Source organism: Clarias gariepinus, chromosome 23, assembly GCF_024256425.1.
Source record: "Clarias gariepinus isolate MV-2021 ecotype Netherlands chromosome 23, CGAR_prim_01v2, whole genome shotgun sequence".
In the NCBI taxonomy this organism is placed as follows: Eukaryota; Metazoa; Chordata; class Actinopteri; order Siluriformes; family Clariidae; genus Clarias; species Clarias gariepinus.
This window is the reverse complement of record NC_071122.1, coordinates 22,286,957-22,359,045: the sequence shown is the minus strand read 5'-3', so window position 1 is coordinate 22,359,045 and position 72,089 is coordinate 22,286,957. Positions and strand designations below refer to the sequence as shown.

Sequence of the window (72,089 nt, the reverse complement as noted above, 5' to 3'; positions counted from 1 at the left end):
ATAACCGCTCCACAGAAACCGTACAGGAAGTAATTTCTTTTGCACTCCCTCGTGAGCCTTGTCATTTTGTTTGTCCAACCCGTGAGTGTGTAACCATGCCAGCTGTGTGTACATGTGTGTGCTCATACCTGCCATCTCTCTCTCTCTCTCTCTCTCTCTCTCCTTCCTCATCATCCAGTCGCACCATATGGCGCTGGTGAAGCCACGTCTCGGCTGAGTTTTTTCTCTGTAAGGCCAAACGGAGCGCAGGCCATCAGGAGTCGGCGCTCTGCTCTCCGCTGACCCCTGCTTTGATTTCCAATATGTCCTACCAGGCAGACAGATGGTGCTGGAGTAAACGTTTCCTCAGCCGGGTGCAGCGGGCATGCAGGGTCCAACTCGGGCACAAATTGGAGGATAATCTAATAGAATAGTTGATATGCCTCTGCTGGGCAGGAGCAGGGAAGAGTGCCATGTTTAATGTTGTTGGGTTTAACCAGCGATCCCTTTCCTCCGTCAAATTCTCTCTATCTCTCTCTCTCTCTCTCTCTCACACACACACACACACACAAACACACACAAACTCCCTTCTTCTGTTGCTCCTCTTACTTTCACACTTAGCCTAGTCATCTACTTGATGTCTCAGTTAGTGTGTATGAGTTATTTCCTTGATGTTTCTCTCTATGTTTGTTGCTTCGTTTGCTCAGTGTGTGTCATTGTGTCTTCTTTTGTCCACTGCTTATTGTGTACACAGCTCGAGGGTCATGGATGGATCAAACCTGAGCTCAATATACTGAACACCTCCTCACCATGTCAGTGTGGGTTTCCTCTGAGTTCTCCAGATTAAGTGTATCAGCGTCCCGTCTCATCCAATGATGGATAGCATCTGTTGAGGGATGGAAGGATGGATGGATGGATGGATGGATAATATATTCAGTGTCTATCTTGGACTTTAAAGGATATTTATTGCTATTGTAAGATCCTTTAATAAATAAGACTAAGCCATATGTTTTATAAGAAGTCCCATCCCATCCAAGGATGGATGATGAATGGATAGATAATGGATGGATGATAGATAGATAGATAGATAGATAGATAGATAGATAGATAGATAGATAGATAGATTGATAGATTGATAGATTGATAGATGATGGATGGATAAACGGATGGATAGATGGATGGATAATATTGGATGGATCGATAAATGATGGATGAATGGAAGTATGGTTGAGTGGATGTGGGATGGATGGATGGATGAATGATGATGGATGGATGGATGATGTACTCAATGTCTGTCTTTGTAAGATATACTTTACTAGATAAGACTAAACCATATGTTTTATAAGTATCATGAATGCAGCCAAATTAAATTAAATTAATATTTCTCTTTTTACTTAGTTGTTTTTTAACCAAGTATAAGATTATAAGTTTTTTTTTATTTGAAGCATTCCTATTAAAGGATATTATTATTATTATTATTATTATTATTATTATTATTATTATTTTAAAAATAAGTAAATTTATCCATAATTTGACTTAATAGTTGTGTATTTTTATATAATGTAATATAATTTCCTAACCAGAAACATTTGATAATGCCTTTCTTCAAGACATCATCTCTTACTTATTTTTTGTTTGTTTTTACATTTTAATGTATAATTATGACTTTTTTTCCCTTTTGTTTCCGTTAACTTATTCTTCCTTTACTTAGTCATCATCTCTATCTGTGTTTGAGCCACATACTCTCTCTTTCATTCTTATCCACACTGACACACACACACACACACACACACACACCTATTTTTTCTCTCGTTTTTTCTATACATTTTTTCTTCTCACAAACACACAAACCTCACTAGTCACATGTTTTTGTGTGACACACACACACACACACACACACACATGCACACACACACTTCCAAGGACACTGCTGTGATGTCAGAGAGCAATGAAATAACCCAAACACTGCTGAAATAGAGAGGGACAACGAGAGCGTGTGTGTGTGTGTGTGTGTGTGTGTGTGTGTGTGTGTGTGTGTGTGAGGTTAGAGAAGGTCAGTAGAGAGCGGACACTTGGCCGTGTGTTCTTGTGCCCGTGGGGCAGAAAGTCGTCTCCTCTGCTACCCTGGAGCGTGTTCGCTTTCTACTCAAACAGCGTAATTCATGAAGACACACTTCTGCCACGGTGAGATCTTACACAAGTGTGTGTGTGTGTGTGTGTGTGTACATTACACTCTCATCATACACCTGTCATCTTTTTCTCTGGTGCACACACACACACACACACACATACACACTATAAGTCCTTCATTATTCAACATTTGTATGCGTATGACAGAACTACACAGAGCAAGGATTGTGTGTGTGTGTGTGTGTGTGTGTGTGTGTGTTCAAGCCAAAATAAATACATAAATTAACTAATTAATTTAAAAATCAGTCCATATATGACCATAGGAAATAGAGGACATATTAAGATGTTTTTTTGTTTTTTTTTACATGTGATTCCCCCCCAAACACACACACACACACACACACACCTACTCTCACTCCCTAATGTACTTTTTATCGACTCAATTAATGCCTCAAAACTTTATATCCAAGTGTGACTTTTCCTCCCGAGGTCTTGCATTATATGCACTTTATTATGATGTCAGGTTTGAATGTTTATCCTCAATTCACTTGCCTTTTTCTTTTTTTTAAAAAAAAATCTGGGAATTCTTGAAACCGTGTGTATATATATATATATATATATATATATATATATATATACACACGGTATTTGATCACTTGCTTATCAGCCAGATTTCTGAGCCTCAAAGACCTGTTATTTGGCTTTTAAATAGTCCATATGCTTCTTACGGAGCCACTCCTTGGTTTTCCTGGCTGTGTGCTTTGGGTCATTGTCATGTTGGAAGACCCAGCCACGACCCATCTTTAATGCTCTGACTGAGGGAAGGAGGTTTTTGCCCAATATGTCACGATACATGGCCCCGTTCATCCTCTCCTTAATACAGTGCAGTCGTCCTGTCCCCTGTGCAGAAAAACACCCCCAGAGCATGATGCTTCCAGCCCCATGCTTCACTGTAGGTATGGTGTTATTGGGATGATACTCATCATTCTTCTTTCTCCAAACACGGCAAATGAAGTCAAGACCAAAAAGTTCTACTTTGGTCTCATCTGACCACAGGACTTTCTCCCATGACTCCTCTGAATCATCCAGATGTTTCCTGGCAAACTTCAGACGGGCCTGGACATGGGCTGACTTAAGTAGGGGAACCTTCCGTGCCATGCAAGATTTTAAACCATGACGTCTTAGTGTATTACTGATGGTAGCCTTGGAAACGATGGTCCCAGCTCTCTTCACGGCATTGACCAGCTCCTCCCATGTAGTTCTGGGCTGATTCTTCACCATTCTTAGCATCATTGATACCCCATGTATCTACTTAGACGTGTCTGATCGTGGGGTGCACAGGTGTCTTTATGACGGCTAACGACCTCAAACAGGTGCTACTAATTTAGACTTATGAGCAGAGTGTAGCTGGACTATTTAAAAGCAAAATAACAGGTCTTTGAGGCTCAGAAATCTGGCTGATAAGCAAGTGATTAAATACTTATTTGACACAGTAATTCACAAATAAATTGTTGATAGATAGATAGATAGATAGATAGATAGATAGATAGATAGATAGATAGATAGATAGACAGATTAAGGTGTGTTTAATTTGATCACATGATCATGGTTCAGTTATACCATGTTGCTTGTTACAGGCTTTACTTATACACCAGTCTACTTCACAAAAGTATTGGAATGAATTCGGATTATAAAGTGTAAATTGTTTTGTTCTTGTTCTCAGTACTTTTAAAGCTTTTAACCAGATGTTTTTTTTTTTAGTTTGTTGGGAAGTTAGCATGTTTAAGCAACACTACTGACTGTAACAATGCCATCTGTTTAAATGGATTACAAATAAATGAATAAATACTACACCGGTGGTAATGCATAAGGTACAGTACTGTATGAGTTCTTGGAACACTGCGCTGATCTTTCACTACTGGTACAAGTTTAGCATCATGTGTTTAACAATCATAGTTTGCACAGATATACTGTATATTACCCCATATATGATATTTATAATACCTAATCCACCTTCTCATCCCTGTCCGTTTGATCTCCATATTCATATTTTTCTACATTTATTTATTGTAAATAGGCCACTTTTGCACTTATAGTTAGATTGCATTTCATTAAATTTGTATTGACTTTGACCATAACAACAAAATGCCATTTAATTTAATCTAATCTAATCTAATCTAATCTAATCTAATCTAATCTGATCTAATGCCTTGAAGCATTCACATTTCGAAAGATCCAGACTTGTTTACGTGGTTTCTGAGACCCCGTTAAGGCCGATTTCAAGGAAAAAAGCTGATGTCAGCCTATGTCTGCCGATCCTTAGATAAACAAGAACGAAGAAAGATGTTCTACTTTTTCTACAATTAAAGGTGCAGTTTGCGCATTTTAGAGTCATGTGCAGTTCCAGGGGAGTTCTACAGGGGGCGCCGTGAAAAACAACTGAGGTCTGAAACTACTCCGTTTGTTTCTAGTTTTTTCAGGATGCAGCTATAAATTTCTAAAAAAACAATTAACTATCAAAACTTTTTTAAATATTACTAACTACATGCACTATTTAAGTAATATGCCTGAGGATTTCTGTGGAAAAAAAAGACCAGGATTGAAGTTAGACAGCATTTAAAATAAATTAATTAATTTAAAAAACTGACAGTATTGTTTAAAGATTTATAAAAATACACTTAATTTTTTTTTTTTAAGAATACATTAGAGCAACTTTTCACCGTCTACACTACTACACTGCACTGGTGTACACACTGATTACAAGAATGTTAAACATGTATTTTGTCATATATACAGAAGTTCAGTACGATATACAGTGCTGTGCAAAACTCTTGACACCCACCCCATTTCTTTATATTTTGCTTTTAAGGAGCCAGACTTTATTGTATTTTTATCTCGTCTTGTGTAATAGTTCTTAAGGCTTTTTGAAGGACTTTTTTTTTTGCCTCGCAGTTTTTTTTTATATCATTCAAGCATGAACTAAAAAAACTAAATCTAACTTACTGTAAGGCCAGAATCGGTGAGAAACAGGTACAAATGATGACAGATGATCAGGCCGGTGATTAGTTGCTAAAAGTGATGCTGGTGGTTGGAACAGACGAGAGGGGAAATGAGGTCGCTGCTGAGGTTGTTACATAAACAGCTGGTTTTCACAGGGTATCTTTGAGGCACATTGTTAATTAAACTGTTATTGTATCAGATACTGGTGTTGGTCTGGTGATGGTGATGGCGTTCTGGGTCGATTCTGATAGACTACTGATCTCAGATCAGTCCAAGGAGACGACTCAAGTGGTGTTCCCGTAAGTCTGGTTCTGGTTGATCGTCTGTTTCTAGTTTGAATACATTTTGAAAAAGTAAAATATCAGATTTTTAAAGGTAAAACGCCTTTAGATTCCGACCTTTAGGCTTCATCCTTTAGTGTATATGGATGTTCAGTCAAAAAGACAGGAAATATATATGTATGTATTTTATTTTTTTTTGTCTCGATGTCTGTTATGTCTTTTAAAGAGAACCTGACATAAATGCATGAATGTTTGTGCGAGTCTATAGCTGACACTTCTCAAGTCTCACATTTAACGCTCTCGTGGGTTTGTCTGGTGAAAATAGATGGATTTTCTTTTTTTTTTATTTAAGAAATACTCACACTTACTTGTAATATTGGATGTTGTCACTTTAGCATGTAAGTGGTTGAGAAATGATTAAACTTGTGTTCTTTATAAAGTCTGGCGTGTCAGGCACTCGAGTGGACGAAAAACTGCTTTTAAAATTGAAATGGAAAAAATATAAATGTCTGCGCTTTTGTCTGAGCTGCTCCCTGCCGACTGAGTCTGAGGGAAATGTTTGCACTCGGATTTTAATTGTTTTGGGTGGACGTTTCATATTTCCACACAAGCAGCATGAGCGTGTATGCGGTTATAGTTTGTGACACAGATAGACATCTCGTATGAAAGTCTCCGGGACGTTCTTATAAATAGGACAGTGTCTCCGGTCGGTCTCCAGGCTCGAGGCGGACCTTTCAGTACGTGCTGATGCGCACTGCGGATTGGGACCCTGTCCTACTTGGACTAATGGTCTAAAAAGGATCTGCTCCAGTATGACAACGTTACTGCGCTCTTAAACGCACCCTGTCCATCATCTCCTAATCAATTATATCAGTCTATTTTTATTAACACCTCATTTTCAGTCTATATATTGGATCTGGATGAGTGCGATATTTCTCTCTGTCATACCATCAATTATTATATTATCTTTAGAAGTATTTATAACTAATCCTTTCGCCCATTTATTCCTTTTTTCCGAATGCTGATTATAGGGATCACCGATTATCTATCTATCTATCTATCTATCTATCTATCTATCTATCTATCTATCTATCTATCTATCTGTCTATCTATCTGTCTATCTATCTGCCTGTCTGTCTGTCTGTCTGTCTGTCTGTCCATCCATCTATCTATTTGTCTGTCTGTCTGTCTAACTATCTATCTATACCCGTCTGCTTGTCTATCTATCTATCTATCTATCTATCTATCTATCTATCTATCTATCTGTCTATCTGTCTGTCTGTCTGTCTAACTATCTATCTATACCTGTCTATCTATCTATCTATCTATCTATCTATCTATCTATCTGTTTGTCTGCTTATCTATCTATCTATCTATCTATCTATCTGTCTATCTATCTATCTATTTCGAGAGAAAGAAAGCTACTTGTTTTAGTCAACAGATTTTTATTGTCACGATGGTCTGCTTAAGTGCAGGCTATGACGATGCTCATGTAATCTCTCATCCTCTATCTCTCTCTCTCTCTCTCTCTCTCTCTGCGTCTCTCTCCTTGTCTCTCTGTGTCACACACTCAAACACAAAAACACAGAGGAGAATTCACACGAGCCATAGCAGAACAAAAGGGATTATTCACGCTTTCCCTGTCACCCTCCGCTAGCGACAGTGGAAATCCTTAGAGCAACTTTGGAGCAAATTTATTAATATGATTTACATAAAAGCGAGCGGCGCTGCAGCTCTAAAATAAGGGGCTGAGGCGGAGCCCATGTGTTACACGCCCGGCAGGCCTGAGGCAGCGAGAGTCTCCAGGGAGCACTGGCCTCAAAATGACACAAAGTGAGGAAAGAGCTCAAATACGGCCAAAACCGTTCACACTTTCCCTTGGTGAGAGAGAGAGAGAGAGAGAGAGGGATGAAGGATACACCCTGTTGGAATGATGGTGAGGGGACACTCCTCTGCTCTTGTGCAATCGCTTTATATTGTGACCTGATGAAGGAGAAGAAATATATACTTGAGTATGACATTAAAAAGTAGCTTCAATAGTATTCTCATTCAATTTATATATTTCATTTAATTTTATATCTCGATAAATAAAAGACAGGTTTTGTCCATATTGGTCAGAACTCACTCTTTCAATGATTTTTTTTTTTTACATTTTATACTTGAGGCCTCAAAACGTGTCTTTCTTTCCTTCTGTATGTCTGTATATCTGTCTCTCCAGACCTTTTGCAGTACTTCGATATCTGCCTGTACTGAAGGTTAACCTGCACATACAGTAAGTGAAATCAAAACGTTGAGTAAGAATGATGTTATGAACGGTTCTGTGCCGAATTTAGTCATTTAATTTAAAATAAGCTACTAATGCGCTACTGTCTTAATGTAAACAAACACCTGCACCAATAGATATTAATTAGAAAAGATAAACTGAACATTTTATATAAGACAAAACTTCATCATTGTCCAATCTACTTTTTCAATTTTTCATCTGTGGTTCACTCTCTGATTACCGAACATTTATTTCCAATGTTGGTTCTTTAAATTAATGAGTTAGACAGAGAGTTACTGTATGCTGTATGAATGACATGTATTAGTGGTTGCTGAAATACTGCCACCTATTGGATTGGAGTGTGAAGCAGAAAATTGGCAGATTTTTTTTTTCTAGTGCTTTTTTTCCCCAGACATCAGCTACAGAAGTTACGCAGCATTTCAAAGTATTTTTAAACCATTTGTCTAATGATAACTCGGCAGCTCTGGATTGCAATCGTGTATTATACATTATAAGGTTGCACAGCCCTGTTATAATGTAAACAAGTGTTAAATAGCTTTCAAACAGCACCGTACTCACTTTATCTGTAGGATTCAGGCATTTTAGCTAAATTTAGAGCCCTGTTTCTGCTGATCGTTACTTTCAGTCAGTCATAGGTCAGATACATTTATTAATTATTAACAAATATGTATCTATTTACTTATTTATCACTAGTATAAAAAAAGTTTGTAGAAATAGTTAAAAGCTTAAAGCTAAAAATAAGTGAATCAGCTTTAATATTATTGGATTGGATCCGATCCGCTTTGTGTTAGAACCACTCCAGCACGTTAAAATTCACTTATACCACTTCAGCGCTGTTATTTTAGACAAAGCGAAAATATGAACTAATCCCAGGATATATAATATTCAGTTTATCTTCTCTAATTAATATCTATTGGTGCAGGTGTTTGTTTACATTGAGTGAGTACCGCATTAGTAGCTTATTTTAAAGTAGATTATTAAATCTGTATGTCTGTATGTCTGTATATCTGTCTATCAGATATACAGACATACAGGTTTAATGGATTGCGATGATCGCAATCCCGAGTTATCACTACACAAAGGGTTTAAAAATACTTTAAAGTAATAAACACAGAAATGCTGCATAACTTCTGTAGCTGATTGTTTAAATGTCACGTCTGGGGAAAAAAATTGGACACAATTTCATAACATCACTTTTATTTAAAATTTTAGTTTCACTCATCATGCAGGTTAAGATCTCTAAGTACTGCAAAAGTTTCAGTAAATTCTCTTCAGACAGTTTTACGTGATGCTGTAACAAAATATGGACAGACAGACGGACAGGCAGACAGACAGACAGGCAGACATTTTTCTAAGTCTGGTTTCTGGTCCTCCAGTGTATATAGACAACACCTTTTTTTTTATTTTATTTATATTATAGATTATAATACCATGAACCTGTAGTTGTTTCCAATATCAAACCATCTTTGATTTAAAACAAAACATTTCATTTTGCAGAATTTTCCTTTTCTCAGCTTTTCTCTGAACTGAATGTAATCCAATTACAAATGCAGTATCATAATTTGAATCAAATCGTGACTTCAGGGTATCATTAATTTCCGTATACTAATGTTCTCTTTTTTTAATGTTATCATTCTGATATTAACAGCTTAATCAAGAGGGTTGGTTTTATGTCCACATACATGAATAAAATAAAAATGTGGCTGATACAGTAAAAAAACGCTTGTATATTTATTTAAAAAAGGAATCACCAGAGTCAGCAATTTAAAGTTGGATTTTTGGAACAATAACATGATGCGGTTTTATTATCTTAATGTCAAGAGAGAGGGGAAGAAAAGGAGGCTGGTGAGGGAACGACTCCTTATATGCAGTACTTTACATGGGAAGAACTTATGCACCATATTTTTTTTAATGAATTTGGATAGCATTAAACACACCTATTAATGTACAGATACAAAGTGTGTCATGTTCTTTAATAAATAAATAAATAAATAAATAAATAAATAAAATGTAATATCTTGGCATATGTGTTTAGCTATTTATTTGTTTGTTTTTTGTTATTAAATAAACAAACAGCTTGATATTCAATAAGAGGAATGAAAAAAGAGGGTTGGGACTAAACATACATAAACACAGCGCTGAGACAATAAAAAGTGCAGTCGGTGCACTTTTCCCTAAGTTCCACAAAAACAAATCGGATCGACCTTTCTTCTTTTCCTAAGTGGATGTGAGATTTCGGGGGCTCGATAAAACACTTCTCACTTCTACTCTCTTCAGTCTTGAGTGTGTGGAAGAGGAACATGGGCATGTCAATATGAGAAAGAGATCCAGGCAGACAGGAATGTTACATTATATATATATATATACACACATAAAAAACAAAGCAATATTCATTCCCAGCCGAGGACCGGCGCTATATTTAATATGCTAGCTGCGTTTAATATTCACGGCGCACGGCTTTGTTTTCCGGGCCCGGCCATCGTGTCAGCACTAATCAAGCCTTAATGCCCACAACAACGCGTGCGCCGATCAATGGAGGAGAAAAAATAATCATGTTCTCTTGCAGAATTTTAATTTACACTCCTCCTAGTTGAGGCTCTTTGTGCGCCTGTCAAACTGTGAAGAGGACGGTCTAAATCCTGTTAGAACGTTTAAAACATTAGGGGACGCTCAAAATGGGAAGCCAGGCATGAATCCCAAATGACTCTGATACGCTCTAACTAAAAGCACTACAAAAAAAAAAAAAGATGATTATTTTAAGGGTTTGTAAGAGTTCTAACTGGAACAGATTCTCGGAGAAAAATACGCGTTTCGGATTCCTGCGTAAAATCTTAAAGGGTTCACTGAGAAGGACATTCAGTCGATGGACGTGTGAGTGTGGAGGACATGAAAACAAGAGGTGTGCAGGACTTCACATCATGACTGTGCGAAAAGTGTTTGAGATTTAAACAACATTGTGAGCTTTCTTTAAAAAACATTTTTATATCAAGCCAGTTTGATTTTTCCCCTAATGTGACCTCATAAAAGAAGACCCCCCCCCTTCCCCCCCAGCGCCTGGTCAAGATGTAGCTTCTTGCCCAGCTCTGTTGTTTTCTTGTGGGTAAAGCTCAGCAAGAGCTCATTTAGGCTACATAAACACTGAAACAGCATGTGCGGAAGAGGAGTGAAACCAAGGTATAATTTTTTTTTTTTTATGTGTGGGGTATTTCAGTGTTTGAGCATTAACAAACACACACAGTTTGGAGCTAAGAGACCTGTGTTCGGTTGTTAAAGAAAAAGTGAAATATAGGACCTTTATCTAAGCAGCATTAAAAATGTGTGATGAAAAACGTTATCATGTCATTAAGACTGTCTAACATTTCGACTGACTGTAGTTTCTTAAAGAATCACAGCCTGAGATGACGGAGAATGAGACAGAGAGACACGCTGCGACAGTCACGCTGCTCCACTAGTCTAAAACCAGGCTTCGTCTTGCTTTGTCTCTGCGCCTGCCTCTGTGTCTCCGTGTCAGTGGAAAGAAAAGCTTGTGTTGTTCATCACTTCTGCGTGGTGTGGCACCCGGGGGTCAGGGTCGTGCGTCTGGACTGGCGTTGCATTCAAAACACGAGGCTCTCTACTGTGGAGCAACACTGAACTCTAGTGTCCGAAAGAATCGGATCGGAAATATTACACACAGAATCCCAAGGAGAGGTTTTAAGATTTTACAGCTTAGGAGTTTGACATGTAAGCAATACTAAACTAACCATAATACTTTGTACTGCAATAATAACAATAAAAATAAATAAATCATAATAATAATAATAACCACCTTGTACATTTTGAGCTAAGCATGTTTAATTGTTCATAAGGGCTCAATATTTAATACATTATAAAACATACACATTATTATTGGTATTTTTATTATTATTATTATTATTATTATTATTATTATTATTAAGCATTATGTAACCTGGCATTAGACTGTCATATTATCTTGTATTATTATGCATTATGTAGCCTGACAGTAGAAAGTCATACATTATGATATTATTTAGCATTATGTAGCCTGACATATACAGTGCTCTGATATTATGAAGAATTATAAAACCTGACATAATGATGTCATATTTTCTGACATTATTAAGCACTATGTAACCTGACATTGATAAGTCATTAAGCAATATGTAGCCTGACATTTATGTGCTCTTATATTATTAAGCATTATGTAGCCTGACATTAAGAAGCCATATGCTTAAATCTTAGCATTATGTAGCTGACCTTAGAAAGTCATATTTTGTATATTATGAAGCATTATGAAACCTGACATAGAAGAAAATCATGTGTTCTGACAATATTAAGCACTATGTAGCCTGACATTAAGAAGTCATATGTTTAAATCTTATTTAGCCTGACCTTAGAAAGCCATTTTTTTAATATTGTATAGCATTATGTAGCCTTACATTAGGAAGTCATATACAGTGCTCTGATATTGTGAAGCATTATGAAACCTGACATTAAGAAGTCATATCCTCTGATATTATTAATCAGATATAATAATGTATTATGCAGCCTGACATGATGACGTGACAACACAGATATTATAACATGTTACGCAGCCTGATATTATGATGTTGAGATGTTATAATGCGTTACGTAACTTGACATTGTGAAGTATTATATGTGGTTCTTACGCATGAAGTCTTACTAATGAATGCTTACATCTTCTAAAGTTTGAAATATGTACTTATATCACTTGAGCACGTAAATTGGTGAACATAAGCTTTAAAAAATAATACATAAACAAATAAAACTGTGAGTTACATTAACTGTGTTGAAAGCATAGAATTGAAGCTATTTACAAGAATTAAATGAATTATTTTACTTGATACAGCCATGACAAAGGAAAATCATATTAAAGAATAATGTTATGTCACTGCACACCTCTTCCCAGGATGGAAAGTCTATTTCGCCTTTAAGGACGTAACGTCATGCTTAAAAAATGCATTGTGATTTCCGTCTCATCACGGGTGACCCTGATTAAAAAACAGGCCGAGTGGTTTAATACAATTGGAAACAGGATCAAAGCCAAGCTCACTTTATTCTCCTCTTTACTCATTCGCTCTCTTTTAAGCTTTTGAACTGCAGTCACCAAGCCTCATGAGGCATTTATCAAAGTGCTTCGGCTAATGTGTGGGATTCACTTAGGAGATGAAACGACGTGCATTTAATTCGTCTGTAAGGTCCGGTAATAACCAGACTTAAATATGTCTAATCATCAGGAATAATAATAATAATAATATTAATATTAATAATAACAATAATAATAATGTCTCCTCTTTTCCTCTCTCTCTCTCTCTCTCTCTCTTAGAGATCCCGTCCTATGACATATTGAGGTAATAAAAAAGCCGTTCCTGAGGGAAGGCCACCACGCACTAATTACACACTTCCACTGCGACCTTATTGCGGCAGGCAGTTACCATAGCGCGCTAATACATCTTCTGGGCCCCGTGTCAAACCAGATTTCCCTTCTCCAATTTGCAGAGAGGAAGAAGGGAGGGGAAGGAGGAGGAGAGGGGGGGAAAAAGTTGCAAGGTCATTACAACACAAGGCCCAATTACACTAAATAATCTCTGCTGTAAAAATGAGCTCTATCGAGCGTCAGTGCAGAGACACAGGATACCTGCAGTTCAGGGACTGTGTGTGTGTGTGTGTGTGTGTGTGTGTGTCAGAGAGAGAGTGGAAGGGAGGTGTTGCGTCCCAGGCGTGTGGTCAGAATAAAGCCGGAGACGGTGGTGAGGGGCTCGGGGAGGTGCTGTCACGCGGGGCACAGGGGAAACAGGATATGTGGTGCGGAGAACCACAGTACATGCAGCGCTCATGCAAAAATGATCATGTAATGAAGAACTTAAGGATTATTATGTTTCACTGCGGAGAAACTTTTATCCAAAGTGACTTCTGAATGGCTACTTAAGGATCCATAAAATTTCCCAGAACCTTTATTGGACTTTAATTGGGTTTAAATTTAAACATTTTGTTCGTGGACATTTTGCACAACTCATTTTTGAAGTTTAACTGATTTTTACCCCCTCTAATTCATCTAACAATTGGATAATATATTGTAATGCAAGAAAAAAAGTTATTAGTTTGAATCAAGCAAATAAAATGTTAAAATGACTGGAATTGGGTTAAGAACTGTCCAGTACATTATTAAAACCTGGAGGGACAGTGATGAACCCCTTAGCTCTATGGAAGAATTGTGGTTGTTGTTTTTTTTTTTTTTTTTTTTTTTAACATTGGGACTCGGGCTTGTGCAGTATAGAGTGACAGATTTTTTTTTTTAGTACAAAATAGTCAGTGTGATGAACTGAATTTTAGCTCATTTTAACCAACTACACAAACATGGGTGTGCATCATTTTCCAAAAATGGGCCACACAGGCAAAGAAATAGCACAGATACACATGATCATGTGTTTTTATTGTTGTTTTTGGCTGTTTATAATAAATAAATTAGAAATAAATGAATAAATAAATAAATAATAATAATAATAATAATAATATTCTTATTTCGAAAGTTCTACATATTTGCGACGTCTTTCCCATATTCCAGTACTCGTAAAATTGACCCTTTATAAAAGTTATGATAACCTTCGTTCTACCTCACATATCCAAAAACTTAAATACACAGTGTGAAGTCTAAAGCCTCCCTGTTAACACACACCAGCAAGGTTTCCATATAAGCACTATTTTTTTTTTAATTATCATTGACCCATGCAGTGAGTTTTAAGGGTATAAACGCTCAAAAGTTCATTAATAACAAATATATATATATTATTTGTTATTAATAAACTTTTGTATGTATATATATATATATCGGCCTTCAAGAGAGCATAAAGATTGAACTTTGGAGCGGTGGGAAAAGGTCATGTGGTCTGATAAGTCCAGGTTGATCCTATTCCAGAGTGATGGGCGTGTCAGGGTAAGAAGGGAAGCTCATGAAGCGATGCTCCCATCATGCATAGTGTCCACTGTACAAGCCTCTGGAGACAGTGTTATGATCTGGGGTTGATCAGTCGCTCAGGTCTAGACTCAGCAACGTTATGTGGCAATAAAATGAATTCAGCTGACGACCTGAATGTACAGAATGACCAGATTATCACATCTATGGAGGTTTTTATACAGCAGAATGCAGTTAAACATACAGCAAGTACGGCATGTGAGATCTTAAAAGTAATAATAAACAACATGTTGTTTAATAAAGTACAATGTGCGTACAGTTGTTGGAAGGAGTCTCCAGTTTCAGTGCTTTGTAAAGCATTTGGAAAGATCTTTGGGATAAGGGACGAAAAAGGGGAAGAAAACAAAAGATTATTGCTGGTGTACAAGGAAAATAGTTACATTTGCAAAACGAAAGAAGAAGAAAAAGGTTTCGGTTTGAAGACGGTACCAGAAGAAAAAAAGAGTGAAAGTGTGATGAAGATGTGTAAGGATGAGTAGAGACGCTGCGGAAGGGGCACAAGCATCTGGGAAGTTTAACACCTGCCACAGAGGCAGTCACACACACACACACACACACACACACACACACACACACCTCTTCGCCATATGTAGCCCATTAGAATAAACTGGCCACAAAAACCCGCAGACCCCGCTGAACATCTGTTTACACTCCATTAATTATGACAGCACAAGAAAGGAAGAGATAGAGGATGTGTGTGTGTATGTGTGTGTGTGTGTATGGCACCAAAATGAAAAGGTTTTCGAGAGTTCTGTTTTACAGTGTGAGGTCCTTATGATTATCAACAAGTTCGCATTTGCCAACCTGAGAGAATACAAAGAAAACACTAAAAAATACTATAATAAGTAAATAAAAAAAAACAGCATTCAATCTAATCTAAGCATGGAGCAACACAGAATTGTACATGGGAGAGTTGTAAGTGTTGCCGAGCAGTATTTAATCTAATAATAAAGCAGAAGAGAATGTGTCTAAAATCCAGTCTAATCAAGGAGCTCGACAAAAATCCAATCTAATGACAGATTCGGACTGCAGGGAGTTTGGCCAAATAATCCGCATTGAATCAGATTCAAGAGAACACAGTCAGATCACATAGTTGTCGATAAATACAATCGCTCTAATTATAGAGCTGATTCAACTCCAGCGCTGTGCAAACTTCAGTCTATAGATCTGAAAAGATTGCGATTTAATTCTAAAGAGAAGCGAAATCTGCTAAATTTATCCAGTGTTCAGCAAAATCTAAATAATTCATAGAGGTCTTTTTCAGAATCCAATCTAAGCTTCTAAGGCTTCAGCAGCTCACAAGTGAACTGCAGAGCTCAAATCCTATCATGGAGCAGGACGCGAACTGGGCATAAACCTGAGTCAAATCCCGTTTAAGCAAACGGACGCAGAATATTAATCAATCGAACCTATGAGCAGTAAACAAGTCCAAGTACAGGGATGTCTGATCTAAGCAAAAAATATCTGAGCAGAAATACGATCGAATCAAGCAACAGAATCGAGCAATCCGATCTAAGAGTAGGGCGAGGCAGAACTGAGCAGAACTGAGCAGAACCCGGAGAATCAAAGCTCAGAGTCCAAACTAAACATGATGTTAAACTCAGAAGAGGTCTTGGTGAATCTACATCTTTACATTTACACATTTACATTTAAAGTTTTACACGTTTACATGCATGTTGGAAATTGTTCAAATGTCCAATCCGACTTGATCCGATCTGAGAACAGAACAGTGAGCTTTACGGATCAACACCAGCCTTTACATGACGTAAAACACACCTGATGCTTACCTCCTCAGTATCTTTTGTGTGTGTGTGCGCGCGCGCACGTTTGTCATGGGTAACACCGAAGCACTGCTTCATCAGTCACATCTTTGTGTGTGTGTCCCATCTGGGTAGCGAGGGAAGCAATGAAAGTAATTTAATGTACATCTATAATTAATTCCCTCTCTTTCTTTGTGAAAGTGGGTGTTTAAGTGTGTGTGTGTGTGTGTGTGTGTGTGTGTGTGAGTGTGTGTGTGTGTGTGTGCTGATGGTACTCGCCCCAGGCCCATGATGATGGAGTATATTTATTATGTGCTTTTGAAGGAGGGTGGGATTGAAGGGCGTGGCCCAGTGACACTCTAACGCTCTTCTCATCAGTCGTGCTGTCCCGCCCGGCGAGCAGGTGAAAATGGAACACAGTCACAAAGGCATTCGCTCTCTCTCACACTCTCTCTCTCTCTCTCTCTCTCTCTCTCTCTCGATTTCTCTCTCTCACACACACACACACACGTTTCATTCCTCTTTACTTAGCCATTTTGAACTTGTCCTCTCCCAGCTATCGCCACCTGCATTGTAATGATTTTACTAAACAGAAGGTTATAAGTTTGAAACCAATTATTGGCACCCTTTATGACACGTTATGTACTTAAATATATATTACTGGAAGTGAAGTCGTGTTTGTGCGGTTGTTGTTGGAAATTGGTCAATTCGGGGAGAAATTTAATAAGACGGCAAGAAGTAACACAATTATTCGGTCTATTGTTATGAAATTTTTGTGTACTGTGTCAACATTATGCGAACAAATCGCCTCCCATTGCTGGATCCTGCAGCAAGCTTTGTTAAAGAATCCGCATGAACGACATGAACTTTATTTACAGCGAGGCAGTGCGCACACACTTCGAACACTTATATTACACACGCCGTGTTAAATCAACACGCTAATAGTGCGTATGTTAGTTTCTTTCAGGAGAAACAAACTCACAGATGACAACAAGGTTATATCGTTCATCTTCTTGTTTCAGTGCTGTTTCAGTATGTACTGTATTTGTACTGATAAATTTTGGTCCATTACTTCACAAAGGTCGTTTTAACCGCTTTTCCGTTCTATGCATATTTGGTGCTTTGAATAACAGGGTACAAAAAGTTAACATGGTGTATATTAGGGTTTAAAAACTACAAATTTATTTTATTTATTTATTTATTTACATTTCGTTTGTGATTTTTAGGCGAATGTGATTGTTAGATCTCTGACTAACAATAACCTGTTGGCAGAGGCAACCATATCATATTGTCCCAGAATTATTAAGTGTTGTCAGTCATAAAGGGGCGGGTTTAGTAAGTATGATTCCGAGGACCCTGAGTGACTGGGGGCCCCTAAACGCTATGCTATAAAAAAAATTTCTATTATATTGGGTTTTCAAAAAGTGCAGAATCTCAAGGGGTGTCATTCTGTTTATGTGACAGTCGTATGTTCGACTCTAGTTTCAGTGTATTGAAGTTTTTTTTCTTTCAATGCAATGTATCCATAAAACCTATTATGGAGGGCGCCAATAATTCTGGATACAGTGAGAAAACGAGAGGGAGCGAGAGAGAGAAAGAGATTGTGGCTGTGTCCCATTTTCAGCAAGAGCGATGAGTCGAGTGTCATCATGTCACAAACACAGATTATTTTGTATCTTGTGTTTTTAAGTGTTATTTCCCGAAATGTTTGACGTTTCACTGACAAATTGTTATGTATATCTCCTGGAATAGCTGTCGAGGGTAAAATAAAAATAACATGACGTTATCAGCACCTTGATAGATGGCGAAGAAGTGAATGAACGACAGAGAACAAAAGGCAGCGTGACCTGATTTATACTGTAGTCAGTCAAAAAGAATGAAAGCTGCACTGAACTGGAAAATCAATGGGTTTTTTTTCTTCTTTGTTTTTTTACTGTAAACTTTACATTTAGTTCACTGGACACAATTTACATCAGAGGAACAGCCAGAACCTGAAATTCTGTTGGTGCTGTAGTTTTTTCTTCTTACTGTCATAAAAAAGTGACATTCTTTAAACACATAATTACTTAATTTACTTTTAAACTTTACTTTAAATTGTAAACTTTTGTAAACTTGATCTAAGATTCAACCTTTAATGTAAAAATCTCCCTGGTTATAGGTACTTATAGTTCCTAGTTCCCATGGCCATTGTTCCTTCATCCTTAAATTCCCAAGTCCTAGTTTCTTTGTTCCTCATCTCTAGTGCCATCGTTTCCATGATTCCTAATTCCCATGTTCCCTTCCCACAGCATGTAGTTGCCTCACAGTGTCTAATTCCCTCACTTCCTAGTTCCCTAGTCTCCTTGTTAGTAAGTCCTAGTTCTACCGTGAGTAAAGAAATTGTAAAACTACATTTTCATAGAGCACTGAACATAAAACAAAGGTATTTGTGATGATGCCTGTTGTTGAAAGTCTGATGTCACCCAAATGAGGATGGGTTCCCTGTTGAGTCTGGTTCCTTTCAAGGTTTCTTCATATTGTCATCTCAAGGAGTTTTTCCTTGCCACGGTCACCCTTGGCTTGCTCATCAAGCACAAGCTACTTACATTTATAAGTTATACATACACACATTTTTTTTTTTGAATTTATTTTCATACCTTTTTGATTCTGTAAAGCTGCTTCGCGACAATGACCATTGTAAAAAGCACTAGATACATATTTGAATTTAATTGAAAGTGCCATCCAAATGAAATAAATAAAATTTTAATTGAGAATTATATTGATAACAAATTTGACTTCATTATACATTTAACATTTAGAAAATAAAAAATGTATGGGAATACAATTTAATAGATTTTTTTTACTGTAAACTTTACATTCAGTACATTTTGTACAAAATACACTTGTTGCATCATAAGAATCAGAAAGATTTTCCTGTTTAAATTGAAAAAAATGTATATACACTTGTTAAAACAACAATTTGAAAATCCTGCAAAAAAATTAACATAGGTAATAACATAGTCTTATGTGCTATTTTCAGAAAACTATACGTTTCTCAATTGAAATCTGTAAAGTCTTTAAATGTAAAATTTGAACTAGATTTGAGCTACAGTTTTTTAGCTGCGTGTTTTAGATTTTGTGCATCAGATGCTGAGCCATGTTAACTTCTGCTTGATTAGAGAAGCCAAGAAAAAAGTATATATACAAGATGTTTTAATGCACTGGTTAGTTAGCCATTTTATTGTACAAAAACTATAGTATTATTGATTAGTAAAATGTACAATTTTAGTTTAATAAAATAATACCCGACAGACATTCAGGTCATTACACAAAGATGTATGAACTACATAACACATTTACACTTCCAGTAAAAAAATTTAGACACACCTTTAAATTCCATGGTCTCTCCTGATGTTTATTTCTTTCTACACTGTAAAACAATGCTCAAGGTATCTAAAATATGCAATAATCTCATTTAAACAGTTGATATTGGGATGTGTCTGCTATTTATGCTCTGTAAAGTCTTCAAAATGGCTCTAATCTGAGGAGCTGTTTGTTACTTGGTAGCAGAGGTAAGTTTTGATCATGAGAGACAGTTTTATCCTAGTGCTTGATGGGTTTTGCAAATGTACTTGTAAGAAATGTTCCAGAACAGCTGCCCAGCAGTTAAAAAAAAAAAAACTTACTGATATTTTGTTACTTAATTATCTAATGCCATATGTGTTATTTTATACTTTTAAAAGGTCCAGTGTTCTATTGTTCTAAAATGTAGAAAATTTATCTCAACTTGTGTCCAAACTTTTGACTGGTACTGTACGTTGGATCTAAAAAAAAAATAAAAAAAAAATAACTAAAAAAACAAAAATTTTACATTTTTTTCATGAGGCTGAGATAAAAACAGTCTATAAAACATTCTATTAAAAACAGTTTCCAAACTACATAATGTAAATATTTCGTGCATCACATTTAATCCTTTAATAGGCAACATGCACTGGACTCCTTATTGGAGTTGTAGCCATTTGGTGACGAATCAAAGAAAGGCTTTATACAATACTTAAACATGCCATATGGGGCTATATGGTTATTAAACCATGTACATATCACACCCATCCATTCTTTACTAAATCCCTTGTATCATACTATAAAGGGATGTCCTCCATCTCTGATCTGACCTCAAGTGTCCCACAATCCATGCCCTGACTTTGTTCATCTCCGTCCTGCATTTGCTCATTAGTCCTGGTATCTCCATTCAGTAGCTCATTCTGCACGTTCCTCTCGGCCAGCTCAGCGCCTTTCTCTCGGGCGTGCCGAATCGTGTCTCTTCGTCTGTAGTTGTAGAAGTTCATGGCGAAGAGGAAAAGGCCAGCAGTGAGCATCACAGCGCCACACATGTAGAACATGTAGCTGTAGTCGCCAAACATGTCTACTAGTGCACCTGTAGAAAAAAACAGCAAGTGGTTAAGCCAGGGTTTAAAGTCTAAGGATGGGTTTAAGCATCATGTGAATGTTTCATTTCCTAGTAACACCTTCAGATTCTGGGATACAGTCATGATCAACTCCTAGGGTCCAGTATGCATCTAGCTAAAATGTGTCAGTTTAAGGTAGTCTTTTAGTGATTCCTTGTGTTTAGAACTTTATCCAGTAAAGACGTTTGTCCATGCAGTAATTTTACCCACAACATCCCTACAGTAGTAACTGCATGGGTTAATGGGACTGGAGAGAATCAGGATTAACTTAAAAAGTAAATTAAAAAGAAGTAAAGTCTGATTTCTGAGATTAAAGTCAAATTCTACATGAATTCAGAGGAAAAGAAGTAAAAATTTTGAAATTGAAGATTATGACCAAATAATCAGAATTCTAAGAGTAACTTTTTCGAAGAGAAGCATCAGATGCTGAGCCATGTTAACTTCTGCTTGATTAGAGAAGCCAAGAAAAAAGTATATACAGTATACAAGATGTTCTAATGCTCTGGTTAGTTCTAGAGTCACCCATTTTATTGTACAAAAACTATAGTTTTAGTGATTGGTAAAATGTACAATTTTAGTTTAATAAAATAATACCCGACAGACATTCAGGTCATTACACAAAGATGTATGAACTACATAACACATTTACACTTCCAGTAAAAAAATTTAGACACACCTTTAAATTCCATGGTCTCTCCTGATGTTTATTTCTTTCTACACTGTAAAACAATGCTTAAGGTATCTAAAATATGCAATAATCTCATTTGAACAGTTGATATTGAGATGTGTCTGCTCTTTATGCTCTATAAAGTCTTCATAATGGCTCTAATCTAAGGTGCTGTTTGTTACTTGTTAGCAGAGGTAAGTTTTAGTCTTGCTTTTCTGGAAAGATCTTCCAGATCTGGTGTTATCATGGTGCTTGATGGATTTTGCAAATGTACTTTTACAGTATGGTCTTGACAATACTGTTCTTGTAAGAAATGTTCCAGAACAGCTGACCTTCGAGTCAAAAAAAAAACTTACTGATATTTTGTTACTTAATTATCTAATGCCATATGTGTTACAGTGGAACCTCAGATTACGAGCATAATTCGTTCCAGAAGCGGACTCGTATTCCAAAACACTCGTAAACCAAATTTAATTTTTCCATAGGAAATATGGAAACTTAAATTATTCGTTCTACAGCCCAAAAAAATAAATGCATAAAAATAATTAATACAAAATATAAAATAAAAATAAAACAAATTACCTGTACTTTACCTTAAATTTTTTTTTAATTAAATCCTGACAGATAAGTGTTTCCGTTTGTGCACGCAGGGCGTGTGTGTGTAAAATGTGCGTGCACACACACACACACACACACACACACACACACACATTAACGGATAGACCGTTTTTAAAACCGTTTAAAAATTAGCAAGGAACATGCCTAGTCACACTCGCGTGAGCGCATACTAACGGGATCACTTCTGTAAAGTAAAACAACAACAACAAAAAACAAATTAAACAGCTCCTCACCTTTGAAAACAACCTGAGAGAAGGGGGGCTGAAGGGGGGCTCGCTCGCGTTTACAGCCCCCTTCTCCCAGGTTGCCAAACAAACACACACACGCACACTCAAAAACAATGCAAGCACTAAGACCCAGCAGGGGAGACGATAGGTCTCGGCTTTACATCTCCCCTTCTCTCAGGTTGCCAAATAAACACACAAACTCTTCTCTGTCGCAACTGTTTTCAAAGGTAAGGAGCTGTTTAATTTGTTGTTGTTTTTTGTTGTTGTTGTTGTTGTTTTACTTTACAGTAGTGATCCTGTCAGTATGCGCCCAGGCGAGTGTGACTAGCGATGTTCCTTGCTAATTTTTAAACGGTTTTAAAAGCGGTCTCTCCGCTAATGTGTGTGTGTGTATTCACCCAGCAGGAGAGACGATTACCTACAATTCCGCTGCAAGCGAGAGAAAAACCGTTGGCTCACTTGTGATGACGTGACGCTCGGTGTCAAAACAAGAAGCGCATGCGTAAAACATGATACTCGGTGCTCGTAAACTAAGACAATGCTCGTTTTTCAAGTCAAAAATTATTAAAATTCGTTGCTCATCTTGCGGAACACTCGTAAACCGTGTTACTCGTAATCCGAGGTTCCACTGTATTTTATACTTTTTAAAGGTCCAGTGTTCTATTGTTCTAAAATGTAAAATGTAAAATTAATCTCAACTTGTGTCCAAACTTTTGACTGGTACTGTACGTTGGATCTAAAAAAAATAATAATAACTTAAAAACAAAACAAAAAAACTACAAGAAAATTAAAATCCTAAAATTAAAGTCAAAATTTTCACCAAATAATAGAATTCTGAGAAAAAAATTAATATTGTAAGACCAATGTCAGAATTCTGAGGTTAAAAAAAAAAGATTAAACCCTGAATTCTGAGAGAAAAACATCAGAAGTTTGAGATAAACTGAGGAAAAAAAGTAAAAAATTCTGAGATTGAAGTCTGAATTATAAAAAAAGTTGGAAAAAAAAACAGTGTGAGATTAAAGTCAATAAACAGCAAATCTAGCCTTAGCATTAGCACATAGCATTCTTGTCACTGAGTAGTTAACTGAGATGCTTACCTGTTCTCAAACATGAAAGTGAGATTTAGGATGGGATTTTTCTTTCCTTTTGAGAAATAAAAATTAGGCCCAAATGTCTCATCTATGCCTAAAAAATATTTTGAAAACTAAAAAAAAAAATATTTTCAAACAAAATTAGAAAAGTCAGCCGACGAATTTTAAACATCAAACCTACTCATTTCACTCATACTGAAGGAAAACTTTACAGACTGCTGAAAACCATATTACATCCATATTGATAATTAAATATGGGCCTAGTGCATCAAAGACCTCGGAAATGTCTAGCGTTAAAATATTTCTATCATCCTTCTGCCCTCACGCAGAAGCAGACTGGCCAACAGGTGGCACCGCAGAGCCGAAGGTCAGCTTTCAGGGCAGCCAAACCAATTAAAACCCTGCTCCTAATGAGTCCTTCCTCTGTGAAGATGATGATGGGGGAGTTTCACCGTGCCCCGCAGTCTCCACCACCCCAAACAACATCAGTGCCCGTGTTTTGATTGATCGTGGCGTGCCGTGTTTCAGGGGGATGGTGTGCGCTGATGTCCAGAATCCTCATTAAGTTGGGCGCTTGATTGGCGCGGCAGTCATTCCAGTCCATCTGTTAAAGTTGCCTTATTTTTTTTCTCCTCCTCTCGCATGTGTACTCATTGCTTAATGATCACACAGGGCGTCTAATGAGTGAGGGGATGAACCGAGATTCATTAAAATATGGGAAAGCGAAAGGCTAATTACTGCCATTTCCTATCTTCTTCCTCATTAGGCTGACCTCGAGGTTCTGGGGAGTGGCACATAAAGTCTACACGTAAAAAGGAGACACGCTATAGCGGGACGTAATAACTGTGAGTGTGAGAGAGGAAGGAAGGGGGGGAAGCACACATCGGTGCATATTTACTCTATTAAACACCGGTCTCAGAACCAAGGTCTCACAACAGATCAATGAGGCGCAGATATTTCTGCCTCATTAAACTAGAAGCAGACCGGGTTGCCAGGTCCTGCGTGACAAAGTTTGCCTGATACGAATCAGAATGGCACAAGAACGAAGAGTCGAAGTTTGAACAAGAAACTGCTGTATGAAACAGAACCAACGTTGAGATCTTTGCTTTCATGTGTGGGTCTTTGCTTCTCAGCTCCAAGTAAAACAGATGTGGTGAATCATTGAGTCCATATTATTTCAATTAAACTCCCAGCCCACATCTATACAAATCATAGTGTTCCCAGTGTTCCTCCATCTCATTTCAATCAGCTGGTCTTCATACCAAATCCAAGACAGGCTGTGAAATGGCTTCTTCTTCTTCTTCTTCTTCTTCTTCTTGGTATTTTATGAAACAATTACTTCAAATCCCTTAGACAAAAACATGATTGCTTGAGATAACTGTGTTCTTTTCTCCTTTTTTCTTTAAATCCCAGTTAGGAAAAAAAAAAGTATGTCAGCACAGATGTGATCTCTGGAAATACATGAAACATTAAATTATCTTGAGCTCAAGGGAAGATGAAATCCCCCCTCACACACACACGGCAAGCGAAGCTAGGAGGGCCAGAATAACCTTTGGCTCAGCTGTCTTTAATGTGCTCTTACCTCGGAGAGTTGGGCCGTTGCTCAGAGGACGGACTGACCGCTGCTAAAGACACATCAAGCAAAAGTCTACAGTGTAAATTCCATCGTGCTGGACAAACGTTAAACACACAATGAATTTCCTTCATTTTTTTTTTTTTTTTGCAATTTTTAAAATATATGCTGATACCTGATGGGAAATGACATTTGATTGCAAGCATTTCTATGGATTGTGCGTTTAATATCTACTCATCCAGTATTTTAACCTGCCCACACACTCGGATTACTCAGACCCATTACATGATAGAAGTAGAGCAGCTGAGGTGGCACTGGCAGCATTACCAGCTTAGCGTCTGTTGGCCGAAAGGGACCGAGGGCCGGAATGAGCGAAAAGCGTAAGGAGACTTCATTACACTCAGAGCTACTTCGCTTTGGAAAAACCTCGCTGTAATTTACACACGAAAGCGAATCCTCACGCGGCCAGAAAGCCAGAGCGACTGCGGACGATTTGCAGCACTAAATAACCGTGACCAATTACGGCCTCACCCTCACCACCTCCTCCGCCCTCTCCGCTAACACACACACACAAACACACAAACACACTCACACATTTTCCTGAGGCCCTACGTGTACCGCCACGGTGCCTCCCTTACCAACCATAATCCAATTCTGCTGGAATGTCTTACAATAATGATACCCTGGAAAGCTTTCCCACCCTGTCCTGTGTTCTTCCATTAGTTATGCATGCAGCACAGAGAGAGAGAGAGAGAGAGAGAGAGAGAGAGAGATAACAGACTGATTTATTCAAGCGCAATTTAGTTTCTTTTTGCCATCTTGAAATATAAGTGACCTTTTTCTTTGGAGGAAATGACAATAAGAAAAAAAACAAATAAGTAAACACCTTCTGTCGTTTATCACTTTGTAAAGCGCTTTGTTCGCATATCTAGAAAAGTTCTACATAAGTTGATTGCCTTTTAATACTTCAACACACTTTTAAAAGTTTTAATAGTGAAAGTTAACAAGTAGAATAAGAAATCTGAATTAGGCATCTTGAAGGATTTTCTTTTGTTCACTTGAATAAAAAGGCCTAAGTTTCCTGGAAACAGTCTAAATACAAGCACCGCAACATATTTTTATTCTCTGTTGAAACAGTAGGGCTTTTTTATTGTTAAAAAAATTATAAAAACTTTAAAACAAGATTTCCTAGCCAACCGCAATAATATTTACTTTCAATATTGTTTTTTAAATATTATTATTATTATTATTATTATTATTATTATTACATAATTCATTTATTCATTCATCTCATTATTATCTAGACACATTTTTCTCACACATACACACTTTCTTAAATTTTCTTTTTTAAATTTTCTTTTCATTTTTGTGAAGCTGTTTTGAGACAATGGCCATTGTTAAAACGCTATATAAATAAAATTTAATTGACTTATCATAAATTTTTATTAATCAAGAATTACTTTTATGGTTTCAATTCATTCATTCTTGTTTTGGGATATAAATTGTATTGAGGGTTTTTTAAAATATATTTTGTCTACTGTGGTTTGTTTAGTGTGATGTTCTTGAAATAGTGGCAATAATTGAATAAACTAATATCATGCAAAGCCTTTTCCCCCAGAAGCTATGGCAGATTATAATATTACCCACATTTACATACCACCAATCCACTAAACCAACCTGCAATGGGTGGTCCAAGCAGAACCGGGCAGCACTCGAAGATCGTGACGAGTCCCACGGCGCTGGAGAACTTGCTCGGTCCTACCACATCCATGAGACACTCGAAAAGCAGGGCGAACACCATGCCGTACACCAGGCCGTAACACAATGCGTACGCCATCAACCCCCAATAACCGGAGGCCAGCGGGCACAGCAGGTGGCACACGCCATTGTAGGTAATGGCAAAGCTGAAGAGGTACTGGATCCTGGGCCTCACACGAGCGGTGTTGGCGAGGATGCCCGTGCCTGGCCGGGCAAACATGTCCACAAGCGCCAGTGCAGAGAGCAAGCTGGCAGCCGAGTACTCGTCCATGCCACGGTGCTTGGCATACGGTGCCAAAAAGATCATTGGCGCAACAATGCCAAAGAACATTAGCATGTTTCCTATTAGGTAGATGATAAAACCACGGTGATGGAAGAGAGACAGGTCCATGAAGCAGCTGACACTTTTTGAGCAGCACCTCTTTGTTTTGGTTTGCACCTGGGCTTCATTTTCACAACAATTTATCTTCACGGCTCCATTTGTCTTGGGTCTGCGGGGGCCACCTACTATTGAGTAACAGGAAAATACTTAAGAAAGTTTTCAGAGATATGCAAGTATGCTGGTTATTATTGCACAGACTTTTGTTCAGCAATATCCAAATATATCTTTTGTACGACAGCTTAAAATTTAAAAGGTTTTACCAATAAAACTGACAAGTTTTCTTATAATCATCAATCCCTAACCTCATGGAACAACCACAGTTGGTTGCATAATCCTGCATTTGTCCTGTATAGCGTTCAATAAGCTCTAACGTACATCTACTATTATGCAACGAGCCACATTTGCTAGACTGGAAACACACAAAACATGAGACCAAGAGATAACCTGCACCCCTACCATCATTTAGAGGTCTCATTAGTGATCCGGCCACACAGCAGTTCAGCAGCATGGCCCCGAGGATACAGAAGCTTCCCCTCCAGCCAAAACGTTCAAACAGGAACTGGTTCAGAGGTGCCAGCGTGCAGAGGAAAACCGGACTACCTGCCATGGCCAGGCCATTGGCGATGGGCCTCCTGACCTGGAAGTACTTCCCAATTATAGTCAGGGATGGCTGGAGGTTAAAAGAAAGTCCAAGACCTGCAGGAAAATTAAGATGGAAGTTAACACAAGCTCCATTTTCAAAGTCAGTAAGGCCATTCACGACCGCACCGCTCCACATGATTAAATTAAGGCCGATCCCACTCAGTTCGCATTAGAGTTCCATCTCATTTCACATTGCCGACTAAAAACTCATTAACAGAACCTGAAATAATTTCTCAAATGAATCTGCGAGGTAAATGGTAATAAATTAGACTCTCTTTACCAAAGAAAATCCAATTTAATGCTGTCTCATTCTCTAAACGAGCATCTTATTCATTGAACAGGATCGCATATGAAGAAGGAGAGCTTGAGGTTGGATTGATATATTCCCAGCATTCAGGAATCTGCAGAATGAAGGCTTCATGCTCTCTTGCTGTCTGCCATTCATTATAGTTGCTTTTTTGTGGAGATAAGCAAAAATTCCTTTAAAACTTTTCTACATGGAATAAATGACATTTTCTCCTATGAGATTTCATAGAGCATGCATGCTGGTAATGTCGTAATGCATTCAGAATAACGATCTGCTAACGGAGTTACACAATGTGGTTATTCATACAAATGTAGACGTTTTATCTTCAGTTTGGCTCTTTTGCATGACCATAAACAACTCCTTTTATAACTTTGTGCTATAAGGTCAAATGTGCAACTGTATAACAGAAAATGTGATTTGATTCCCCAGGCTGAGGCTACAAACTGTTCACTGATGAAGACATGGGTATAATAGTTTTAAGAAAAGATTTCAACTCATATTGCCCTGTAGTTGAACAGCTGACGGGGTCGAGGTCAGGTTTCTTAATCAGATATAAAGAATAACATGAGCTTAGAGAGGTCAGCAAATTACATGTTTGCAACAATTAGTGTAAATTTAAATTAACCAAATTTTCACCAATTTCACCAAAATTGGAAGCAAGTTCATGTTGATCAAAATCTTGGTTAATATAATTGAATTATAATATAATTGATGTAATATAATTGAATAAGGTCCATGACATACCAAGTTTAACATCTATGTTCAAGGGCACAAAATGGAATTGTGACAAAACCAGTATTTAAACGTAAACCTTCTGAAACCATTACAATATGCAATGTAATATACTGTGGTCCCATCCCAGTGTAGCGTGGCTCTATTACGGGAAAATACTGCTCATAATCTCAGAACCAGGGAGCAGACAAACAGGCTAAACTGACCGTCTGCTAACTGCACAAAGTCGTCACTCAGGTTCCACCATATTGAGAATGTGTCCGTTCCCCGAGCTAAATAAGAATGTATAAATACTGTAGAAATTTAGTTTTTTTCCTGAGAGAGATGGACACCATCCTGCCCTAACAGGTCAGCTTTATCCTTAGAAGTATTCCAATTATCTATAAAGCCTACATTATTTTGACAGCACTAACTAGACATACAGCGGTTCAGCAACCATAACCTGCTATAAGCTACAGTATATCGCCACACTACACCAGGATGGGGCTAAAGTATATTATGTCACAGATTGCAAGAGTATCAGATTGTTGGTTCAAATCCTGGTATTTCCACAACTCGTTTCCGATCTTGGTGTAATTTTATTTAAATGTGTAACTTGCCCACCTCTCTAAGCTTATAAAACTGTGTAACTCTTTATAAAATACATAATGTACATTAATCTTGTCTTACACTGTTCATGAATCGAATGTATAGTGTTAGTAAATTCAAAAATCTCCGGCAGGAACTGTGACTCAGTGTTTGAGTCTACGAGAGAAATAGCTCCAGGTTAAAATGAATATCTCTAAGTGTAAGGCTTAGCTGTCCGAGTGATGAATGAGTGGAGTGAATTCGGAACAGCTGGAATACCGTAGCATGTGCCTGAGGAGCAAAAAATGGAAAGTAATACACATCCCGAGCTTATTAAGCCATCGCAATAATTTTTTAATAAAGACTTTTAATTTCGTCCGGTGTAAGCCTAGACCCCATGTGGACCTTTTGCTAAAAGCATTACTCCATTGATGGTGACCTCGAAATAATAAAAAGAAACCAAGAGGGTCATCGCGAGTCTCAGTAGGACTTCTGTGCCCACTCAATCCACACATAAATCCTCCATGGCAGACTGTCGGTGGGTAATGAGGCTCGCTGGGCACGTGCTCTGGGTAACCAGCTTGGCACGTACGATCCTTCCCTCAGAGGGAAGAGCCAGGACAGTGCAGACTTAATTACACCCAGAGAGAGAGAGAGCGACAGAGAGAGAGAGAGAACAATTGACAGATAGATAATCAGTGGGTGGGTTGTGAAAAAGACAAAGAAAGATTGTGAAGGAAAAAGAGGAAGATGTGACATAGAGAGCCAGAACAAAAGACAAAGGAATTAGTGTACAAGCAAGTGATCCATGGAATGATATCTGTTCCCTGAGGCATGACACGAGTGCGAAACCCGAGAGTAACCTCCAGACCTGCAGGACAGAAGACCGATAAACAAGTGGAACTCTGGTCCTCCCTATACACACTCCAATTACACACACTCCAGAGAGCTCAACTCCGACACTCAGATGGACAAAGTCCTAATGGAGAGATCAGCTAGTGACAGAGCCCGGGGACTAAAGGTTCCTCCGAATTCAGCTCAATTTGACTTGTAGACGGCTAAAACACAGTATTGGTGCTGATTAAAAAATGTTATGTTATACATATAATACAAAAAATTCTGAAGTTTATGCAACATGGAAGTGACCCATTAGAAGTTACTAACTTCAGATGTTTTGTAGAGATGATTTTATATGTGCCCCCAAAAATGGGCATTTTTCAGCGTTATACTGTCTCACTTCATATAATATTTATTTAAAATTGATTTAAAATGCAAATGAATTATATTTCTTTATTGTATTAAGCAAATTAGTTTCTTTTAATCTGATAAAAAATATCAATGTGTGTGCATATTTACAAAAAAACAAAGCATGGATCAAGAGATAAGAAGTATTAAGTATTATTTAAAAAATGGTTCAATATGATCCTGTCTGAAAGTGCACTTTTTTACCTAGATGAAGGACTTTTTAACGCCGATACCATGTTTTGGCTGATAGTGTGCAATGTTAGTGTGGAAATAGCATGTTTATAGCTATAGCTTATATACAGTAGATTTAAAGGATCTAAAAAGGTGATGACCGCAGGAAAGAAGGGAGTCGTGTCTGTACCTCCGATGATCCCGACACATATGTACAAGTGAGTGATGGTTCTGCTGAATGAAGCCGCCACCATCGACACGCTGCACATGAGGCCTCCTGTAATAACCACAGGTCTGCTGCCATAGCGATTCACCAACACACTGCTCACTGGACCTGCACACAGACAGAAAGACGGTAAATTAGTACAGTTAGGGTTGTACAAGGCGCTGAGTGTCAACAGACGAGGCCATTAGGGCGCTTGTAAGAGCGGAAACCCACCAAGCACGGGGAGAACATGCAAACTCCATGCACACAGAGACAGGAATCGAACCCGAACCCTGGAGGTGCAAGGCGACAGTGCTAACCACTACACCACCGTGCCTGTAAGAGCTGACAAACTTATTTATCATTTATAAGATGCTTAATCTTAATCTCCTAATTTAACATATTGTTTTATTATTAAGGTTTTATTATAATTCACCCACTATTGGCAAATACATACATAAGGAAGGGCTAATTAGAACTAGAGTATAGTTGTAACAAATAGTTTTTAGGTCTAATGGTTTAAATTTCTAATCCAAGCAAATTAAACCTTAAGCATTTTTGAATTTGAAATAAAAAAAAGTAAATAAATAACTAAATAAATAAATAAATAAAAGGAAAAAAATCTTTTAATGTGACATTGAGCTGTCTATTCTTTTGTACAACATGCGAGAATTAATTATGATATTACTGTTATTGTAAAAAGGAATGACAAAATGTGTTATCTTGGCAAAATTGTACATTGTAGTGATTCTTTCATTAACAGGATAAACGAAAGGGTTAAAATCAACGGACGAAAAGTAAGAGAGGAGAAAAGACTGAAGGCAAGGTCTTATTTGCATCATACTTTGCATAATTTGATGAAAACAATAGCTTTGTTTAGCAGCATTAAGCCCAAAATCTCTGACAGACATGACAGGAAACTGCCTCAGCGCTCATCTCGTCTCATCTCATCTCGTCTCATCTCATCCTACTTCGCCTCGGAGTTTAGCAGCAAACACTTTTGATGACACCTATTAGATTACGATCACGTTTCATATTGCTTTGATGTTTATGTAAAACAACTGCAGAAGAAGAAAATTATCAACTAAATTATCCACATCAATCAGCAAGTCAGATTGTCTTTTTCGGAAGAAAATTAAAGACAGAAAAAAAGGCACCCGGTGTTAAAAGGCCAAATCATTACCAAAAGGACATTTCTTAAAACGGACGGAACTGCAGACGTATAATCTAGCTTTAAAGGACAAATCTGTTTGCTATTCCAGGTTTGATTCAAAAGGTCAAAGAAGGCTTTTGCAATTATAAAATGAGCGCATACAAATAGAAAAAAAAAAGTTGTTGAGAAAAAAGTGTGTTGTGTTGATAAAACTGAATTTTGTTGGAGGTTAATCAGAAAACATATGAGTGGAAATAAGGTAATGGAATGGAGGGAAATAGTGTGTTTAACATGAAATCAGATACTTATAGATTATTAGCAAAAAATAATGTGAAGAGGTTACATTTAGAACGTTACATGTTTAATATAAAAAAAGTTTTTTGTGTTTTGTGTTTTTTTTTATCTTATGATTCTGTTTGAGTTTCATTTGGAAAATATTAAGAAGGAAAACTTAATCTAAGAAAGGGATTTAAGAATGTTAGCCTGTTTAACTTTAAATATGTTTTAAGATTATTAGGAAAACCTTACAACAGTGTTTCCCCAAAATCTGGGCATTGGTGGACTAGTGGGCATTAAGGGTATTGCAGGTTTTCAGCAAGACATCATTTAGACCCATTAAATAAAATGTTTTTAATAATAAAAAAAATTCTCATGAGGTTCAATGTTTCCATTAATTTATTGTTTATTAAGAATTAGTTTCTTATTAATTATTTACATTTTAAAAAGTAACCAGAACTAATAACAAAAAAAAAAACTTAAGTTTTAAACAGCATTATATTCTTCATTTATCTTACATTTGAGAATGGCTGGATTAGAAGAAAAAAGTTTATGTAACACACAGTATGCTCATCTTAACATTCTTAGCTTCATTTGAACTTAATAGGGTCAAATTAGTGGTAAAAATTTAATGTAAGCTAAAAAAAATAAAAATAAACAAAAAAAGGCACATTCAGCTTAAAATTATGCCCAGTGTTTGAGAATACTGTAACTAGAATATATATGAGAAATTAATGTTCAGCTTAAAGGAAAACATTTTGGTGTGGGGGCAGGGGGAGGGTTCACTGTAAGATTAAAAAGGCATGTTCAGCGCTTGTTTAAGATGAAAAGGAAATCATTATGGTAAATTAAATGTAAGACAAATACATATGTCCAACCTAAAAATGTGAGTTTGGTTTAAGATCAATTGGAAAATATTAATTAAAGTTAATTTTAGAGCACAAGCTAATAAATCGCATGTTCAACTGTCTGGCTGTTGAGATTAATAAGGAAATATTATTTAGATTAATAAGAAATGGTTACAGTAACTATATATATTTATTTTTTCCCTTCAATATATATATATATGTTTTATAAAACATAATTTTTTTCAACTGTAACCATTCCTTATTAGTATCAGAAAACGGTTAGTGAGAAAAACTAATGTAACATGGAAATCACACAATTGAAAGGCACTTAAAGGAACACGAATGTATGTATATATATATATATATATATATATATATATATATATATATATATATATATATATATATATAATAAAGGAAAAAAAAGTTTTACAAAAAAAGTCCCTCCCTGAATTAGAATGAATGAATGAATGTTCAATTATTTGTCACATGCACTTTACAGAGCAGTGAAATGTCTTCTTCGCATATCCCAATTAGGAAACTGGGGTCAGAGCACAGGGTCAGCCAGCTTACAGCGCCCCTGGAGCAGATAGGGTAAAGGGTCTTGTTTAAGGGCTCAACTTGGCGATGCTGGGGCTCGAACCCCTGACCTTCCGATCAGTAACCCAGTAACCCACAGCCTTAACCGACATAAGCTCTAGTCCAGGAGTAAGTTCATAAGTCGAATTTGTTTATAAGTCAGACAAAGTAAGCCTTATACACCTTTTACACAATTATACAATGTGATATATATATATATATATATATATATATATATATATATATATATATATATATATATATATATATATATATATATATATATGAATTTCAAGAAACTTTACCCTGTAAGAATAGTGTAAGAATGTAGTGTAAGAATAGTTATTGCTAGACAATTTTTAACATCACATCTCTATATTTGTTCTCAGTTTGTTTGCAAGCTTAATTTTGGATTAGCTTAGTTAAACTTCCCATCTTTTTTTGACAAATTCCGGATTATAAATGGTTATTCTGGAGTTTCTGGCTCAGCTCTGATTGTCTAGATTTTTTACTAAGGGTAAAATGGGAGCTAATCCTAGAGCAAGAAGGCGGGACTTAGGGTTTCTTTTACCACATGAAATCTTAGTATGAGTCTAAAATGCAAATAATTTTAAATCAGATGGTTGATTGATGACGAGGATTATTTTGCGAGTGTAGCCGCTTGTTTAGCATTCAAAAAACATATTTTTTCTTGTCCATCTAGAGGCACTGTAAAATTTCTATTAAAAATATTTTTGTTAGTATTTCTTTTTAGATTTTTGATATTATTAAGTACTGTGCGCAAGCTGAGGAAATAGCACATTAAAGTAACCAGGATCAGGATTGTTGTTCTGGTAAAGTCGATTACGGATGACTCATCCTGCGCTGACGCCATTTACGGAACCACAGTGAAGTAGAGCTAGAAAATATTAATCACACCATCATTATGGGCTGTTTGTGCGTTTGTCTGATCCCATGATGCACCACGTAGGAGAAAAGCTCGCTCCACAATCAACAAGCTGATGATCACTCGCAGAGATTCTGTTTTGAAAGGATGATTTATTTCGGCTTCAGAGTCGCTAATGGCCTGTTGTTATCCTTCATTTCGGGTGCTTACAAGCTTGTAAAACTTTTATGATTATGTGGTTGGGCTGTAAATTATGTAGGGCGGGTCTCGCTTTCATGAGCACGGCGAAAGCACTAATCAACTGAACGAGCGCTCGAAGAGACAACAGGAAGCGAAAAAAGGCACACGAGAAGGAGATGTTTGCTTCCTTTCGCTTAATCAGAGGCAAAAAATATGCTGAAAAACAGCCTTATTTACAGGCGTAAAGCTGATCACTTCACAGTGTAGCGGGAACGTACATTTTACTTCTAAGCAACAGTAAATAAAGAAATATATAATGATTAAAAAAAAAATTATGTGTGGTACTATTTGTATGCGAGTAATGACCACAAAAAAATTAGCCACTTTACTTAAATAAAATGCATGATATATATTTATGCATAGAATATTAGAGCAAAAGTTAGTGCCCCCAAGTTGTTTAATATACTGAAGGTAAATCAGAAATATTTATTTTTCCTTTTTTTTTTAAGGCTTGTTTTTTTTTGTCCCTAAAGCCATATTTCCCTAAAGTGCGACCTTATTAGGAAACTTCTTCAAAATTAAAAAAAAAACATTTTTTATGTATATAAATCTTGTGTTATGAAAACCTGCTGAACGTGAGCAGCGGAAGAGCAGAGCGGATTAGCGCGTGGCTCGGCGTTCATTTCGCGAGGTGACATTTCCTCAGGAGGGATTTCAATATCTCCTAAAATCCCAGTCACCTGAGGAAGACGGGGGTCATCACACATCACGGAGTTCCCATGGGGAGCGACGCTGAAGGGGAAAAATGCAGTGGTGTCCGTGCGTGATGAATTTCTGCTGTCTTTCTTCCAGTGAGCGCGGGGTGACATTGGGAAAGGAGCCAAGGGCGTTATGATGAAGGCCACGCCGTCACCGTTACACAGGGGAACTCTGTCTCTATCTCTGTTAATGATGATGGTTCTCTGAAACCTTAGCACTCTGCAGCTTTATGCCTCTTTGTGGGACTAATTTTGTTGCTCATTAAAAAATAGAATAAAAAAAGTGGTGCAATTACAGACCCCTTTAGCTCAGATATATATACTGTATATAAAAGGATCATTGTGCCATATGTACATGGTTGGCAGGGTGGTTTAGTGGTTAGCACTGTCACCTTTCACCTCCAGGCTCTGGGTTCAATTCCCACCTCAGTTCTGTGGGCATGGAGTTTGCATGTTCTCCCTGTGCTTGGTGGATTTCCTCCTGGTACTCTGGTTTCCTCCCACACTCCAAAGACATACAGGTTAAAATAATTGGCGTTCCTAAATTGGCCGTAGCGTGTGAATGTTGATCAGAGGTTTTGCCATGGTCATAAAATGGGAATAAATACATTGGTCACCACTGGTCTCAATGGTTCCTAGCTGGACTACAGAGGTTCCTAGAAGGATAGATGGATAGATTCCGTCCCGTACGGCAATCAGGCGACACACCACCAAAGGGCTAAACTGAATTTTTAACTGTCACTGTTCTCAGCAGTTACTCCCACCTGCCTGCATATAGTCCAATCAGCATCAAGATTTGTTCCATAGAGCACTGCACTGAGCCCGTCACTTTCAGGGTGATTTCAGTCTGGTGAAAATCACCCAGATAATTCTCATGGAGTGTCATATGAAATTTCTTTTTTCAAACTGTAGAAACTGCAGTGCGTTCAGGTTCTGGAAGGGCTCGCACTAACGTGATTTCTCATATGTACATCCTAAAATTTGCAGGAGTAGCAACCTCGCGGGATTCACAACATGCCCAATAGTCATTCGACATGGCTAATATTAGATTGGTGTAGATTGTTAGATTATGTACAGGTATATATGAACATTTTGGATATTTGTGTAGCGTGCTGCCATCTTTAAATGTGTTCCAAATCATTTGGGAACGCTTATACAAGAAAACGTGATTAAACACTTTTGTGCCCTCCTGTGGACACTGCATGTAACTGCATGAGAACAAGGGCTACGATCCAGCGGTTACAATTTTATTTTAAGACTCCTGAGTAATAATCTGAAATAAGCATTTAAACTTTAAACATTAGTATTTTTTTTAAGTTAATGTGAAACAGCCCCGCCTACAAAGTTGTCCATGAGTCGCCGCTGCATTTGGCGGAGACTTAATGATAATCAGCTTTGATCAGAAGGTGTTGATTAATTATCCATAACAGGACTTCTGAGTGTTTAGTAACAGATACAGCGACAGTCAACACACAGACGTTAAACACAACTGTATTTGGATAAAAAGTATGATTTGGTCTAAGAGGAACAGAACACTTCCAGGCATGCTCTGAAAGGAAACGAATGTTACAAGGGGAAAACGTTGGTTGATTATTTTCCTGCATTTAATGATTCGCACTCCTTATTTAATGATTATCTTATCATTACATTTTCCTGTAAGCACAAAGTAAGACAAAATAATTAAATGCTTTTATGGATTGTAAAGGCACAAAATAAAAACTTTATTATTAATAAAGTTAAAAATTTTATTATTGATTTAAAAAGAAATTGTACCACTTACAGCATTGCACAAAACTAAAAGTAATCCAGAGGAAAAGTTTGTACAAATGAATGCAGGTGAGTAAAAATCACATGATCATCATCTTTTAAACTGCTCTTCAATCTGAACTCGACTTTCAGACTCAACTATTATAATGAGTCCTGGTCATGTGACTAAATACTTTAGGATAATTTTTGGAAACTTTCTTGAAAATCATGTTCTTCGTTATATCGAAGTTATATCGAATATTAATTAGACTTTTTTTATTGCATTCATTTCTTACTGCTTTGTCATGTTATATTTTTTTAAACTAAGCATTGTACGTAGTTAAATATCTTGAGTCTAGTCAAATTTATCTAAAATTTCTTAATATAAGATTACAAAAAACCAAATACAAGATTATTATGCATATTTCTAGACATTTTTAAGTGTTTAATTTCTAGTTTTAAGCAATTATTTCTCGAAAGAAGCAAAATTACTTGCCAATAGAACAAGTTTTAACAATGTTAACAATGTTTTTTTTTTATATCTAGAAATAAGTATAATAATAACTTTGTTTTAATTTTATTTTAATAAATTCAGACAGATTGAAATAATTTTTACTTGGCACTTTTTTTTTTTACAAAAAAAAGTCCTTCTTTTGATTTCTAAAACCAATTTTAACAAACAGTTAAAAAATTTACAATAGGCCATTTAGACTCTTGAACCTACATTGTCTAGACGAAGCCATAAAGATGTTATGAAGAACTTAACAGTAAGTTCTTTTTGTAGTAAAAGTTTTGAGTAGATTTAGCGATCCCATATGGAACAATTTTTCCAGATTTTTTTTTTCCCAAACTTTTTTCATGACATTATGAGCTTCCAAACTCTTAAGAAAAAAAGTTAAAACCACTGTATAACCCTATGAGCGCATTGATTTGACCGTTAAAGATTTCACACACAAAAAAAAGCTTACAAGTGTTTCCGTATCAGAAAGAGTTCCAAGTACAAACTCCGTTAGAAAGTTACGTCCACTTAATGATTCAAAGAACCCTTGAAGAACTTGACACAACCATCTCGAATAGCATCCATATCTTCAGATAAAACTAAAGCTCTGTCTAGATACAATACTGTTAAAATGACAAACTTTACAGCATACCCTTTTTCAAATTCCACAAACAAAGAGCGCTGCCTGTGCGCTAACACACACCATACTCTGAATACTAATCCAGTCTAGGATCTTGCAGCAACCAAGAAATCAGCTCTTCTAAAGCATTGAAGATTAAAACACATTAGTATTCACAGACAAGCTTGAGAGAAAAAAAACCCTGCAGTGCTTATGAAAGATTGAAGAATCTCACCTCCTGCATACGTAACAGCCAGCATGATGGAGGAAACCCAGGCGATCTGGCTGTAGGACACACTGAAGTGCCGCTGGATCTCCTTGAAGTACATGGTCAGGGCTTTGGGAAAAGCGTAGGAGAAGCCGAGGGAGATGAAGGCGCCGAGCACCACCACCCAGCCCCAGCCTCCGTCCGGAGGGCTGGAGCGTGAAGCTGAGGCCATGAGCGAGCGGATGGGAGAGAAGCAAGCGGAAATGTAGAGAAGGGAATGAGTGAAAGGTTAAGGATGAGGGCCAGGAGGTTCCTCTAGAGGTCGACCTTTGTACCTTATGCTAAGTCAATCAATGCTTGACAGTGCTACTCAATACCATGTGACATCGGGGTAATCACCGGTGATTAACGGCCGATACGTGTCAGTATAATGCACAATATCCACTTATTTTCACTGTTTGCTGAGGTAACACTGAGCTAGGGTCTAGTTTCATACAGGACTTAAAACTAGATCTAAGTTCTATTTAATTATAATAATAATAATAAAGTAAAAAAATGAATGCTTATGTAGCTGGATGAAAAACGCTATCAAGAAGAAGAAAAGAACGTCACAGTTTAAGGTAGGAGTATTTCCGTGTATTATTCACTCATTTTAATTTCTACAGGTGTAGGAAGTTCTTTTCCCTAAGCTCCAGGTGATCTCCAAATCTTGTCTTCCTGATATCGGCCAGCATTAACCAGTTCCTCATTGATGACAGCAACTCAGTAGTAAGGTTTCCAATAGTTGCGTTTTACAAGGTGGGCAAAATAAAACATCCAAAAGATACAGCAATTATATTATTTAAGTGGAAAATATGAAGTATGAATGAACGTTGTCATTTGAAGATCTACCAACTCCACATAATGAGCACTTCAAGGGATGTTTAAAAAGAAACCATTAAAAAGACATACATTTCATTTTGGACGTTTTTTTAGACATGACTTTTTTTAACCTACAATACTAGCATTTACTCATTTAGTCATGTTACTCAAATGTCCTTAATTCAAGCTGTTAAGTCTCCTGCTACCTCACCTATGAGTAATGAGTTTGTTTTTGTTGTTCTTGAATACCTACAGTGGGATTTGAACCCGGACCCTCGATGATGATGAGGCAAGAGCTTTCCGACAAGACTGTACGTGAGCCGAGCTGTTTTATTAAAGGTGAGCTCCAGCATGTGTCTCAGCGGGATCAAGGTTCAGTTGGAATGTGTGTGACATGCTGTCCCTGCAGGCCAATAGGACTGAGACTACCGGCTGGTGAGCAGAAGGTGTTAAGCTCATTTTTATTGTCCATATGCATTTATTTGTTATCACACACTGTAACTTATTTGTGTTCACTTTAACAATTTTCTTCTCTAGACATACTATCTCCCTTTACAATTGTGCGTGTGTGTATACAGTTGCAAGAAAAAGTATGTGAACCCTTTGGGATTACGTGGAGTTTTGCATGAATTGGTCAAAATGCTCTGATCTACATCTAAGTCACAACAAAATAATACTACACAAACATTATATGTTTCTATGTTTCTATTGAAGATAACATTCAGTAAACATTCAGTGCTGGGTGGAAAAAGTATGTGAACCTTTGGACTTAATAACTGGTTGACCCTCCTTTGGCAGCAATAACCTCAACCAAACTTTTCCTGTAGTTGCAGATCAGACCTGCACTGAACGATGTGGAGTATTTTGGACCATTCCTCTTCACAAAACTGTGTCAGTGTAGCAATATTCTTGGGATGTCTGGTGTGAATCGCTTTCTTTAGGTCATAACACAGCATTTTAACGGGGTTGAGGTCAAGACTCTCCAGAAGGCATATTTTGTTCTGTTGAAGCCATTCTTTTGTTGAATTACTTGTATGCTTTGGGCCATTGTCCTGTTGCATCACCCATCCTCTGCAGAGCTTCAGTTGGTGGACAGATGGTCTTACGTTTTCCTGCAAAGTGTCTTAATAAACTCTGGAATTAATTTTTCCATCAATGACAACAATCCATCCAGGCCCTGAGGCAGCAAAGCCCCAAACCATGATGCTCCCTCCGCCATGTTTTACAGTGGGGATGAGGTTTGGTTTTGATGTTGGTGTGCTGTGCATCTGTCCACAGAATATTTTGTGTGCTCTTTTGCACACTTCGAATGTGGTGTCGTCCCATGTACTCCATTCTTGTTTAATGCTTTCCTTATTGTAGATGTGTCAACAAAAATGCTAGCATGTGCCAGAGATTTTTGTTTGTCTTTAGCTGACACTCTAGGGTTCTTCTTTACCTCATTAAGCATTCTGCGCTGTGCTCTTGCAGTCATCTTTACAGGACGACCACGCCTAGGGAGAGTAGCAACAGTGCTGAACTTTCTTCATTTGTAGACAGTCTGTCTTACCGTGGACACATTAACATCAAGGCTTTTGGAAATACTTTTGCAACCCTTTCCAGCTTCATGCAAGTCAACAATTCTTGATCGTAGGTCTTCTGAGAGCTCTTTTCTGCAAGGCATGGTTCACATCAGGCAGTGCTTCTTGAAACCAGTAAACCCAAAAAGCAGGACAGCTTCCAGCAACACATCCAATATCATCACACTGATTGGACTCAAGGTTGGCTCACTCTTGGAGCCAATTAGCTCATTAGGCTAGGGGTGTATATATGCACTGTGAATGTTTACATGTTATGTTCAATAAAAGCATAAAAACATATAATGTTTGTGTAGTACTGCATATCGTACTGTGTATGACTGTGTATGTGACAAATAAAATTTGAATTTGATTTAGTACTATTTTAAGCAGACTGTTTTCTATTGTTGTGACTTAGATGAAGTTCAGAGCACATTTTATGACCAATTCATGCAAAAATCCACGTAATCCCAAAGGGTTCACATATTTTTTCTTGCAACTGTATACTGGTGCATCTCAATAAATTAGAATATCATTGAAAAGTTGATTTATTTCTGTAATTCAATTAACAAAGTAAAACTCATATATCATACAGATTCATTACACACAGACTGATATATTTCAAGTGTTTATTTTCTTCAATTTTGATGATTATGACTTAAAGCTAATGAAAACCTAAAATTCAGTATCTCAGAAAATTTGAAGGCGGCACAGTGGTGCATTGGTTAGCACTGTCGCCTTGCACCTCCAAGGTCTGGGTTCGATTCCCGTCTCTGTGTGCATGGAGTTTGCACAATCTCTCCGGTTTGGTGGGTTTCCTCCGGGTACTCCGGTTTCCTCCCACGGTCGCAAGACATGTCGATTGGGCTAATTGGTGTTTCCTGCTGGAAAATTAAATCGGCATGAAATTGCAAAAGTTACTTTTATCTGAAAAGAGGACTTTGGCCCACTGAGCCCACTGACAGTCCGGTCCTTTTTGTCCTTTTTCAAGAGTAGCTTGACACAAGGAATGTGACAGTTGTAGCCCATGTCCTGGATACGTCTGTGTGTGGTGGCTCTTGAAGCACAAACCCCAGCTGCAGTCCACTCCATCTCTCTGTTGCTTGTGCACCTTTTTCTACCATATTTCCTTGTAATCAACTTTTCATTTATGTGCTTGGACACGGTAATCTGTAAACAACCAGACAGACCATTTAAAGTCTCAGGAAACATTTGCAAGTTTTTTTTAGTTAATTGGCTGATTAGAGTGTGACACCAAGAGTCTCAAATTTTTTTAACTTTTTCACAATATTCCAATTTTCTGAAATACTGAATTTTGGGTTTTCATTAGCTGTAAGCCAAATTAATTGTACAAGAACTAAATAGAACAAATTAACAAAAATAAACACTTAAGATATATCAGTTGGAATCTATATATTTTTTTATTTAATTATTGAAATAAATCACCTTTTCAATGATATTCTACTTTATTGAATGTATTGAAACGACTCCAACGTGTTAAAATTCACTTGTACCACTTCAGCACTGTTATTTTAGCAGTGAACTAATACAGTATGAACTAATCCCAGTAAAAATATTCAGTTTTGATTTTCTAATTAATCTTATGGTGCAAGTTAAACTTTAGGCAGATATGTAAGAACTGCAAAGGTTTAAATAAATTCTGTGCAGCAGTCGATTTAAGACCCACAGTTTGACGCATACACAGTACGCTGTTTTGGTGCAGGTTTAACTTAAAGCAAAGTATCATCACTCTGTCCAGTTTTGTGTGATGCTGTGAAGAATATCTGACAGGACACACAGACCCTTGTTTTGGGTCCTCCAATTTGTGTGTCGAGTTCTGACCTTTTGTGTATACTGTCTATTTTATTGTATTTTTTTCTCTCCTTCCTTTAAGTTTCCCCTCTCGTGTTTGTTTAATCCATGCTTTTGTCTGACCTGCTGCAGAACTTCCTTTAGTTGACAGAGGCGTCTTACTTTACATTAATGTTATTACACATACACATTGCATTGTAACTGTACTTGCTATTGATTACTATTTGTGTTATTGCGTATAATTGTTTACAGTTGTTGTAGTTACGTAATGATCATGGTTTTATTGATTCCCCACAGAAAGTGTTCGTAACTAGATGGCTACTACATTGCAATTACATCATTACAAACCTTTTTGAATAGTTCAACAAAAAGTCAATTGTAATTACATGATTATTGCATTGCTATGTAGTTTAAAGGGAAAAGTTTGACTGTTATTACATTGTAACAACAATCCAGGAACTCCAGTTGTACTATAACATTACATTGTTTCTATGTAATAACCCTTTCTTTTGTAGTAAAGATAAAACTAGAATCATAATTGCATTGTTGCATGTTGATTATATAATTCCACTATTTTAAGTGCAATTTATTACACAGGTATTCAAACGCAAATTTTTATACGATTGTAATGACATTTATTACACGTTGATTATTTTTTTAACTGGTTGCCTTTAAACCCATAATGATAAACTCTCCCAGTGTAAAAATAAACTTGCAATACTTTCTCCACAACAGATTTAACCAACAACAGACAAAACTTTTTTTTTTCCCTTGTTTTATTTTCAAATTATGTGCAATGTGAATTTCACAGTAGAGATCAAAGAATATTTAAACAAACTCTCATACCATACACACAGGCAAAAAAAAAAAAGTATCTAACTCAAACACTACGCAGCTATGTATGCAAAGACAAGGAGGCTGATTGGCTTTTATTGTTGCAGCAGGAGACATGAGAAAAGTGTTGTTCAAACTCTTTGCAAGCTTTTTTTTGTTTTTACATTTGGACAAGTTGACTGGCGTTTAGGAAATTTACTACTGCTGTTACATTTAGTGTCTGTAATGCTTACAGCGAAATCACAAAGGAGAAAGGGGGGTTAAAAAAAAAAAAAAAAAAAACAGGATAATGATAGGGGGGAAACCTTACCCAAGTGGAGATTTAAAATAGAAAATTAGCACAGCAACATGAAAGAAAAAAAAAAAAAAAAAAAAGATTAATATCCTGTTTAAAAAAAAAAAAAAAAAAATGAACTGTGCAAGTACAGCAACGCATTTTACATGAATAACAAACCGTAGTCAATACAGTACTGGGTAATAATCAGTAATTACTCCTGAGAATGGTCCGGTTCTGATGCTACTGAGCTTTGTTTTAAGTCTTGACGAAGGCAACTTATTGCACCAGAGTCACGGCTAAGCTCGTTCAGCTTCCGTCGACTCCACACGAAGAAAATCCAGAGAATACCTTTCACATGTGTGTGTGTGTGTGCCACCGCCAATCCGAAGTCCACATAGAACGCGGTCTGGAGTGGGAGCATGCATTCGTTTCGAAAGTGAGAGCTTGAATGGCTTCGCCGAGTGTGTATAGAAATAGAGCTTGCAATGGAGACCTAATGTAGTGCAACAGGAACCAAGAGAATGTACAAATGAACAGAACCAAAAACAAGCAGTGATGCTCACAACACATCGAGCTACAACAGGACTTTTAATTCAGTGGTGTGTGTGTGTGTGTTTCTTTTTGTGTGTGTGTATTTCTGTACAGGATTGTCAACAAAAAAAGCAGCACTGTGAAATATTGTTTTGATGGACAGATGGTTCACTTGCTTATGTTCTTTCCAAGAGTTACATGTGGCACCAACTCAATTGACTGGCAAAAAAAAAAGAAAAAGAATCATATAAACCCCATAAAAGTGTGAAACTATTTTGCTCATATGAACGCCTAATGCATTTTTTTGCCTTAGGATGACATTAAAATGTTTCCTTTCAGGTTTTATTTTCCTGCATCTTTAATGTGTACCTCCCTACTGAAAAGGGGGGGAAAAAAAGGAGAATTTTTTTTATTTGTTTTTCCTTTCAAGCGAGTATTAATGCATGTAAAATGGAGTCCTGCTGGCATCGACCTTGAAAAGTCACATGCTTATTAACACTCCACAGCTCTGGTATGACCATTAAATGCGCAATCAAAATGGTATTTGAAATAATAAAAAAAAACACTGATGTCTGAGTTTAGAAATCGGTGTTTAACGACATGTTCAAATAAAGGAAATAAGAACAAACAAAAGAAAGGTGATCTATTTATCTCTGGGATTATCCCTACAAGGTCGAAAGTGGGGACGATGGCTTGTCCGCAGAACTGCGTCGAGTTGAGGACCATTAGCTTAAACTACGGCCGCTCTGCAGAACACTACACTGATCCACTCCAATATGGAGACCGAGTACAAGATCGTATCCTCGCTATAAAATGACGCTGGTGATGCGAAAAACAAACTGCAAATATATAGCTGGATAGGAGCAAGTCTACAACCATGTGCCAGTGTCATCGTTATCCAGATCACAATGCTCATTTCCTGCCCCCCCCCCCCAAAAAAAAAAAACAACGCATTAGCTGATGAGTTGCATTATATCTTTACAGCATAGAAAGCACCAAATTGATTAGAACTACGGCTCTCCAGCAATGGAGGACCTGAGAAATGGCAAAAATAATATAATGATAAAACGCTATGAAAAAGGATTCATGGGGATCTATGAAGCAGCTCAAGAGACATGGGTTATGAGGAGGAGGGAAAAAATATTTATCAGACAATTCTGGTAAATTCTGGCAATTCTGGTCTTCCAGCGGCAAAATACGAAAAGGGCGAAAGCATTTTAGCCGTTGTTGTGTTGAAGTAACGTTATCGCTGTTCACCGAAATAAAAACATTCATGAAGTCAGGAGGACTACCAGAGGAAGCCATACTTCTCATGAAACGCTAAAATAAATCTTATTACAAGTTATAAGCACATATGTTAGTCTAGAAGATGCTCCAGGTGGTACTTCAACACAACAATTGGTAAAATGCACTGACATACTCGCCCTCTCCGTATTATGGTGTTGGAAGTACGAGTCAAATGGTCGGGATTTTTTTTATTTTGTTCTCCTCATATGTCTGATTTCTTTTTTTTTTTTTTTTTGCATTCTAAGTTGCAATTTTTGTTTTGTTTTTGTCCCCACCCATCACTCATGTCCCTATGAGGGCTCCTTAGGAAGCAGCTGAGATGGATGTACAAATTGAATTTAAATAATAAGTAAAAAGTAAATAAAACCCTAACAGAAAAGCTAAAACAAAAAGTCAGTAAAGCATCTGGATCGACACGTTAAAAGGCTAACTACAACAACATAAAAAGTATTTTTAAAAAGACCAAATAAAAGAATTATTCACTCACAATTAGACTATGCTATATTAAAGATTACAAAGCAACTAAATAATCAAAAACGAAAAGATATTTTCTCCACAGTTGGTTTAACGAATCATTAAGAGGAAAAAAACAAAAAAATTATTATTCAGTATTCTAGCTACCTAAGGATGGGCACCTCATCCCACCAGACCCGTATGAGTGTATTCATATATTTATATAGCTATTTATATATATTTATTACTTTATTGTCTTTTTTTGACACACGCGGTTTGTCCTTTCCAAAAAGGACATCATCTATTCCTATGTTCCACTGCACACCAACAAAACCAATAATAATAATAATTAAAAAAAAAAAAAAACTCACCTAAGCCGCGGAGATAAAAAGACAAAATGGCTCAAGACACAAACAATGTGATAATTGCACTTAGAATTTGTTTGTTTTAACTGTAAAACAAGCAACAGCGAGGACACTTTGTTCTTGTCTCTTATAGATTAAAAATACTGCCGTCTTCACAAGAAGCGCTCCTCTGAGGTCATCGAATTTCGCTCGATTTTAAGACTCCCCTCCTCTCGTGTCTGGAGATTCGAACAGCACCATAGGCGGGGAACAGAACTCCTGAAACCCCCTTTTCCTGAAACAAAAAACAAACAAAAAAAAAACGAACGAACAAAAGAAATCCCTGCTTCTCGCTTTCTCCAGCGGATCAAAGCACTTTCTGGAGACACTGGGGGTACAGCTTGGCTACGACGCACTCGAAATGGCGGCCGAGATCCCAGAGTCGCTCCGGCGTCTCGTAGACTTTGCTCCAGCTGTCGTCCCCTTCGTCGTACTGGTAGAGAGAGTTCTTGCGGCTGGTGCGGAACACGTGCTCCTCCACCGTGACCTGGGTGGCGCGCACGAACAGGTGCAGGTGTCCTCCTAACATCATCGCTTTGATGTAGGGGCTGGCAGCCTGCTCGAAGGGCAAGTCCTGTCGTTGGCTCCAACTGTTCTGCTCGAGGTCAAACACCTCCACCGTGAAGGTGCGCTGGTGGTTGCGGCACACGCCGCCGATGTAGTAGATGCGGTGACCATGCAGTGCCGCCAGTCCTTGACTGCGGGGGATGTTCATGGGTGCTAGGTGGCTCCAGTAATCCTTACAGGGGTCAAAGCAGAAGAAGTATTCGCCTAAAGAGCAGGAGGGGTTAAAAAAATAAAATAAAATAAAAACATGGACTGAAGTGAGGAATCGATTTCGCATCATTACAGAATCAGAAGAATGTCTGTACAGGTATTCCTCGACTTACAAACATTCTATTTACGGATATCCATGCCCAAGTGACGAATCGATTTGTTTTGCGATTTCATTAGTATCACAATTTTACACATAAACCTGATTTAATATATTGTACCTTTTACCTGCAAAGTTGCGGGTTAGAGTTTAAATTTCGTCATTCACAGATTTTTGCCTTAGAACCTAACTATTAAATATCCTCTGCAAAAAAAAAATTGTCCGCTTTCATGACAATATGTAATTTTTTATGCAATTTAACGCTAAACTATTAAAAACAGTATAATTAACTAATTCTGCAACATTAATAATAACGTAATTTCAGCAAAATTTCCATATAAAATATAATACCGTGTACATTTTGTAATACAGTAGAAAGAACACAATGCTACCTAAGAGAAAAACACCACAGCTTGTGATGGTGAATTATTACTGTATTTACCCTACAGTACTAATACCAAAGGAAAAACGACAGCGCATACCAAAGAAAACGCGCTCGCATGTATTACAGTACCTATAGCGGTAACATCGTTGTTTTACATTCTAGCGCTGCGGGAGACAAAGCAGTACAGTACTGTATTTGGTTTACCTTTACATTTTTTTTTTTTTTATATATAGTGTATTAAACTTTGAGTTTGAAAAATTAAATCTTTTTGGGAGGACATTTAGGGTTTTAAAAAAAAAAAAAAAAAAAAAGGGCATTTTCTTCCCACAATTTCGGGGGTCGACTGTACTGTAGAGCACACCACCTGTAGGATTATAGAGAAACTGCAATCTTTTATCACCTGAAATGCAAAACATAAATTTAACATTAATAAAAAAAATTAAGATTTTTGGAGTCAGTGCGTCATGAATTGCCACACAAAATAATCGTGTTGTACATCTCTATTCTCCACATGCGTCAACCTTTAAAGAAGGGTGTATGCCCAACATTAGTTGTTTTCTGGATGGGAAAATAATTGAAACTAGCTTTTTTTTTGAGATTTCAACAGGACCGTGTGGAGAGCAAGAAGACAAAAAAAAAAAAAAAAAAAAAAAAAAAATCTGCCTTCGTGCACTGCTAAAGAAACAATACAGAGGACGTGTTGGATGGAAAAGATCCTGCTTAGGATTGTTGTTCTCAACCTGTATAAACATTTCTTTAGGTTAACAGAATTGCTGCGGAGAATTTTTATATAAACGTGGAACGATACAAAAATACATGTAGAAATTTGTTATGTCACATAAAAATTTGCAAAAAATATTTAAACGCTTACCCTGGAGAACATAGATGCGATCCTTATACTCTACAGCGCTGTGGAACTCCATGGCAACGGGCATCGGACTTACGGCAATCCAGCAGTCATCCCTGGCATCGTAGCACTCAACCGATTTCAGAGCGTTGCGCCCGTCGCCCTCGTATACACGCCCCCCGAGAGCGAACACCTTCCCACAGCAGTGCACCAGGCGGCATCCGATCCTCGCTCTCAGCATGGGCGCGCGTGCCAGCCACCGGTTGCCGGCGTGCTCGTACAGCCAGACGTCACTTTCTGCGCGATGATCGATGCACGTCTCGCTGCTCCCGGGACGATAACCTCCAGCGATGATGATGTCGTTCTCGGGTGTGACGAGGATCCCGACCTCGCGCAGGTCGTTGGGCGGTTTGCACAGCTTGTACACTTTGCCCGTGGCTGTATCCAGACAGGGTACGGTCTGCTTTTTGGCTGAGTGCTTGTGTGCGGCATCAAAACAGATCACCATCTCGGACGCCGTCATGCCTAAGCGTTGCGGGCAGCCGTTGGCACCATTAGTTCGGTTCTTTTCTGTAGGCTCCATGGGCAGCGCCAGGGCGAATGGGGCCGGGATGCGACTCACGAAGGCTTCGTCTAATAGCGGCAGCCGGATACACTTGGCAAAGACGTCAGCAAGGAAGGGCTGCCGACGCACAGTGTCGTGCTCCAGCCAGCGCACGATGCCCTCGTACACGTGCTCCTCTTTGTCCACGTTCAGGTCATCGCTATCCAGAATTCCCACCAGCTGCTCTTTGGTCAAATGAAGGAACTCAGGTTCGTCCACGGCGCACAGAAACTTCCTGCGCACGTAGTCCTGGGCTCGTTCGCGGAGTTCCCGGTGTCCGTACGTGTCGGCGAACATGAACACGCCAATGCAGTTCTGTGGCTCCAGCCGGCTGATCATGAAGTGAGCGCACTGGTCTTGCAGCGCCGGGATCTGGAAGAGACTCGCTGCAGTAAACAGAGTTTGCACGTTGTGCTCGGACAGAGCGACACGTGAGGTGTAGGCGTAGTCGAGAACCAGGCTCATGGATTCTGACTCCACGCCCACGATGCGCACCTCGCGCTGGCTGCTCTCCGTAAGGCCGCTGGTGAACATGGATCTGATGTGACGGGAGAAAATACAACATAAGCGCGGTTGTAGTAGGAGATTTAGAAGTGTAAGTATACAGTCAATAATGATGGTTTTCAAAATGCTACAATTTCAACGATCTTTACTTGTGTGTATTTATGTTACAGTCAGATACAGTAATCTAACAATATTCGGTTCTTGTAAAACAATTTAAATCATTGATTCCTGTAATGCAGTCTAACATTCGGTCTTTTGTGCCCCTTAATCTAAAAAAAAAAGGAACATTTGAATCTCTTGTAATGCAGTCAACCCTGCATGATGTGGTCACAAAAAATACCTATGAATACACTTTTTTTTTTTATAGCTTAAACCCCAAGTATGTTCGCAAAAATTATATATTGCCACACAAAAAAAAACATTAAAAAAAAACTGCGGAGTATATTTGCATTTATGCAAAATCACGGGGCGTTTCCACAAAATTATTATTCAGGCTCTAAGGAGAAATCTGCAAACAACTGAGGCGGCAAACTCTGAACCGCGACTTTGCGAGGGTCGACTTAAATTCACAGGTTGTACTCCCTTGTTTTTTTTCCTTGGTACAATCCAATACATAACTTAGCGTTTGATGTTCGACACAATTAAAAGTTCAATGACAGCAATGTATGTGGAACACTTTTTTTTTTTTTTTTTTTTTTTTTTTTTTTTACCTTTTTGTCCTTTTTCTGCCACCGGTTTCACAGAATATGTGAAGGACAACCATGCATGCAGCAAAGTGCATAACATCTTATGATTAATAAAATGTCTGATGCATTTTTCTGCAGCTTTAAACGTGTATTTGTGTCTTGCATTCAAATGCCGTATGTTCTACCTGAAGTAAGGACTGATAGCAGCGAGGACATTTCTGTGACAGGCGAAGGTCTCGCCATTGTCCACCTCCACGACGATGTCAGTCAGCTGCGCTTCATCGTACAGGGCTTTAAGCTGCTGGAGAATGGTGCAGGCGTGCAGGGCGTCTACCCCGTTATAGCTTGTGCTTGAAGGAGTCCCATTTTGTACTTGTAACAGCTTCCCAATGTCTGCATCAAGAACAAGAAAGCGAGTGTGGGAAACAAGAAAGCAAGTGTGCACAAGTTTAAACCCAAGTCAGAGAAATGAATCAATCATTTCCAGTTGCATTTTATCTCCGATCTGCAAAGTTAAACCATGTAAACGCTACCAGGCCAAACTGATGAAACAAATGTATTTAGATTTTTTTTTTTTTAAATCACAGAGCAGCAACGTTTTACAGCAACCACCAGGTAAGAGCTATTCAAAGACGCAGAAAGCTTCTCACGCTTTCAGTTTGTATTTAAAATATTAAACGCATGATCGATTAATCATCAGTAATTTTGACAACTTGAGGCAGAAAAAACAGACATCATTTATGTCACAAAAAAACAAAGATCTTGTTTGAAACAAAATGCACATTTAGTGCGTGTGTATATAAATATATGTTCTCTTTTTTAAAAACACTTAAACACAATAATTCATGAGATTGAGATTAAATTATTTGTCACATGGATTTTTTTTTTTTTTCGCCCCCGCATATCCCAGTCAGGAAGCTGAGTTCAGCCAGAACACAATGCCACCCCCCTTGTGAGCAGAAACTTGCTCAAGGGCTCAGCAGTGGCTACTTAGCAGTGCTGAGGCTTGAACCCCTGACCTTTCAATCAATAACAGAGTGCCTTAAGCGTTTAAGCCACCACTGCCCCCACCTTTGCTGTAAACATTTTCATCTCCAAAGTAGTCTTATTTAGCAAGATAGTATTAAGCAAGATTTTAAAAAAAGACCCGTTAACACTATATAAATACCCCTGTGCTCATCTCATAACCAGGTACTAAGACTAAAAAACGCAAGCAGCAAGACAAAAGGTTTCTGCAAGAAACAAACTCTATATGTGCTTTAAGAAATAAGAAGTGATCTTGCATGTAAGCACAATTTACTTTTATTTTTTTTCCAGAAGGTCTTCTGACCCATCCCACCTCCTCCCACAGAAACGTAAAAAATTCCACGCACCCCAGACTCGTTTAACCAACAAGCAGACGAAACGTCCTGATGCAACTCGTAATGATGCGTTTAGGTTCATTTGGATATTTAATTGTGGAAGAAGAACAAGAAACATTTTGTTTGTTTAAAATAAGTTGCTAGCTTTGTTCATACACTTTTGTTTCTTTAAATTGCATGTTTTATCTAAAATAAAACCGCATATATTAGGGGCTTTCAAGACCAAGGAGGACTTTTGATTGTGTAGAATAAGAGAACACACTTTTCCTCTATATAATCCCTGCTACTCAAATGCACTTATCACAGCATTTCACTAATACTTGGAAGAAGAAAAAAAGGGGGGGGAGCCATGATCACCACCCAGAGCCATGATCATACTGTCTGAAATGCTGGCCTCCCATGAACTCCCCTTTCATAGCCCTTTCTTTTAACGTAAAAAAAAAGAAAAGAGCCATTAAAGGAGCTCTTGGGAGGCCAGCGTTCCAGAAATTAAACTTTCTAGCTTGATGTTATTCAAGTACTAGTGAAACTCTGAGATAAGTGCATTAGTCTAGCAGGGAATTATACAGAGAAATTAAAGAGTATTCACTTATTAGTTTTCACTCCTGCTTTGACTTGATCACATCATGAATTCGTTATACTCATTTTAAATACTAAGTACTAAAGGTAAATCACGTGTCCAAGCAAAAATTACAAAAACAATACAAAACTCTGATCCAAATTATATCGTTTGCCGAATTTGGTTTCTGTGATTTTTCTCGACATGCAGCTTTCATCAACATCACAATGCGATTTAAACGCTGGACAGTAACTCATTCAGAATAGGTAGAATTCTCGTTCAGGGATCCAACCCCGCATCCGATCTTAGGACTGGGGATGATTAACCTTTAATTAACAATGAATAAGCCAATTATGTGCTTATTATTCATTAATATTAACCGGTTCAACCAGTTTTAAAAAAGACCAAGCCTTTTTTAAGCCTATTATCTGCAGGCCACCGCTTTTCCAGGTAATTAAATTTAAGATAAATCATGCTGGTGCTGAACCCAAAAAATTTATAAACTAGTATTAAACCAAGACATATTTAATACTCCCCCATCAGTGTCCTGTGTTGTTTTCTGGACCAATATATCAACATTACGGTCAAAATAACAACATACAGTGACAGTTAAAATGTCTTCAATCTGGACATGTCGCTTCAATTCGTGGTTATATTGACTCATTAAACAAAAAACAGGAACCAGCATGCTAGCTAAACAACTCATTGTAGATTAGCCGTACTGCCAGCAGGTGGTAGCTAGCCGAAATAGCAGGATAACTTGTTTTTGCTGATTAACGAAGACCAAATTACTACACTACTGAAACCAGGACTGTGACTAGGATGCGGCTAAAGTCGTTTTTCTACCAGGACGTCACAATGACACGTCGTTAAAATCGTTTAAAATAAGACAAGCCTTTACAGCCGCACGAGCGCATTTATTTCTCTACAAAGCACACAGACAGTCCAAAAACCTCTCGAATTTACTCAATATTATACCAGAGAATAATCTAAACAACGATTCTAACGATAATTACTAGAGTTTTTGCTGCTTTTTTGGACGTGGCTGGTTCCACAGCGCTTATCTGCCCAGGCTTTTTTTTTTTTTTTTTTCGCTAGCAGCCTAGCTTGGATTAGCCGGTTGCTAATCAGTCAGTACTTTCCCCCACCCCCTGGCTACACAAACACTCGAAACAACATCCATTTAAACCGGAACATGACCGCTCTGGTGGAGCAAATGCGTGGCACGTTAGATATAAATCATAATTTGTTTCATACAAACTTTAAACAGTCGAAGAGAGATTAATAAACCGTGTAACTCTAACCTCCACCGGCAGCCATTCTCGCCCAGTCCGTCTCACTGCAGCTGGGAAAAACGTCACCGGTCGATCTGAGCGCCCCGGAAACAAGCACCAGCCAATCAGCGCTCAGGAACGTATTTTGCTGACCAATTAGATTGCGCCGTGTTCACATTTTTTCATAGGGCATTAAAAGCGATATCATGAACAGCCGTGGGACTTCATTACACTGTCCTGAGTGATTAAGTGAAAATTAAATGTTTTAAAATTGTAATAGTTTATTAATTAAAAAAGGAAACTAAAACGGTTTATATATATATATATATATATATATAATTCTATTAATATTAATGAAAAAACTATCGAACATTTATTATTTTTATTACTTTTATTATATTATTTATATTATTGTGTATTTTAAATAATATTATTTCGTTATTTTTATTTAATTCGAGCAATATGGAAGAATAAATGTGCTTGTGCAGTTGAAAAGACTTGTTTTTTTGTTTTTTATGATTTTTACATGTCATTCATTATCATTTATTATAATTATTATGAAAATCATTATCATTATTTTCCTGGTAGGAAAAAAAAACGATTTTAGCCGTACCCTTGTCACAGTCCTGGTTTCAGTAACATAGTTAATGGGCAAAAACAAGTTGGCCTGCTATCTCGACTAGCTACCACCTGCTGGCTCTCTGGCTAATCTACAATGAGTTGTTTAGCTAGCATGCTGGATCCTGTTTTTTCTTTGTTTGTTTTGTTTTGTTTTGTCTTATGTTTCATTATAACCACAAATGAAAGCGACATGTCCAGAGGAAGAGCTTTAAACTATCACTGTATATTTTGGCTGACTGAGTTATTTTGGCTGAAATGTTGATATATAGGTCCAGAAAACAATATGGGACGCTGATGGGTGTGTATGAAGTGTCTTGGCCTTATACTAGTTAGGCCAAAGTAAAAAAAAGAATAAATAAAAAAAGAGGCTTGTCTGTTTTTAAAACCAGTTAAACAGGTTAATTTTAGTGAATAATAAGCACATAATAGGCTTATTCATGGGTAATTAAATGTTGTTGTTTTTTTCATTGTTAATTACATTGTTAACTACATCTCCTGGGATAGGCTCCAGCCCCCGCCACGACCCGGTATACAGGATAAAGTGGTAAAGTTGCTGAGTGAGTGAGTATTTATTTAAGGCGGGGAGATAGGATTGGTACACAGCTTCTCAGTGGTTAGACTGTCACTTGACACCTCCATGGTTGTGGGTGTGAATCTGGCCTCTGGTCTGTGTGTGTGTGTGTGTGTGTGTGGAATGAACTCCTGATGCTTTGTGGGTTTCCTCCATGTACTTCGGTTTTCCCCCACAGCCCAAAGGCACAAAGTGTATGACTGCATGTTTTAGGAACTCCCAACTTTAACCCCAAACCACCCCATGCGATCCCCTGTGGCCCTGCCCAGTATAAGAAATTGAATGAATGAGCAATTTAAACTAGATTTGTTCTTACCTAAACTTTAATTGTACCACTTAGCACCTTATACCTGACATGATTAATAATTCCAGTGTTGTTAGGTGTTGGTCAATTTATCATAAAAAAAAGTCTTAAGAAAATGCAGGAACTTTATAAATAAGTCAATATGGCACTATTTACTCACATTATGTGATTTTGAAGCCATTTTCAGAGCCCCTTTCTCGTGAAAATTGTCCAGGTAGACGGTGGACCTGTCCATACTGGAAACGGACACGTATACGTTGTAAATCACCTGAAGTGTGACTTAAGAAGGCGCACATTGGCTAACTCAAAGTACAGCATTAATAATGATATTTCAAATCTTAGTGCTAATCCAAATGCTAAATTGTAGTTGTATTAATTTATATATATATATATAAAAATAAAGTTTTTTTGAGTTTCCTTTCTGTCTCCAAGTCCACTCATGTACTGTATTTATGTCATTGGTATGAATTTTCGTTCACAAACTGGACCCTGACTAAAATGTTGTAGCTCCACATCTATATCTGCTGTTAGGTTTAAATAAATAGCATTTAACATATTATAAGCCCAGAATATTGTCTACTAGGAAGCTTTTAAAAGAAGGCTGGACAACAGCAACATTTCAGTAATCAATCATGTAAACTATTAATAATGGAACTGACAATAGGTTTTGCAACAGCCACGATATAATGTAGTCAACCCAGGTGAATACATTAGTAAAACCCCTGACTGCAAGAAAGAACGACCAAAACATCTGTTCAGAAGTCTTCCAGATGTTGCTCAAACTGTTAAAAGACAAACATCAGCACACGCTTTCATAAATAATACTAAGTATCCTTGTAATGTTTTCATTTATTATAGCCAAGAAAGATGCTCAAGATTTAATATTATTGCCTTAGTGTATATGGGAAATATTAAATATACTGTATGTTCCACTGTTTATAGCATGTACGCAGTTCCTCCTACTCCTACACTGCGTTTGGCCTTTCTGCATATTTATAGATTTTTCTGTATGCTATATGCTAATATGAACAGTGCTGTGTATTCAACCCACACTGTTAATCTCTTTTTTTTTTAACCATCCTGTTTTGTGTGAATTTTTAAAATTATTTTATGTTTTTTAAAATGCTTGATTTCGGTAGCATCAATTTCCCACACAGGATGAATAAAGTGTTACTTTATTTTATTTGTCTTTCTAATAAACCTACAAAAAGGAATTAATTAGTGAATCTAATGTAAATAGTCAGAGTCAGTCTCACTTTCAGCCTTACATAGACTGGGGGTGTGTGCTGGTGGGGGTGGGGGGGTCATGGGTCCTATTCTACCATGACTCTCACATTGTAAAATGACACACACACACACACACACACACACTAAAAGGAGTGCAATAAAACAAAACCGCAATCCACACAATCCATTTCGCTTTCTTTTATCCGTTCAGGCTGTGAAATTGCACCGAGCTGCTCTGAAATGAAAGGAGTAAAGCTTCCACTGCGCTTCCCTTTCTCATATGTCTTGCCTATAAACCTGCTCTTTAGACATATAGAAAACCAATTTCCTGATACAGGTGCATGAGACATGGTCAGGATTGCATTTTGTGAGCACAGCGTTGAAAAAGGTGCCACAAAATGCCAACTTCGGTCATGTGGTCTAGCGCTTGAAGAGATGACCATAACAAAAAAAAAGAAAAATAAATAAATAAAAGGAAAAACAATCCAAGGTAACTGGAGCAATGTGAATCCGCACAATTTCTTACAGTAAAGGGGTTTGTGTGTAATTTCGTGTTATGGGCTGTAATCTGTCTGTGTCACTTGTTGCATTGGGTAATTTTGGTATCAAAAATTGCTTTAGGTCTTGGAGTTTTTTGAGGTTTTAAGGAAAGCACTGATAGGATTTACAGCCTTTCTTGTTTTACATTTCTCGATTCAATAATCTGATATTAGGAGGTATGTTTAACTATTAAATAAAGCTGTGCTAGATTTATTCTAAACCCTTTTGTTAAGCAAATAAGAACAACTTGAACACTTAGTTGTAGGTGTTTTATTCCTTTTAAACTACAGCAATTTGCATACCGTTACAATCATATATTAATTAAACCACAATACGTTATACTCTTTACATGCAAATACATTGCCTGGCCAAAATAAATAAATAAATAAATAAATAAACAGGTCACCATTTCAGGAGGGTGAAATTATTGGCCTGCAGAAAACAACTTAAGAGATTTGAAATTGCTAGAACTTGGTTAAAAAGCCTTAAATGCATTATCAAAACCTGGTACATTAATGCTGAATCGTTGACTCTGTGGAAGAAATGAATGGAGACCACAAACACCTGAAACCTGAGACTTAACAGAGAGATGAGAACTCCCAGGATTGGGACTAAACAGCCGTGTGTCCATAAGAAAACCACTTGTTAGTGGGACTCATCAGAAAAAATGCTAGGGAGTATAAAGATTGGACTTTGGAGTGAAGGAAAAGGGTCATTTGACTTGATGAGTCCAGATTGAGCTTATTCCAGAGTGATGGGCGTGTCAGGGTAAGAAGGTAAGCGCATGAAGCGATGCTCCCATCATGCATAGTGTCCACTGTACAAGTCTCTGGAGACAGTGGATGACCAGATTATCACATCTGTGGAGTTTTTCTTCCCGAAGGCACGGCCATATTCCAGTACTCAGATGGTGTAAGAGTGGTTCTAGGAGAACGAAGAATCATTTTCACATATGAACTGGACACCATATCTCTTCTGAAATGAATATGACAAAAACACAACTTGTCATTTAAGGCATCTGCCATACAGGTCCCTACTGTATGTACATTGTTAAATAATAAACTATTACAATAAACTATACATACTTCCATATTATGACATATTACATATGCATATACATACTATAGTAAAACTTTTCTGGAGTTTACTGATATACTGTCTCTACTGCACTGGATGATCAATCCTCTAATAACATGCTCGATTACAGAATTTGTGGCACCTTCTAAAATAAAATGAGCAAATATTAGTATTAAAGCATAAGATTTAATAACTGATATTTTGAACGTGAAGATACTGTTTAAGCAACATGCCAGGTTTCAAAATTATTGGCACCCCTACAAGCAGTAGTCAGTCATGCCTGAACTGCATTCTTGGAAATAAAGGCATAAATATTTGATTTCTGGCTAGAGTGGGTGATCAAGAGTGCATCTTGTGTACCTTTAGTGTAAATCTTTTAACTTAGAACATGCATGTGGTGTATTTTTAAAGAAATATGGAATTAATCAATGAATAAAAGGCCTGTTTCTGTTTGTGGTTCGAGAAATGTTATTTTAGTCTTAACTAAGGTCATTTATAGCGGCACAGTGCCTTAGTGGTTAGCACTTGCACCAGCAAGTCTTGGGTTCATGTCATACTCGCATCAAGTCTGTGTACATGAAGTTTGCATGTTACCCCCATGCTTGATGGGTTGTCACCAAAGGCCTCTACGGTCCCTAGTTAGACAACAGAGGTTCCTGGATGGATGGATGAAATGTCATTCAGATGAAAAAAATTGAAAAAAAGAACACGATGAACCTTTTCTGTAATGTCTAAAAAGGTTCAAGAGACACATGTAAAGGATCTTGGACCATTCATCTATAAAGTATTCAAACTAATTAATATTGCCAGGTTTGCGCATGAGTACTTCCATTTTCAAATAAGAGACCAGAGATTTTCAATCCGGAGACTGAGATCTCACTGGTGGCCTTCGAAAAAGCATTATTTTACGTTCTGTCCTAAGACGTTGCATATCTGAATATCTGTGCAAGGGGCACTAAATTCAAATAAATTTTATTCATATAGCGCTTTTAACAATGGTCATTGTCTCAAAGCAGCTTCACAAAAATGAAAAGAAAATTTATGGAAGTGTGTATGTATGAGAAAAATGTGTCTAGACAATAATGAGATGAATGAATGAATGAATGATAAATGAAATGTCTCTGATGAGCAAGCCAAGGGTGATGGCGAGAGGGGCAAGGAAAAACTCCCTGAGATGGCAATAGAAAGAAACCAGAGGAACCAGAGGAACCAGAACAGGGAACCCATCCTCATTTGGGTAATAACAGATAGAAATTATATAACATCATGTGTGTTATGCAGCTGAAAGTTCAATATAACAGAAGTTTTTTAACTTTATTAACATAAAGTCCAGTTCAGCATAGGAAGTCAGTAGGTGCAGAGGGCAGATGGGGTCTGGGTCACTGGGAGCACAGGAGCAGCATGTGTAGCTCCAACCATCATAAAGCAGAATCCAGCTGGAGCTGGTCCTTCTCTGGATGCCTCAGGATCCTCGCAGGGTTGGCCTTTATCTACTGAAGCTGGCACAATCTCCAGATGCCTCGGGATGGGTAGAAGAATAAAGAACAGATGGAGAGAATTAGCGTAGTTGCCATTTAGGATAGATGTACTAGAGTATGAAGTTATGGGATGAGTTACGTGTATGCCAGATTAAAGAGATGCGTATTAAGTCTACTTTTAAACTGTGTCTGAGCCCCGAACACTGTCTGGAAGGCTATTCCAAAGCTTTGGAGCTAAATATAAAAATGCCCTACCCCCTTTTGTAGATTTTGATATTCTGGGAACTACTTACTTCTGGAGTATGAGCACAGCGGCAAATTCACCAGCATTAACATGCAGAAGAGATGACTACAGCAGAATCGGGACGGAAGGCATGCGAACGTGAAGCAGGGGGTCTAATTGTCGTTTAAACGTGTGTGTTTGAGGTAATGGGTTGTTATAGACCTGCGGGATCCCGCGTGTAGCATCTGCAGATGTTCAGATGAGACATTCAGTCTCCCAGTCTCTCTCCACCCCCTGTGATGAGGCAGAATAGGCACACGACAGGATGCAGCGGTAAATACCAACCTGAACTCCTTGCTTCATGTTAAAAAGTGTTCCAAAAGCATCCCCAGCCCCCCCCCCCCCCCCTCCGAACCCCGTTCTGAGTCGCGAGGGCGAGGACTAGAACATCTGCTGTTCCTGCATTCATCAGTCATGTCACTGAGCAAACGGCGAGTCTCAAACTCTCTCTGCGAGCTCCTTGATCACCTGGTCCGCAGAGCCAAATTATCTCAATGATTATTTCTCACTTTGTTTACATGAAGACACAAAAACTGACAACATGATGCAACGATTCTTCACAGGGATGTCACTAAGCGTTTCTGGAAGAAGAGCAGGCCGTTCAGGGAATCTGTTTCTTATATTTTCATGTCCCAGAATTCAGCAAAATGTTCTCTATATCAATGTGTGGTTTTTAAATTTCAAATTCGATCCGTCTGAATGAGGTGGACATCAGCTCCAGTTCTGGGCGTCTGAATTCCTGTAAATTGTTTTACTAGAAAACACCAGATTCGATTCGCCAGTTAAATACCAGGTTTATTAGAGTCTTAAAGCAAAGAAACCACCGACCTCCAGGACAGAGATTAATTAACACTGCTGTGAGTGTTAATTAAACCCCGGGGACTTTACTGTCTTTAGGCCAAGACAATAAAAACAAAGTAGTCGAATAAGAAAACACAAAGTGCTTCTAGGGTAACTTCCTGTCTGCTCACACTTCCTGTCTGTCTTTGAGTTATTTTTTTCTTCGAGTTTTTGGAACCCAACAAAAATGTGTGGGGGGGAAACTAAGAGCACAATTATTGGCACCCCTTGTAATGATAAATAAAAATTGTTAGAAAAAAATCTCATAAGGAAAAAGTCCAACCTTTAATCGAATTAAATGTTTTAAAAAATAAGGAAAGAATTAATTTAAACAAAAAGTCTTCCCGCAAATATTGACACCGCTGGAAATTATAGTGGACACAATGCAACTGAAGCATTCTTCCTATTCATAATGTATATCTTTTTAGTAGATTTGAGTGTGAAGGAACATTTAAACTGTTATCCAAAACTTCCTCATTAAGTGGGGTACAAATATGAGGTGACACAGAGCTCAAATTCCCTTAGTCATCTATCAACATAGGAATGAAAAGAGAACGCAATAACGGGGAAGTGCGTCAACTTTCATCAGTTAGGGAATGGTTATACGCAAATCGCTACTCTCCTGAAAATGCTCATTTCTACTGTTAGAATAATCATAAAAATTTTAAAGATGGATGTCAACTGGAAGTGTCACAAATTTGCCTGGAAAAGGATTCAAGTTTATGTCGCCAAGTCAAGCGAGGATTGATAGTAAACCAATGACCAAAGTGGGTGGTTTACAAGAACAGGTAAACCACTGGCGTTACCAAATCTCCAAAACCAAATAAAAACAAACGCGACCTCTATACCGACCGATGATATGTCAAAAAAAAAAAAAAATAAATTCTGTCAGGTAGCCACAAACATAAGTGCCTGGGATTTGCAAAACACTACTATACCTTTAACTGGAATTGCGTTCTATGGTCTCATGAAACAAAAATTAAGTTTTTGTGACAGTAAACATTTGAATTTGGTTTGGCATAAAAAGAATGATGACTATAGTGAAAAGACCTTCATTCCAACTGTAAAATAGATGAAGGTGGAGGTTTTGTGAGGTTCTGTTGTGGTGTTGTGAGGCTACTTTCCCATCAAATGCCCAAGAAACCACGTCAGAGTACTGTACATGGCATCATCGATTCCATGAAGTACCAGGACATTTTAAATCTAACCTTTGACAAAGGAACCAAAACTGGCTCGGGGTTGGGTCGTCCAACCGGACAATGATCAGAGCGCAGAATCACACTTGTGTCAGGGCCATCTCTGTCCTAAAACGCTATTGATAACCTGTGGGGTGAACTAAAGAAGGGAGTGAACAGATGGTCTGGAGAGTGTGTTTCTGCTAAAAAAAGGGTTGATATTTTTCAATTCTCTTGTTCTTTTTTTAATGGCAGCAGGTTAAGCCTGTATGTTAATAATTATACTATACACCATAAAGCTATAACCATTTTTCAATCCCGGAAGCAGGGACGTCCGGTATGTCCCCTGGTCAACTTCCATTGGAGGTGTACCAGGCACAGAACAGAGTTCTCGGGTACGACCCAGCACACACTGGAGGGATTATATCTCTCGGCCAGCCTGGGAGCGGTTAGTGGTTCCCTGGTAGGAGCTGGAGGAAGTTGCTGGAGACAGGGTTGTCTAGGCATCTCCACTTTTTCTCTTCTCACTGTGCCCCTTAATTGGAAAAAGAGTTGTAGATAAATCCATGAATGGATGGATGGATGGATGGATGGACCATCAAGCAAGTTTATAAATAATAAAGACTTAAAACCACACCCAATTATCTATAAGACATAATGGCAAATAATCAACTGCAACTAAATGCGTTGACAGCATCCAAGCTTCATCATACTGTATTTTTGATTACTTTCCTGTATCTTCATGTACCAACTTCTGTACAGTTTCATTCCACACAGTCAGGCCTTCTAAGTTGTAAGACTCACTCAATCTTCTTTGCAACACATGATTTCCTTTGGGTGATCAATAAAGCTCAGTCTAATCTAATTTAATGTAACCTAATCACATAAACCACTTACAGAACCCATAAGTTTGAGATGAATTAACACGCTCACAGCGTCTATTCGGGTGCAGGATGGTTGCATGTGATTTTACTGAACGTTTAAATGCGACTTCATGCTGAGCTTTAAAGGACATCTTAAAGCTTTGCCTTTAATCTCTTGCTCTTTTAAAAACTTCAGGGATGCATCATTAAGTACAGTGACCGTTTCTGCATTTACCCTTCAGGTTTAAAAAAAAATGCGAACAAATAAAGGGAGCGATGGCTCCTGCTGAGAGGGCGACTCATTTGTTCCACATGTCCAGGCTGATGGATTCAGTTTTTACAAACTCCTGCTTTATTTAGCTTCTCTTTAATTGGTAAAAAAAAGGAATATGCGACCACAGGCCCACTTTTCCTTCTTTCTCTGAGTTCCGTAGCCCGTGGCTCTGGTGCATGGTTGAATGGCTTGGTGGTGGGAGGGAGAGTGGTGTGAGACCCCCCCATGCCTTGAGCACCAGTATGCTAATAGCACGACTCGGATTAGAAAGAGTCGAATCCCCCATGCAGAGAACGGAGCATCCATGTGTGAAAGCTCAAGCAGGAGATCCATCAGCAAATCCGATTGCACCGCAAGAATTCTGGGCTCCCGGTAGAGCAAGGATTTTATTTCTTTTCTTCTTCTTTTCACTTGTCCCTGCAAAGACTATTCCATAAAATGTACCACACAGATGCAATCAAAGATGGCTCAAAAACTTTTTTCCTGCCATGTCGTGGTGGCACATCATTTAGGTTTTAATTATCTTTGGCCAAAAAAAAAAGCCATGTGATGTCTTGGGGAAGAACGTTCATGTTGTTTGTTTAGATGCTTTTCTTCGGGATCAATACAAAATGTCCATCTATACATTCGTCCATCCATGCAGCCATCAATCCATCCATCTGTTCCTCCATCCATTCATGCAGCCATCAATCCATCCATTGGTCCATCCATCCATCAATTTATTCATCCATTCATCCATCCATCCATTATCCTTTCATTCATCTAGAAGTTAATTCATCCAAGCATCCATCCATCTATTCATTCATTCACACATCATGTCCATCCAAGCATCCATCAATCTATTTATTCATCCATCTATTTATCTATACTTCCATGCATCCTTCCATGCATGCTTCCCTGCATCCATCAGTCCATCCATGCATCCATCCCTCAATTAATCCATACATTCATCCATCAATCCATTTATGTATCTTTCCACATTTATATCCATCCATCCATCCATCCATCCATCCATCCATCCACACATCTATCCATCTATTTATCCATCCCTCCATGTATCCGCCCAGACATCCAGCCACCATCATAATCATCAGGACCTGATGTTTTCCCCAAACTACACTGTCTATTTATCTATGTATGATGCTCTTATGAGAAACATTAGAAATAATTATTTTGCCAAACTACGTCCCCTTTGAAGACAATGATTAAGAGTAGTTATCAGGTGCTAATAAAGAGAAGTAGATAGTAGAGTTTGGTCTTTGGAAGTTAAATGAAGGCTGAAGAAAAAGATATTTACAGCAAAGGCATTAAAGATCATTTTGGGTTCCTCGAGAACTGGGTTCAGTCTAAAGAATATTTTTCTGTAGTTTTCATTTAAACAATGTTCACTCTGACAAAAGTAAAAACTAAAGAACCTTTAAGAGATTTAGATTAATCCTTTTAGTTGTAGCGTGTACATACTTATAGCGCCAGTAATATAATTCTACAGTCGTAAACGGTTTCTCTGTAGAACCTGAGTATTACATTATGATTGATTCTCTTGCTGTGTGTCCAGTGGGCAGGTCCTGTTTCAGGTCAGACTGTTCCGGGTCGGGATCACACTCTGGACAGAGATGTGTGGTCACTTCAGCAAAGCCGTGACCTCCTCTGTGTCCTTGAAACATGAGAAAAAGGTCACAATGAAAAAGGATAGATTTTACTTATTTGTAATTGGATATGAGGAGCAGAGGACACCATTTTCTTTTCTTTTGTAGGTGTCCTGCCTTGAGTTTATTGGACAGTTTCTGTTATTGATCATGAGACCAGTTCAGGACCGAATCCAGCGTATCCCAAAATACGATAAAACGACACGGATTTAGATAGAAGAGGAAAATAAATTAATGTTGGATCTGAAGGAAAATTAAAAAGATTTAACCTTATGTAAATATTTGAAGTTTCTGTTTCTATTTGTATTAGTCTGTATGAACTGTTGTCTAAATCTGAAATTAACATTTTATTTCAAATACCCTCGCTGCCAAGTCTAACCAGAATAAAGCACAGATTAATCAAATTTGAATAAATAATTCTAAGGAATACAGGACAATTATTTTAATTAATTATGGATTATAATATGATAAAATTCTGTTTAGGTAAATAGTCTTATACTCGAAAAATACTTGAAAAATTACCCATATATATATATATATATATATATATATATATATATATATATATATATATAATATGTATATATAATATGTATAATTATAATTAAGATAAAAATTCAAACTGCAGAAAATGTTAGCAGCCTTAATGATTTTTTTAGCTTTTTTTTTAAACTTGTATTTTAAAACTTGTATTTAAGTTATATTTACACATATTACATAAATATGTAATATTTATGTAATATGTGTAAATATATGTGTCAATTTCTTAATATAATTTCTTAATATAATTAAGAAATTCAGTTCTTAATTTAGGTTTGTCAATTTTAAAGAAAAATCCACCAAACATGAAAAAAACATTGTGTCTTGACTTACACACATTTAATTAATATAAGAATTCTTAAGTTAAAACTTGATTTAACATACGAAGCTGTTAATCATTTATTCGTCCATAGTAAGCCAGTAACTAGGCTGTTTGTCAGAGGTAGGAGGAATCCTATGAAGACATGAGGAGAAGATTGAGAGAAGCTCACAGACAAACCCAGACAAGCTCAGGATCAAACTTCATGTATCTCACCACTAATGGAAGATTAACAGCTACCAGATTAGTATGATGTAACGCATGGACGTCTTTCCCTATGTGCATGTTTGTGTGAATAGAGTAATAGTTTTATGTCTATGATATGATGGCTGAGAAGCCAAAAAAAAAAAAAAAAACGAAAACAAAATAACAAAACAGAAAATAAAATAAATCCAAAAACAAAATAACCAAACGGAAAACACAAAGACAATTCAGACAAACCGGAAAGGTAGGTATAATTTGTGAATAAAATTCTTACTGCTGATTGTGCGAGACATATGTCAATCAAGATATACATGAAGAAGTTTATTTATTTATTTGTCTTTTGATTATTTTAAAATTTGCATAGTGTTGCCATGCTTGGTGGGCATGCTTCCTCCAGGTTCTCTGGTTTCCTCCCACAGTTCAAAGACATGAAGGTTGGGCTAATTGGCTAAACCGTACGTGTATACTCTGACCAGCTATTGTGATACGCCTGGGTTAGATGATCAGCTTATGATGTAATGATGTAAATCTAAATTTCATTTAAATCACTCTATCATGGCAATGCACATACTATCTGATTATGCCATTGATTGATTGATTGATTGATTGATTGATTGATAGGGCGAGGACTGTAATGTTCAGCTTACATGTTGTTCGCTTGACCAAGTCTGATCTGAAGTCAGCAAATAAATCAGCAATCATTCAGCTCTGGCGGACGAAAAAATCTTCCTGAGATGCTGAAAACACGGACGCTCGAGTGTTCATCCTACGGCGTTACGTGCTGAAGCGAAGCCACCCAATGTGGCGTAACGTGTCGAGACGCAGTCATTTAGTTAAAGGTCAGTCGCTCTGACAACATGACAACAGTGTGCGGGAGGGCGGCTCGTTTGCATTTCAGCCCCAGTGGGTGTGCGCTCGCGCCTCTGTGCGCTTAACTAAAAAGACGCTTTGACTTTTTTTTTTTTGTTTTTTTTTCAAGTCCAGAATGCTAAAGCAGAAAACAGCTTGAGTCAGAAGAGGTATTGTATGCTCAGATAAAGGCGTTGTGCTTTTCTGTTTTCATCCCTACAGCCATACATCATTGTTAAATAAGCCTATCAGTGTGTGTATGGAGGATGTGTTTGGGTGAAAGAGAGCGGATCTGTAGAAGCCGGAGCGTTGCTGCTGTCTGCTCCAGCACCATGGCAGGAATACTAATGACACAGGCTTTGTGTGGCGGAGTCTCTGACCTGGAGCGCAATGAAAGAGCGTGTGTCTGAGAGACAGCTTTTAGGCTGCGCATTACAAGAGCTGTACAAGTTTTTTTTTTCTTCTGGTTCTTCTTCTTCTTTTTTCCCCCCCTAATATCTCAGAAGAAGAGGCCGACCGGATAGCAGCAGTGTGTCGTGAAGGATCGGGTCAGGCCGCGGAGAAAACCCGATTGAACTCCATCGCGCTTTCCCTCCAGCTTTTCCAGCGCAGGATGAGACTTTAGAGCCAGACACACCCAGACACACCAAGCAGAAATACAAAGGACGCGTCTGTGGGGGGTTTCGAGTCATTCATCAGTCACTGGGTTTCAGTTCACACCTCGGGGCGCTGGTGTCCTGTGAAGTTTCCTGAGTGGCAACAACGCGTGGAGAATTTCACAACGTTCGCCAAAACCTTAGCAAACAGAGAACTGTATAATTACAGAATATATATTATAGATACACACATAAGCCCTGAAACATTTACAAAAGTATTTGTCAGAATATAATTATTTATGCATCTATCTGATGCTCTGATGCCTGAAACTCTATGCATTAATGTCTTGCATATAAACGTTTGGGAAAAAAACATTTAAAAAAATACACTCTTACAGAGAACCAGCCTGATCATTAGGAGCACATTAAAATAATAATATCAGATCAACATCGAGAATCATCTCATCTCATATTCAGAGCGAAGATATCAGGAGGAAATGAATCGTTTAAAATAATGGATCATTACATGGCTAATTATAATTGAATTAAGATAAAAAAAAATTGATGATGTAAATAATATATGCAAAATATATAATATACTGTATAGAATATATTTTAAAAAACATATATTATATGGGTTTTTACAGGGTGGGTAAAAAAAAATAAACTAGGCAATATTTACTAGCTACAGAACGCGTAGTGTCACTGGAGCACCACCCCACGGTGCACCACCTCATTTTGCTCCCACTGTATGTGTGTGCTTAGACCAGCATTCTCCAGGACGTTGGCTGGGAGGACGCCGACCTCATGAATGGCCTCCAAGATGTCATGATCTCACTCCAGTGCATTAACGCCAGTTTCCTGTGAGTGTATGCAAAGGAGGAGGTGTACAGCAGAAAGCCTCACACACTGGAAGACTTGGAGGCGTGGGTTCAGAAGGTTCTCACCAATATCCCAAACGACTTCCTCCAGAAGGGAGGATTCATTCCTTACCCGGCTGTTTGAGGAAAATGGTTGAAATGTAAAGATTTGCTTACATTTTCACATGTAATAAAGTACATGTTGTCCTGTATATATATATATATATATATATATATATATATATATATATATATATTATTTACATAATTAAACACTTTGTAAATTTTAACTCAACAGGATAAATACTCTAAATCAATAAGTTAAATAAGGAATTTGTTAAAAAAGTTTACACCTTAAATTCAAACCAACATTAAACTCTTGAATATTGCTGCCAATTATTTTAGTCAATTAACAAAAATTATAATTTAATTAATTATTGTTAATTAACATTGTGTTAAGTGTGTGAAACGCATCTGAAATGGCATTTTTACTCTCAGAAGTCAGGATTTCAAATTAAATTGGATTACAGCGCTGGAGAATATATATATATATATATATATATATATATATATATATATATATAAGATTTTATCTATACTGTATATAAAGATATTAAACATTTTATGAGACTTTGCTTAGGAGACCTCATGAAGCATAATTCCTGCCTGTTCAGCAGCACAAATCTGCTGTCGGTGTTTACCCGAACTAACATGAGCACGACGACTGTCGATTCTCTAAACCTGTTAAAGAAAATATGCGCAGTAAGAAAAGCAAAAAAAAACAAAAAACAAAACATGCAGTGTTGAATGAACTCTGCTTATTTGAGTCGCATTTAGCTGCCTGATCAAACACACTGGCAATTTGACTATGCAGCATGGCTTCATAGTACAACAACAGCACACACACACACACACACACACACACGGAGACTGTAGATTGCTGTAGAATGAATCATTTTCAGCACAAAGCTCTGCGGTAGAGCAACATTGCCATCTAGCAGTGGAAGAAAAGCCCTGCAGAAGTGCTGGAGCTTCTGAACACTTTACACACACACACACACACACACACACACAAGCTCTGAGGAGCGCTGCACACTCAACATGTTTGATCCAGATATTATACATTAAGCTTCAATATTCCTGTACGAATTTGTTGCCTATGTTAAATGTTTCAGAGTGTTGAATACATCAGAAGGTAACACAGAGCGAATATCTACTCTTACCTGTAACTCATCAGGAACTTAAACCCAATCCTGAATTCAGGATTAATTGAGGTTTAATCTTTCAGGGGAATTCAGTTCAATGAGCAGTCTGGTATAGGTTGGTGTAGGTTTAAAACTCCTCCTGAAAGAGCTTTTAAGAAACTTTTAGGAAGCTTACAAAACGTGACTTAACGTGTTCATCTTAAGTCTTATTATATCTTAACATTTGCACCCAATCAGTTTGCAGTATGTAAGTACAGAGAGATCTCACTGCACGAGCAGCTCAAATGCATGGCGAGTTCCTCCTGCGAGCCCAAGTTACGCCTTTTGCTCTGTGTTTCCGTTTTATTTCCCGTCTTTCCACCTGTCTGGTCACTGATGCTGTACCCCATTATATTAACCCGAATTTATGTGTTTTAACCCTGATTAGTTTGTCTATTTATCCCATCTTGAGTCTACCTGCTACCTTTGAGACGTCTGATCAAAAGACCTCTGCCACACCCTTTTACTCTTCTTACAAAGGGGGTGGAGTTAACTGATGAGGTGGACGGTTTGTGTAGCTGCAATTTTAAGCAGAGTAACATTCATCAAAACTGAGAGTCTTTGATTTATTTTAAATAATTTAGATCTAACTATGTATAACTATCTCTATCTATCTATCTATCCATCCATCTATCTATCTACAGTATGTATGTATGTATGTATGTATGTATCTATCCATCCATCCATCCATCCATCCATCCACCTATCTATCTATCTATCTATAGTATGTATGTATGTATGTATGTATGTATGTATCTATCTATCCACCTATCTATCTATCTATCTCACTATCTATCTATCTATCTATCTATCTATCTATCTATCTATCTACAGTATGTATGTATGTATGTATGTATGTATCTATCTATCTATCTATCTATCTATCTATCTATCTATCTATCTATCCATCCATCCATCCATCCATCCATCCACCCACCCACCTATCTATCTATCTATCTATCTATCTACAGTATGTATGTATGTATGTATGTATGTATCTATCTATCTATCTATCTATCCATCCATCTATTCATCCATCCATCCACCCATCTATCTATCTATCTATCTATCTATCTATCTATCTATCTATCTACAGTATGTATGTATGTATGTATGTATGTATGTATGTATGTATGTATCTATCTATCTATCTATCCATCCATCCACCCACTCATCTATCTATCTATCTATCTATCTATCTATCTATCTATCTATCTATCTACTGTATTTATCTCTGTCTATCTGTATATTTATTTAGTGATTGACTTTTACAGAAGAACAGTACGATGATGAGACTCTTAGCCGCAGTAAAACTTTTGAATGGTGAATTTTTTTTATAAATCATTCACCAATACCTGCATTTTCAGAAGATGAGTGCGTGCTGGGTACAGAGAGAGAGAGAGAAAGAGAGAGAGAGAGAGAGAGAGAGAAAGAGCACTCTGCAGTGAGATCCAAGCACTAGTGATACACAGGGATAAGTGCATTAGTGTAGGATGGGATTATATAGAGAAATAAAAGGAGTTTTAATTCTCATAACTGTGTTCTGTTATTCCGCACAATCAAAAGTCACGATTTGACTCGAACACGCCTCATTTAAAATACGAAATAAATAAATCAAATTTAATACACATCAACAGCTCCACTAAAACACACACACACACACACACACACACACACACACTCGTCCTGACCTACATCCAATAACGACATCTGGCTCTGGATATACAGGTACCATGTTTGCATAGATAGTGATGCTAAACAGCTTGAACTGAACTAAAACAGATGCTAATGTGGTAGAGTTAAAATTCTAACACTAACTCTTGGTCCTGCTGTGTAGGTGTATTGTGTGTCAATGAAGCAGGGAGTGTGTTACTGTGTGTTAATTCATGCGTGTGTACAGAAAGAGAGGGGGGGGGGTGAACGTGATAAGTAAATGACACGGAACATTGAAAGTTCTTCTTAAAAACGTTCATCTCGGATCAGCCGGATCTGCTATAAACTACGCCATTATATAAATGTAATGATTATGTAACGATCGTGCCGGAATACATCACACCCACACGCGATGGTATTAATGTTTAACTCCAGACGGATGTAAATTACACACGTTAAATTAAAAACTCAGTGTTGTTGTAACGTTGTTCATTTTGAGGCGTGTAATCGCATCCCTTAATGCGATGCGCTACGTCCATAATAACAGTCTCATTAAAAAGAAAACAGTAAAAAAAAAAAAAAACACCCACTCACGAGCCACCATAAAGAGAGAGAGAGTGTGTGTGTGAGAGTATGTGTGTGAGAGAGAGCGAGAGAGTGTTAGCGATCTCGACATGTGCAGCCCCTCGCGGCTCCTCACGAACGCGGCTGGAGATGAAACGGGAAAAAGAAAATCGCCATCAAACACCTACACGAACGCAAAAGACAGAGCGATGACCTTTGATCACGCGGCCGTTTGATGTTTTTACACAGAATTAGCATCAGGAGCAGCGATCCGCGCGGCTAAAACCGTTTCCGTCAGACTAACATCACAGCTCAGAATTCACTTGGTGAGGTCCAAAATACAATTTTTTTTTATAAAAAACACAAGAGAGGGTTGCTAATACGACTAAAAGTTATATTTTATAAAAATGTATAATACATTTAAAATAATCCCCGTGCTCAC

At 37.7% G+C, this 72,089-nt stretch overlaps 2 protein-coding genes across 2 annotated transcripts; both read right to left on the bottom strand.

The window, feature by feature from the left end:
- Nucleotides 1-20,546: 20,546 nt before the first annotated feature.
- Nucleotides 20,547-39,042, bottom strand: LOC128511405 (monocarboxylate transporter 2-like). The gene is made up of 6 exons (XM_053484254.1): nucleotides 38,838-39,042; nucleotides 31,044-31,187; nucleotides 27,646-27,885; nucleotides 26,727-27,311; nucleotides 20,676-20,842; nucleotides 20,547-20,624 (listed from the first exon to the last, which is right to left on the bottom strand). Exons 1-6 carry the CDS (start codon nucleotides 39,040-39,042, stop codon nucleotides 20,547-20,549), a joined length of 1,419 nt encoding a protein of 472 aa, XP_053340229.1.
- A 6,584-nt stretch (nucleotides 39,043-45,626) lies between these two features.
- Nucleotides 45,627-54,034, bottom strand: kbtbd8 (kelch repeat and BTB (POZ) domain containing 8). The gene is made up of 4 exons (XM_053484631.1): nucleotides 53,950-54,034; nucleotides 50,911-51,118; nucleotides 48,956-50,073; nucleotides 45,627-47,596 (listed from the first exon to the last, which is right to left on the bottom strand). Exons 1-4 carry the CDS (start codon nucleotides 53,963-53,965, stop codon nucleotides 47,133-47,135), a joined length of 1,806 nt encoding a protein of 601 aa, XP_053340606.1. The 5' UTR covers nucleotides 53,966-54,034; the 3' UTR covers nucleotides 45,627-47,132.
- Nucleotides 54,035-72,089: the final 18,055 nt, after the last annotated feature.

Bases quoted from the DNA above. Each gene is read 5' to 3' on its own strand.
- kbtbd8 (XM_053484631.1), bottom strand. The intron at 50,074-50,910 runs GTAGAACATACG...CCGTCACATCAG, and splicing joins GCTATCAGTCCTTACTTCAG to ATCCATGTTCACCAGCGGCC. The intron at 47,597-48,955 runs GTAAGCGTTTAA...CCTGCTCTTTAG, and splicing joins TCGCATCTATGTTCTCCAGG to GCGAATACTTCTTCTGCTTT.
- LOC128511405 (XM_053484254.1), bottom strand. From the start codon at position 39,042: ATGGCCTCAGCTTCACGCTCCAGCCCTCCGGACGGAGGCTGGGGCTGG. The intron at 27,886-31,043 runs GTACAGACACGA...ATTTTCCTGCAG, and splicing joins ATGTGTCGGGATCATCGGAG to GTCTTGGACTTTCTTTTAAC. The intron at 20,625-20,675 runs GTGCAGAATGAG...GAGCAAATGCAG, and splicing joins CTGAGCTGGCCGAGAGGAAC to GACGGAGATGAACAAAGTCA.